The following is a 60,094-nucleotide window of genomic DNA, read 5'->3' as shown; positions in this document are numbered from 1 at the left end:
AAAATATGGACTTCATTATTACAGAAGGCCATGAACAGTTGGATACTTCTAAATATTTCTTTTTAAATGTGTTTAAGACATGACTTGTGTTTTGTGTGCAGTACATTAAAACTCTGACATTTTGTCCTTCCTATCTTCAAATTATCTAACTTAAGTTTGAGTCCAACACAGTTATTTTTATCCATTTATTTTGTTGTCAAGATTTTCTTACTCTTGGTTTTGTCTGTCATCTTGACCTTCCTGTAAAAAAATTAACTGTAACCTCATCACTTATGAAAACTTCAGTGACCCTGGAGGAAATAATTGCAACATTTCAATCCAGCATAATCCGTATTGGTGACGAAACTGGTGTTTGACTCATAATGTGAATTATTTTAATTGCATGGCAGAAGGCAAGTTGAAAAACTTACTTGGGAATATTCTCTGTTTATTTTTACAGGTTCATAACTTGTATAGCTGCATCAAAGTAGCAGAAGACTTTGTATCTCCTGAACATGTTAAACACTGCTTCCGTCTAACCCAGGAATTCAGGCACCTATCTAACACTCACACAAACCATGAGGATAAGCTGCAGGTAAACCTCTTGTGGGACAGTCTCTGAGGCAAATCTAGTTTAGAGAAAGAAACAGTAATACTTCAGATGTTTATAACTACAACTAGCTAAAGGATAATCTAATAGTAAAGGCAAATTGCTTCTGGTTCTGTGAATTAATAGGCATTTACAACTAGTGCACACTAGAAATGGACAAAGTGTGGTTTTGGGGCTCATGTGGTATCCAGGCTGTTTTTGTACCCTGAGAATCCTCCAGACTATGAAGTCTGTGTCCCCTCCTCACCCCCAAAATTCTGGAAGCTCCCACCTGACCCCTTTTAGGTTGCAGTGCCATCTTGTACTGTTCAACACGTTAAAAATCTGTTTTTAAAAGCAGAGGGGGACTTCTGGCAAATTGCAGGGTTTTGTTTTTACTTTTTAAAATGTCCCCAAGGGAAGAAACTTGGTCCTTCAACACAGTGCAGTTGTATACACCTGGTATACAGTGGATTGAGATGCATAAGCAGAATTCTTACTCATGCATGGCACCATTCCTGCCACCTTCCTCCTCCTCATTGTGAGAGGACCCTTTGGAATGCCATGGGATTGAATACCCCTAACTTTGGTTCAAACATATCATAAAACAGTATGTACACAGGAATTGAAGTGATCCAATTTGTGTAGGGTCTCTCTTATAGAGAAGGTGCTAGTGTTTGCAGATTTTACTAGAAATGTTCCATTAGACTATAATGTTGTTAGTGGTCTGGGCAGTCAGGTCTGAGCCCTTGCTATTCTGCCCTCAGTGCTAACCTGGGTTAGTGCCTGGGTCAGTATGGGGACAGGTAGGTGTTCACAGAAGCCCCTGCAGGTGCCCCATTTCTTCATCAGATGGGGTGACTGGGGGGGGGGTCTTCTCAGATGGTTTGCACAGGATGACTGGGAGGCTTCTCAGATGATTTGCATGCTGGCAAGATAAGGAGTATGTGTGGGGGGGGGTGCTATCTGAATAGGCCAGTTTTGTTGCTGAGTTTCTTAGAAAATCAGCACAAATCCAGGAGTATTTTATCTCCAGGTAAAGGCTCTTTACTGTGAGATCAGACCGGATCCTCCAGATCTGCTTCTGTTTGGTGGGATTAGGCCCAATCCAGCCATGGCCGTTTTGGCATGCAACCTCTAAACTAGATGATGCCAGGTCAGAAGAAGCTGGGCCATTTCACCCATGCAGGCAACCCAGTGGGGAAAAATGTAATGATCTGTATATAAACTTTGAAGATGTCTTACGGTTTGGGTACCCTCCCACGTAACTTCTCTTCAGACATAGGTAGGGTGAGTTAATATTTAAGGAATTTCTGGCTTATATATTAATGTAACAGAGAACAGATGGAGACTGCTGCTCAAGATTTTAATTTTCAGTGTTTTTCTTTTGCTTACAGGTGAAGAACATTATCTACCATGCAGTCAAAGATGCTGTTGGCACACTAAAAGCTCATGAATCCAAACTGGCTAGGTCTTAGGAATTGGTGGTTCCAAACCCTTCTATGGAGTCATGTTTTTTGCTCACAGTATAGAAAGGGAGTGCACATGCCTGCTTCTGCAGGAGCCAGAGGCCTCTCACTAAGAGATGCCATGGCATTCATTACACTCTCCAGCCACTGTCTTCTGTGCTGCCTCAGTACTGAATGTCTAAAGAAAGGTCACTATAACACAGGATTCCTGACTAATGAGAGGTGCTTTGTCCCTTTCCTGTGGCCTTTTGCAAATCGATATTGTATGGAAAACCATGTGGTTTTCCTGCATATTATGAAATAGAAAGTGTGAACCTTTTTCATGCCTAGTTAGTGTTTCCAAGAAGTTAGAAAGGATGATGTGAAGATGGACATTCTATTGCAGACTTAAATAGCTAGCTCTGAATGTGTGTGACCACCAGGAGCCCAGCTACCAAAACACAGATGCTAGTCCTCCCAAGTCTGACACAGGCCAAGGAAAAAAGAGAAATTGTTCTTCATGCTCCCCTTAACAGTTCTTTGTACACTGTAGAAACACAGAAAGAAAGAAAGAAACCACTGTTTTTCCCAAATGGCTCCAGGATTTTTAAATTGTGTATTTAGTGAGAAACTAGGTTTGTAGTGAAACAGTATTTCATGAAAGTAGATATTTTTAGAATTTGAAATACCACAACTGTTCCTGGATTACAAGGAAAGGCACACTGTGTTTAGTCTTCCTTTCGATAAAATATTTTAGGAAACAATTCTTGGAAATAAATTCAGAATAGCACAATTGGCCAGAAAAGAACTCAAAAGAAATTGATTTTCAACACCAGTTTTCACAAAGATAGAAATAAAGGTGGGGAAAAGAACTTTTATGTTTTGGAGATGTTGTACATCTCTCCCTAAATAGCTAAATAAGGCAATAGTTCACTGTTTGTCAGTTTTAGATTGGGATTACTACTTCTCAGACCTAATTTTCAATATCGGCTTTGTCCAGAAATCTTTTCAATAAAATGTTCCTGCTTGATAGAGTTGTATTGAAAATTGTCACCATTGAACTGATGGTTTCCATTGTTTGACTGTTCATTGGGACTATATCTACCTTCTATCCAGCTGTACTGTAGTGCCACCTGCAGGCCTGTTAATATGTTCACGGTTATTTCATTTTTTAAAAAATAAAATTCATTTACTGTAGAATCTTCTTTAATCTACACTGTATCTGTGGTGGGTCTAAAGGAGGAGGAGAAATGCACACACACATGCATCTGAAATTCTTTACTCTTCCCACTAACCCTGCGAGCAATATTCCCATACATTTTTATTTTCACACAACTACAAGTTTTGTGCACTATTGCACTTCACTGTGTTTTAGTCAAAAGTTCTTGTAAGGAGGAGGCATAACAGAGTGACCAAACCAGCAAGCTATCAGGCAAATATGGTCAAACTTCTTGTATTTACTCCTATGCCTTCTGATATAACCAAATCAATCTTGACCCATGAAGCACTTTGAGATAACTTCACCTCAAAATTCTCAATATGAAGCCTGTAAGAGCTGCTGTAAAACAGGAGAAAGGCCATAGTTGTTGGTCTGGAAGAATTTGGGATGAAACAATAGTTTTTATCCCATCCATTTATTCCACTTCATCATTTATACATGTGTTTTGTTTACGCACTTTACCTGAAGTACAATGCTCCTTCAAAATTACTTTAGCTTTACATTCAAAAGCCAGCAAAATATCCTCCAGTCACTTAGCAGCTATAAGCAGTCAGCAGTCCCTCACTCTCAGGAAACTAGTAACTTTCACACGCCTCCTTGTCTTGTGCAGCAAATGTGGTGCTCTTTTCTGGTTACACACTGTAATGCTTTCACTCTGGGAGACTACTTCAGACTATTTAGATAGTAATATATCTCTTAAAGACTAGGCACCCCTAAGAGTTCAGCACTTTAATATTAACGTAGTCATTAAATATAGGGGAAAGGGTTAGTCAAAATTGACTCAAATGTTCATTGTAGTAGACAGATTAATCTTTTATAAAGTTTTTAAATGCTTGAATTTGAGACTGAGAACAACCCTACTAGTGGCTCATCTACTGTTTCCAGGTTGAGCACCTAGAGCCACTTGCTTGTGCTTCCATAATGGTGAAATTAGGTTGGTATGAGGTCAACATCTCCCGTAATTTCATCAGGTCTCATCTGCCAGATGTTAGTGTAATAAGTTTGGTGGGTCTTGTGGAATTCCTTTTTCTGTTGACCTTAATGATATTTTCAGCTGCTTAATTTTCTCCAGAAGCAGTTGCTTTGTATTTTACAAACATTTTTGTTTCACAGTAGCAATTCCCCAATATGCAACATTTTCAGAATTAAAAAAAAATAAACACTAATAAATATTAGCAGCATTTTTCACTTATACTGAATATTCATGACTCTTTTATTAATGCCATTTCCTTGCAAATAACTGTAAAGTACTTGAGTATTATAGCTTTTATATTTAATATTTCAAAATAATTTTATAGGAAAACCCTTTTTGCAAAAATAGGCTGGTTCCAGAAATTTTAAGTTAATTTTTTAAATAGCCAATCTATAACTGATACAATTATTGTTAAATAAGAGGCCATAATCATCATGGGCTTGCTTGTGCTTAAAAGCAGCATGTTTCTGCAGCTGCTTCAGTCTGGTGCTAGGACAACAATGCACACTTCTAAAGGATACTGCAGCTTTAGCCTGTTATTCTGGTGACACACACACACACTTCTTAAACTACACTTAAATTATATTTTAAAAGTGGGAAAGGAGAAATACTTTCAGTTTTTAAAAGTATGGCAAGCAAACATTTTGATTCAGGCAGACTTTTGGTAATTGGTTGCTGAGCAAGGAGCTTTTTATAAGTGGATACTGTATTGTCATTATTGATATGCATTTTAATTGCTTTTTCTTCAATTGTATATTGGTTTGTTTAATTTGTCTTTTTATTTTATAATCTGTGGATTTTTTCTGTATCTCTAATTTAGTCTTGTGAGTTGCCTTGCAACCTAGATTTGGGAGAAAGGTGAAATATAAATCAAATAAAAAATAAACCACTTAAGATGTAATCCTCTGCACACTTATCTGAGTAAATTCTTGAAAACGGGGACCTGGTTAAACATACATTGGATTTTGTTTATCCAATTAATCCCATTTAATTGTGGTTTTGGAACTATTTTTTAAAGAGGAATATTCTTAAATACATGACTAAAAACAAGTAAAAGATTTATGAAGACTCCTCTTTAAAAATAGATGTAAAACCACAATTAAAAGTTTTAAATGTTTTTACACGTCGCACATTGCTTCAAGGTTCTGGGTTGGTTGAGGCAATACAACCAACCAACCAATCCATACAAGTACACCAGTCTTCATATTCAAACACCATTATTATCCCAATCCAGAGGTCTGTGTGCACAGCAATAAGCTGTGTACAACTAGAGCGTGGAAGTAACTGGTCACAAACAATGGCTTAATTGTAACAACCATCCTCAATAGCAAAGGTATAATCAAATTACATTGTAATTGAAACTCAACAAGGGTTAGGGTTTGGTAATTCTACACCTTTTGTTGTACAGATGTAACGTTGCTTTTGGGATTGGACTGCGTGGCCCCTGATGTCTCTTCCAACTCTATGATTCTGTGATCTTCAGTTTGTTTACTTTCCTTCTGTGTGTAAGGGAGGCTGTCTTAGAACAAGATCATATACTCTGATCTGTGGATTTTGATAATTCATTCAGTTTTGCACCCTATAATCTTGTCCATTTGTTTCATGTTTCTTCTCTCAAAGTGGGATAAACAAAAGTGTGCTTGCAAATGAGTGTTTTTGTGTCACTATGTATTATTTTCTTCTCCACCTTCCTCCTCCCTGGTACAACATGGAAAAGATTGGGTTTGGGATGCTCTCAAAATTTGATTTCCATTTCTTCTGAATGCTGCAGACATGCAAACAGTATGTTCAGGGAATATTTTATTAATGTGTTGTTTCCATAAATTACATGCTTTGGTGTATAATGCATCAGACATTGAGAGATGAGGAACTTTTTTTAAAAAAAAATCCCTCGTAGGGTGTTTGTTTCTTAGCTTTGTTTGACTATTCTGTGTGTTTCTATTACACAATAGGCTCTTTGCACTATAAATTCTGAGCCAGAGCAGGGATGTATTTTAAAGAGACCAATTTAAGGTATCAAATTCAAAAAGCATTTCTGTGTTGTTTCTGAGTATTATAGCTGGCTAGTAGGCTTAATTATAATAACTTTTAAATACTGTGCTGCGCAGTGAATCTTGGCCTGATCCCATCCTCCATCCAGACTTAATCGGATAGGTGCTGCAATCTACAGGGATCTATTCCCTTCACCCTCTGCTGCTCTGGGAGCAGCTGATTGCCATTTCTACCCCCTTCCCTGAGTGATCTCTAGGGCAGCAAGCTCCCTCTTGCGCTAGAGATCACTTGTGGAAAGACGGTCAGCTGCTTCCCAATCAACAGAGGAGCAGACCCCTGTGGATCACAGTGGCTACTGCCTGGTCATAGGGGCATCACTACAGGGCGCGAGGGGTGTGGGCCACACCAGGTGAACCCTTGGGAGGTCGACCACTGCTCCTCAAACATGTCTTTTGGTAGAAATGGGCTGTGGTGTTCATCTGTGTCCCTTTCAAATGCTGGAGATAATGTGAGAAGGGCAAGGCTTAGTGGGAGAAGAAAGGAAAGGCCTCAAGTTTTTTTAAAAAACTATTTTAATATTAATATTTTAATTTTTAAAATTTTCTTTAAAAACATCACCCCTTACTAAATTTTAACTTTAGCCACCTGAAACTATGTACATGTAAATACGTTTAGGCACTTTGTATGATAGTGTAATTTAAAGGTATACTTTTAATTTTGCTAGTTGTTTTATGTCATAACTATTGTCATTATATTCAGTGGATATGGCACTTATGATTTACAAGTCACATTGGTGCTTTCTGCACCGCCATTTGGGACGTCCGGAGGACGTCCCATTTTAAAAAAGGGGCGTCTCTTTTAGACGCCCCATAGCCTAGTACGGACTCCGTCCGTACAAGATGGCGCCGGCCCTTCTACATGGCCGGCGCTATCTTTGCGTATCGGACGCTTAGCGTCCGTATGCGTCGCGCCGCTTCTGACGTAGCGAGCGCGCCCCTGGCGCCTCGCTACGTCGCAAACGCGACGAAAAAAGAAGCTCCATTTCGGTCCGCGCGGGAGTCGGGCCATCTGAAGGCTCTGGCTCCCCTGCGGACCTACTGGCGGCGGCAGCAGACCGCCGCAAAGCGGCGGTCTGTACCCCGCCAGAAATACAAAAACTTTACTAAGGATTCTGTATGGTTATGGGAGGAGGTCAGTGGGGATGACACCATGAACTACCACAAATTTTGCAAGCAACTTTGGGCAGTGCACAGGGAACATCAGGCCACTGGGCATAGAGGCATCAGCAAATCAATTTGGTGTGTATATTTTCTGATGAATCTTTGCCATAGTCAATCAGACATTTTTATTAACCTCCTTCAATAACACCTTGGTAAGTTAATAAATAAATGGCAACTTTGAACTGAAGTATTGACTCCACTTTCACATTGTTGTTAATTGCCTTCGAGTCAACTTTGACCCATGGCGACCCTGAGACCCTACTCATCTTGTTCAGCTCCTGCAGACACATGGCTGTGGCTTCCTTCATTCTACTGCCTTCTGCCTTTCCAAACATTATTATCTTTTCTAGTGAGTCCTTTCTTATGATGATGTGGCTAAAATATGACAACCTCAGTTTAGTTATCTTTGCTTCCATGGAGAGTTTGGATCTGCTCTGGGACTCATTCATTGGTCTTTTTACAAGTCCATGGTTAATCTAAGGACTCTTCTCCAGCACCAACCCCATCTCAAATGTGTTGATTTTTTTTCCCTATCAGCTTTCTTCGCTGTCCTGCTTTCACAACCAGACATAGAAATGGGAAATGCAATGGCATGAACAATCCTAACTTTGGTGTTTAATGATATATGTGTATTCAGGATCTTGTCTAGGTCCTTCATAGCTGCCCTTCCAAGTCCTAGTCATCTTCTGATTTCTTGACTGCAGTCTCCAGTCAGATTGATGACTGAGCCCAAGTGTGGAAAATCTTGAGCTATTTAAATCTCTTCCACATCTGTGGTCATTATTTTTGTTTTCTTGATGTTCAGTTGTAAACCTGCCTTTGCACTTTATGCCTTGACCTTCAATAAATTTTCTTCATCTCTTGATATTTTCTGCTAATATTATGGTACCTTCTGCATAACCTAGATTGTTGATGTTCCTGCCTTGAATTTTCATGCCTCCCACCTCTATTCATATGATGTTTTTGGCATATAACTTGAAAGGGTGATAGAATGCAGCCTTGCCTCCCCTGCCCCAGTCCAATTGGAATGCAGTTTGTTTCTCCATATTCTGCCCTAACAGTAGCCTCTTGTCTTGAGTGCAGGTTACACCTCAGGACTACCAAATTTGTGGCACATCTATTTCTTTAAGAGCAGCCCATAGTTTTTCATGATTTATACGATCAAATTCTTTGGTATAGTCTATAAAACAGACTCTGATCTTCTTTTGAAACTCTTCAGTACTTTCCTTTATCCAGCATATGTCTGCTGTATGGTCCCTAGTGCCTTTTCCTTTCCTGAACCTTGTGTGGTTATCTGACAATTCTTGCTCCGTATATGGTAAGAGTCTTTGTTGTAGAATTTTAAACATCACTTCACTTGTATAAAAAATCAATGCAATGATCCTGTGGTTACTGCCCTTTCTTGGGGATTAGAATATATACTAAGTGTTTCCATTCTGTGGGCCACTTTTACTTCTAGGTTTATATTATTTTACACTTTTGGAGTGACACTGTAAACTACACGTGTTCTATTTTGAGCAGATTATGGATAATTCAGCAATTGGTTTTATAGACAACAATATGAGTGTGTGAATAAAATATTAATTTGGCATCCTTTCAGTTTTTTAAAATTTTCTTCTCTGAAGTCTCATAATTTTAGGTTCTTTCATTTTTCCACATTTCCATTTTGGTTTGTTGTCTTTTTCTATGGTTCTCTTTTTTCTCTCGTTTGGCAATTTTGGGCTTCCTTCCTTTTCCTCCTCCTGATTGTTTCCCCTATCCTGTTTTTGCATCTGTAACTCGTTTTGCTCTCTGCCCTCCAGGATCTCTTGAACTATCTTCTCTCTGAAGTGATTTAAACAAGAACTGTCAAGCATCTAAGCTCGGGGCAAGAAATGCTAGTGGAAATCACAGCAGTTGAAGCAGCTTGAATTGCAAACCATATTTCACTTGTGGTGGTTTCAAGCTGTCCTGGATTCCAGCTTTCCTCATCTGTGAGCCAGCATATAAGTACTAAAAAGCCAGCCATATGTATATGTGCTGTAAATAGTGTTTCTTTGATTTCCAATAACAAAAAAACCCTAAATACTTATATAATGTAATCAACATTGTTCTAAACTACACAATTGTGCTACTAAAATGATAATGTGGAACTCAATGCTGGAGGGGCATGTAACAAATCCCATCCTATAAATCTTAGGCTGTCAAATGAAGTTAAAGGTAAAGGTATTCCCCATTGACAAGGTTGTCAAGCCATGTCCAACCATAGGGGGCTGTGCTTATCTCATTTACTAAGCCAAAAAGCATTGTCAGAGACTACTCTGTGATCATGTGGCCACCGAATGCTGTTTACTTTCACACCGGAGTGGTACCTATTTATCGACTTGCATTTGCTTGCTTTGGAACTGCTGGGATGGTAGAAGCTGGGACTAGTGATGGGAGCTCTCTCTATCATGTGGCACCCGGGCCTCAAACTGCCAACCTACCGATCTTGTAATCAACAGTCAGCATCTTAACCACTTGAGCCACCAAATGAAGTTATTTACACACAAATTAGAGAAGACATGATTAATGGTATATAACTGTACAATTGTTTTTAAATCACATTTTTGTTGAATGACAACTCTCATGCTTGATGCCAACTCTCTTGGATATTCATAGTTAGAAAGGTGTGCATGGGCAGAAGAACCTTATAATGCCCCCAGAAGTACAATGCAATGCAGTGACACTCTTGCTGGAAATCCAAACTGAAGTCTGGTTTGGAAATAGGGTACCGGCTCCTCCCTTGCCTACTTCTCCTTTCTCACAGATCCCATGGGGGTCTGTTTCATTGGTTTCTCTGCTATTCTGCTAACTACCTCTTCCAGTCAGGAGTAAACTTTTTCAGTACTGGTCACAACATCATTAGCAGTGAAGCAGCAGCAGTATTGATAAATAAAAGTTGTCGAACATCAAATTTGCTTTCCTCAAACCCCTTTCACTTTTTCTTTTATAGTTTTTGTTGCAGTTGCTGTAATTCTCTAGCTCATTCTGTTGGCAATTATATTTTTGCTGAATAATCATTTCAGAGGCAGTAAGCAGGCCCGCAACGGGTAATTGCCTAGGGACAGGGACACATCAGAATAACGTGGCCTTCAATACTCCTTTCTCATCCCTATTATGTTCAGCAAACCAGTTGGCTAAGGGACGAGCATCAGGAGGTCTGGCCCCTTGGAAAGCTTTGAAGGTTCCAATTAACTCTTTTCGTGTTGTTGTTGCTCACTCTCAGTAGACTGAGTAGACTCAGTTACTGTTGCTTAGAGTAACTAATTACTAAATATCAAATAGCCAGAATATCCTAATAAAAAACGGCTTGAGAAAATGCATACACATTTCAGTGTTACAGTCATCCCTCCTTATCCATAGATTTTTATCCATGGATTCAAGCATCCACGGCTTGACAATATTCCACAAAAGTATAAATTCCAAGTAGCAAACCTTGATTTTCCATTTTACAGTGGGGCCTCTGCATACGCGGACTTTTTATAAGTGGCTTTGAGCGTACGCGGGGCGAAGGAGCGGCGTGTCCCATTCATTTGAATGGGCGTGCGCGCCTGTTGCGCCCCGCGCACCTCCACGCCGCCGTGCACGAGCCCCATTGTTTACAATGGGGCTCGAGCATAGGCGGAAATCGCCATACATGGCGGGATCCGGAACAGATCCCCCGCGTATGGCGACGTTCCACTGTATATAAGGGACACAATTTTGCTATGCCATTATATTTAATGGGACTTGAGCATGCATGGATTTTGTTATCCATGGGGGGTCCTGAAACCAAGCCCCAGCAGATAACAAGCGCCCGCTGTACTACAGTGAGCTTGCGCCATACGTGGGCTCATTATAGGCAGCTTTCAGCTTATGCGGAAGCCACTGGGAGAACAGGGGAAAGGGACACGTGCCTGTGACACACGCTCATGGCCACACGGCATGCATGGACCCCATTATACCTAATAGGGCTCGAGCATAAGCGCTTTTTGCCTTATGTGGGGAGGTCCAGAACAGATCCCTGTGTAAGGCATGGGTGGACTGTATTAGCTTGAATTGTCAGAAAACAGCTTTCCCTGATTTTATAATGAATAATGGATGGTTGATAGGGTTACCTTGGAATCCCTGCACCATAAAACAAAATTTCTGCTCTCTTTTTAACTGAGAGACATCTTCAAATTGTTTTAACAGTGTGTTATCAGAGTGTCATGGGGTCAACAGTGTGTTCCCAGGCAAAATTAAAAGTGTTGGTAATGAGCTTTAAAGCATTACATGGCCGCTCACGTTTAGCCCACCTCACCTTTCAAGTCGGTTCTAACTTAGGGAAGTGATTTGTTGTTGCCTTAGTCTTAGGCTAACAGTGTTACTTGCCCAGTGTCACCCAGTGAGTTTCCTTGGATGAGTGAGGAGTCTAGTCTTTCTCAGTTAAGCCATTGTCCCAGACTGGCTCTACTTTTTCACAGTTGGGTCAATATTCTGACAGGTATTTGAACTGCTAGATTGAAGAGTGTCTTCCCAGCCTTCTAGAATATACCAGGAGGTCAAACAACCTCCTAAAACATCTGGGGCCAAGAAAGGGAAGGCGTTCCCAGGCTGACGACTACTACGTTGTTTACCAATTACCAGGGGCCATCTTGTCTTTTTGGCACTCGGATACCATTCCTCCGCCGCTCTGTGCCATCCAAATGCAGGGGAGACCTTTCCCTGGCCTATTCCCTAACAAGACAAACAAGACTTATAAGTCCACAATACAAAATGCAGCCAAAGCCCTAAGGCCCAGGCCTAACCTCCATCTCAACCTCCATCCAGGAGGAATGTCCATGTCCTCCATTCTGAGCAGGACGAAGAAGCCTGGATTTCCCTCTTATTTTGGGGTGCGGCCATCTGGCCCTGCTGCAGGGGCCTCGTGGTGGAGCCAGGAGGAGGGCTGTGGCTGCCTCTCAAGGCCAAGGCCCTGCCAGCCTTCCCTCTCCGCTTGGCCTCCTTCCTCCTCCTGTGCTTGGATTCCCCAGCGGCGCCCACTGCCAGCCCCACAGGATCTCTCCCTTCCTCGGGGGTCACCCGAAGCGTCCTAAACGCAAAATGGAGGACATGCCAGGAAAATGCCGGACGTGGCAAACAGGGAAATGTAAATCCACGCTTGAGGGCGCTTTTGGATTCCTCCCGGACAGGAGGCTGAGATGGAGGACGTGCCTGGTCTCCCCGTTGGATAAAAACGTAGGTCGTATTAATACCCATCTGCCCTCCCGCTGCTCTGGTGCCCAAGAGGCAGGGCATCCTGGATCCCTCCCTGGCAGAAGGAAGGAAGGACCGCCGGGGGCAGGCCTTTTCCCTCCGACTCCGTCTCCGCGGCTCCTCCTCCTCCCCTTTAAGGGGGCGGGGCGGGGCGGGGCCGCGCTTGCTGCAGGAAACCTGCCCTTTAAGCGCGCTCCCTTCCCTTTCTTCGCCGCCGACTCCGAGGCCGGTGCTGCTGGTGCTGCTGACGGAGCCGGCCCCGCTCGTCTTCTTCGTTCCCCGGAGGAGCCTCGCCATGGTGTCCTGGATCATCTCCCGGCTGGTGGTGTAAGCGAGGCCGAGGCCGAGGCGGCGGCGGCGGCGCCGGCGGCGTTGGTGTCAGCTAGGCCTGCCCTTCCCCGTTGCTAGGCGACGGGATGGCGATGGGGAGGCGGTTTCCCTGGGCGCCAGTCCTCTGGACCCGCCCCAAGGGTGCCCCAGGGCCCTCGCCGGACTCCCTGAGCGGCGCGCAAGGTGGACCCTCCTCGGCCGCCGTAGCCAGGAAGGAAGGAGAGGGGAAGGGTGGCCTTGCGATCGCAGGGCTGTGGGTCCGAGCCCCGCCTTGGCCTAGTCAGGAGGCCCGGGGACGCAGCGGTTACATGCCTGTACTGCAGCCACTGGCTCCCTCCCTCCCTCCCTCCCTGTTCAGCCCCAGGCAAGGGCTCAAGCTCCGCTCAGGCTTGCCTCCTTCCCAGGTGGCTAAAGGAGCACCCAGACTGAGGGGGCACTTGGCTTACGCTGTTAGGGAGTGCTTAGGTGGTATGAAGAGGGAAGGGAGCCCTCCTTTTCCAGGAGGCTCTCTTGAGGAAAAGGATTTGGAGAGGACCAGAGCTGTCCTCCTTTTCCCGGACATGTCCTGCACCCTCATTTTCTGTCCAGGAGGCATTCAAAGTGTCCTCTGCTCAGAAGCACAGATCTCAGAGAGCAGCGGTTCTCACCCTGTGGGCCATGACCTTTTCACAGGGGCCGCCTAAGACCATTGGAAAACGCATATTCCCAATGGCCTTAGGAACTGAGACTGTCGCTTGGGGTCACCACAACGTGAGGAACTGCATTAAAGGGTCGTGGCATCCACCCTGGCAGAGAGTTCAGAGAGACCCCCAAGGGCCATTCTGCCATGCAGGAACTCACAACCAAGGCCATCCACCCTCTGTATAAACGCCAGTGTTTTGAGCTTTTATTCAGGCACATCCCACACTGTTCCTGGATGCCCTGCATTTTGCGGTGCCTTGTCCTACTCTTTTGCAGTTAGGAGGACATCTGGTGGCCCTGGAAGGGAAGGGCTGCTGGGGGGGGGGGGGCTGGAAGAGGCCAAGACTTGGTGAGCCTTAACCAACTATCCCCATTCACCAATACCCCAAATCTGCATAAATGAACAGCTTGGGGAAACATATCCAGGGGTAGCCATGTGGGCCATATAGCAAAATCCAATAACATCCCAAATCCACCAAACAGTTATACCTTTATTGAGCCAAACAAAATGTACAATACACAGGTTGCAAGCTTTCGAAGTTCCATTGGCTTCATCATCATCAGGCATCCAGGAGGGAAAAAATGAAGATGTTAATCATGAAGCCTACATTTTGTTGTTGTTGTTGCTCTCAGTTCAGATTATAACCCCTCCATACAATCTGAACTGAGAACAACAACAACAACAAAATGCAGGCCTATGACTAACATCTTCAATCCCCCCCCCCAGTATGATTTTTGACACGTTGCCCGATGAAGAAGCCAGTGGAGCTTTGAAAGCTTGCAACATATACATTGTGCATTTGGGTTGCTCCAATAAAGGTGTCCCTGTTTGGTGGGTTCTGGGATCTTACTGGACTGGACAGTTTAGGGGGCATCTACACCAGGGGTTCCCAACCTAGGGTTGTGGTATGGAATTTCTGGGGGTGCAACAAAGAGGGGCTTGTGCCCTTGAGTGACCAGTCACCGCCCATTTTTTTCTGAATAAATCAGAATCGAATTGCTCAATTTAGATTTGCAATTTATGCACTGAGTTACTTTTTAAAGTTCAGTTTGTTTGCCTGCAGTATTGTGTGTGGTTCAATTTGTGGTTCAAAAAATTAGAAATTAGACTTCTTATTCTTCAAATGTGATATTACTTTTGTAGGGTGTTTCCTACAAAATATTTCCTATGGGTGTGGGGCATAGAAGAGGTTGGGAAACACTGATCTACATGGTAGAAATCATGCAGCTGGACAGCACTTTAAGTGCTGTAGCTCCATCTTAGGGAACCCTGGGCTTTGTAGTCATCTTTAGCCTTCTCTGCCAAAGGATGCTGGTGCTTGCAAAACTACAATTCACTGGAGGATGGAGCCATAGCAGTTAAAGTGCAATCAAACTGCATTATTTCTACAATGTAAATGCACCTCTAATGAGATTTCCTTGTTTTGTTTTTGTCCCCTCCCTCATCTTTTTGTTGTTATGCTTTCCTTCCAGGCTGTTTTTTGGCACCTTGTATCCTGCATATTCCTCTTACAAAGCTGTGAAGACGAAAAATGTGAAGGAATACGTAAGTTTTCTTTAGAACTGAAGTTGCAGTGGTTTATCGGTTGGTATTATTTTGTTTAATTTATTGTTGTTCTAACTAGTTATTGTGGTTTTAATTTAGATATGCAGTTTAATAACTTTTTAAGGGGAGAGGGAAATATATTGTTTTTATGCTGTATGTTATTTTAATTTTGTAAACTGCCCAGATTGGTTCGCCACAGGGCAGTATATAAATAACATTTTATTATATTATTATTATAAGTGTGAGGCAGTTAACCACGTTTGTGATTTATAGACCACCCTGTTTCCCATAACTTGTCTCCCCATTCTATGAACAGAGCTGTTCAGTGTGTATAGAGAGAAAATGGGGAATGTATGTTAAAATGGTCCTGTGGATTGCCAAAGTTATTTGAGCAATTTGTGTGGGATTTGTGAAAATAATGTGGTACATAACTGAAATGCACATTTCAGTTAATTTAGGTGCATTATAGCCTTATTTAAGTGCCAGATTATGTAGATTTTATCTGTGAACATCCCTGAGAAGGTACTTAGACTGTTTTCACAACTGACTTTAAAAGCTTTCTTTATCACTCATGCATTTTTGATGGTGTCACCTAGTTACTGCTTCAGCTGCCTTACATTTTTGCTGGAAAGGTTACACCTAATCCAGAACATCAGGAATGTGTCTCTGATCTCATAAATCACAAGATCTTCCTGCACACATTTCAGTTAGCCTAGTAACGCGATTTGAACATTAAGAAATGCATCTGTCACATGTGTTTGCATAAAACATGGAAGGCTTTAGTATTGTTTGTGAAAACACACATGTTTTCTTCTACTGCTGATTTCTAGGGCTTCTGGATACTCTGGTGTTGCTGTCAAGATTACTAGTGCATTTTAATACTTATACTAAGAATAACAATGATTGAATTTGGAATGGACCACCTTGAATATTACTGTGAAATTAAAAAAAACCCAAGAAACCTATTTTGAAATCCAAGTGGCTTGTTTTTTATTTTTAAATGTAGGCGATTCAAATGCATTTTTAGCCACCACTTGTGGAATAATATTTTGGTCTTTTTGAGACAAAGTTTTAGTGTGGTTTTGGTACATTTTAAAGGTGGCTCCATCATTGAAAGTGCTGCCACTGAAGAAGCCCTCTTGTTGTTGTATATTGAAGTGAGGAATATATTCAGTGGGCCCTTGGAATCCACTGGGGTTTGATTCCAGGAGCCCCCTGTGGATACCAAAATTTGTGAATGCTCAAGTCCCATTAAATACAATGATGTAGTTAAAATACACAAAAATAGAACAAAGGCAGAAAGCCCAGATATAACATTGATTATATAAATTTATATGAGATCGGATTGAAAATGAAATAACAATATAATGGATTCAAGTCTACATGGAAACTAATAAATTGATATCATAATTCACAGAACGCTATTTCTCGAATTCAGTTTAGCCAAATTCAGTTTAGACAACTGTCACATTCTGGGCTGAAGACTCTGTGTTGCTCTGCATAGCAGCAGTCATGTTGACAGGGTACCACAGAATGCAATACAATGAAGAATGCAGTCTTTATTATACAGAAAGATGCATAGTTGTCATGCTAGTGATTCTGATGAAGAATGTTCCTGATTACCAGTACTACTTGAAAATCCAGCACAATGCACAGATACAAAAAAACCTGCTAGTAAATTACATTGGGGAATATGTGTGTGTGTGTGTGTGTATTCAGAATTCACACACTCCCTCTTTATCTCCTTGTAAGCAGATCCATCTTGAGCTTCAATTCATTCACCCTCATTCAGTTCATTAGTGGCCTCAAGTGTTCATTCAGAGACATCTGTGCTTCTGGCTCCAATGAGAAGGAGAAATAGAACGGGGTATCATCATGTACTAATGGCAGCTCACTCTAAATTTCTTCCTAGCATATTCTGTTAATTTAAAAACACTGGAGACAGAATAGAATTCTGAGGAATCTTGCAGGAGAACTTCCCATATGGGAGAACAATAGTTCCTCAAACCTACCTTCTAAAAAAATGGTCAGACAGGAATTGAACAATCACAGAACAACGTGGTGTAATGATTACATTGGTGGATTGGGACTTGGGAGATCCAAATGGGTGACTTTAGGCCTGTCATTTCTGTTATGCGACTAAGGCTACATCTGCACTGCAGAAATAATTCAGGTTGATACCATGTTAACTGGCATGGCACAGTGCTGTGGAATTCTGGGAATTGTAGTTTTGTGGGACATATATCCTTCTCTGTCAGAGAGCTCTAGTGTCACAACAAATTACAATTCCCAGAATTCTATGGCATTGAACCATGGCAATTCAAGTGGTGTCAACTGGGATTATTTCTGCAGGACAAATTCAGCCTAAGTAAGGGACGAAAACAAACCACATACACCACCTAAAGCTTATTGAAGGAAAACACAATGTAGGTATAACTAATAAATTAAGAAGTAAATACTGCATGGTACTCTGGAAAGGCCTTAAAGCAACGGTTCTCAATCTGTGGGTTGCGACCTCTTTGGAGGTCGAACAAACTTTTCACAGAGTTTGCTTAAGACCATAGGAAAATACATAGTTATAAAGCAGCAATGAAAATAATTTTATGGTTGGGAGTCATCACAGCATGAGGAACTATATTAAAAGATCACGGCATTTGGAAAGTTGAGAACCACTGCCTTAAAGGATTAACAGGGTCACACCATTTCTGTTTTTATGGCATAGGTTACTGCCTAGAATGAGCTAAGCCATTTCAGTCCTGAATCCCAAACATAAGCTAGTCTGGTGGGTTGAACTAGATCTGGAAAATCTACAATAAAATAAAATTCAGTTTAAATGTAAAGTTATGAAACTAATTCAGACACTCATTAGTTTCAAATGTATTATGATGTATTCTAAAGTATCTGTGTCTGTTTTTGAGGCTATCTTAACAAAGCATCCATTGAGGATGTAATGACAGCTGGAAGGGCAGATTCCATGTTAAAAACAAAATACATAGCAGCATAATGTGTTTAGTTAATAAACATTAAATTTTCTTGCCACAAAAGATTTGTATGGTGATCGACTTTGGCATTGCTAATGGCTGTAAGCTGCTGCTGGTTTTAAAAACTGGAGCTAACCTCCATAAATTCTGTCTGTTTTTGTCAGACATAATAGCAAATAGCAGCTCTCTCAGATAACTAAAATTAAAAATATAAATATTTAAATTTAATATATAAATTATAAATTTAAATAAGTATAAGAGAACAACAACTAAAGTTAATTAGCAAATGGTATAGAACTCCACATCAGATAGCAATGATAAATAAAAAAAACTTTCTCCAAATTGCTGGCATGGATGTCATTAAAAAGGAACATATATCAAATTTTTGGTTAGATGCTATACAGGAAATAAACAGGATGATGGGGAGAAACTTTCAATTTGATAAGGAGAATTGTTTAAGTCTGAAAATTTAGATTGCATAAAACAGAAGATTACATAATGTTGCACGTGCTGTAAATGCATTGGGTTGGAAAAATAAACAATGTTGGGGTGGGGGAATTGGTCACATATTACAGAATGTCTTTTATTTGAATATCTAAGGGAAAGAAAAGGGAAATATAATGGTCAAATAAATGAAATGGCCTAGTGGGAAAAATAGTTGGATTGAGAAATTTAAAGCTGAAAAAGGGTACAGTGAAGTTAGAGAAATTATTAATAAGATATTCCACATTATGGGTACTGGGTACTAATTTACTTGTTCATAGCCATCAGAGGGGGAGGGGGGGCAAAAAGTATGTAATCTAATAATGATAATATTTTGTACAGTTTTATTATATATGTTGTATTATGGACCATAAATCCTATATTAAAAAAACATAATAGCAAAGTGTTCTGAAGCAGTATGCTTCTGAATACTGGTTGGAAACAAACAGTGTGGGAGGACTATTGCCTTCATGTCTTCTTGTTAGTTTCTCAGAAGCATCTAGAAGAACACTTTGGGGGGTTCAAGCATGCCAGATGAAAATGAATCCTTTGATTCAGCAGGTTAACTTTCCTGTATCGGATATAACACATGCCACTTACAGTTAATCATATTGGGTGTGAGTCAAGTGGGGCAAATGGTACCTTGAACAGTTTTAGACTTTCTGTATTCATCCCTAGGTGTGAACAATTTAAATACATCCAACAAAATCTTGTAAGAGAAGGTACTCAGTTTCAGCTGTGATGTGCAGATCAGAAAGAATGTAAGCAGTTTTATCAATAAAGAACTTCAGCAGACCTGCTGCAAATTGCAACTTAATTCTTATTGGAGAGGGCTGAGATTGTAAGAACCCCTTGCCCTCTTAGAGAAGCTAAAATGGATAATTTTTCTATAATGCAAACTTGTTGGAGATACATTTTCTTTACCATTAAATAGGCATTGATTTGAGTCCTGTGGTATGTCTGGTTTAATTTCTTGCAGTCATTTTGTGTGTTAATTCTAAGGTTTTTAGGTTGCCTTTCAATCTCAAACTCTCAAGATGGTACACAATATATTGTTTCTCTAAGATCCATTTTTAAACAACATATTTAAAAAACATGAAAGGAAATTACATGAGTGGAACTAGATATTGGCACTTTTTAAAATGCTGAGTGAAATGGAAAAGTTTTCACTGTCTGACAAAGCAAGCAATTAAGGGGCTACTCTGATTTACTTAAGGAGGGAGTTTTACCATCAGAGTACTATGGTAGAAAAGGCTTTGTTCCGTATAGCTACCAATCCACTCTCGTTTGGTGGTAGGACACACAAAAGGTCTTTGAATGAAGGTCATAGATTATGAGAAGGTTTATATAGAACATTATTTCAGATGTTCTGACACCAAGCATTTTAGGGTTTTATAGGAAAGAACCATCATTTAGTATCAGGCCTGAATACACAGTGGTAGCCAGTGTGACTGATATATGGTCTGTAAAATGTACAGTGGGCTACAATCTAGCTTCATAACATTCATAACTTGAAACGACTTACGAGTTGGATGACAGTGCACAAGTGCTGTGGTAGCAGTGAATAAAAATCTCTGCATCTGCTTCTACTATGTAATAAGCCTGTTTAGAGGTCATGTTAAAAGCTTGGGTCAAATTTCTTCCAGCTATTTCTCCACCACTGATGTATTGCAGGGCTTTTTCACCTGTGGCCCTGAGACCTGTAGTGGTCTCTGAAGGGACAGCAAAAAAGATTTTGGGGGAAAAAATTATTTCCTTTCTGTTTGAAAATGTACGTGCTTTTTTATGGGAGGGGCATAGTTTTTATCAGATTCTGAAAGGGATTTAAGGCCCAAGAAGAACTGCTACTGAACTGACCTCCCTAAGCATTTTATTACCATCACTTCCTTGGAACAGCAAGGAATTTGGGCTTGTCAGAAAGAAAAAGGTGGGTTGATAGATATTGTGCTCTCTCTCTATTCAATAAACCAGCCAGGATTTTGTCAGGATTGCCTGGTTGTTTGGGAGGTGCGGGGTGGAGGCTGATGCCATTTTTGGGACCACTTACATCAGTTAGATACAGCAATGGAATCCCAGTCTAATCCTGATGCCCCTCTACTAGGTGATCATGCTTGCACCCTGCTGAATGTTAGATAATATATTTAATAGAGAAATGGATTCATTAGAAATTACTGCAACTACATCTTCTTCTCCATTGGATTGTGCCTGTTGCTGCACTCCCTAGTAGAGAAAACAGTTGTGTCAAGTTATGCCTTTACCTTGCCCAGCCATGTTTCAGTTACACAAACCAGGTCAGCTTGCTCTTCAAGGATTAACTCCTCAGTCAGAACAGATTTAATCAGATTCATTTCCCAGCCACTAACTGAGCATTCAGTGGCAGCATATTTTTACTCAGTAGGTCACTGCTACTGCAGCTAGGAATCAGTCAACTGGCTGGTAAACTAAAACAACCAGAGGATGTCTTCTCTACCAATGGCCCCATTCCCACTGGCGGTTTTGCCCTGGAAGGAACTGGACAGATTCGGGGGGGCCCCTCCTGAATCTCTCCATAAGCAAGTGCCCACTACAAATTAGGGGCATTTTAACCCGAATGCCCACTTGGGGAAATCGGGTTTAACATGAAGGCACCTGCTGTCAATCAAGCGTTGGTCAAAGGTGACGTTTGCAGCACTCATTGGGGCGTCAGAAGTGTGCTTCCCCCTCCTTTTTTTTAAAGGACCAGGCACCACTTGTCAAATTTAAAAACCTCCTGTGTGTGTGTTGTGGGCATTTGGATTAGTGCAGGTTATGATCTGCCCTTGGCCCCATTTTCAACCCCAGAATGCAAGCTAATGCCATCTCTGCATCCTGTATCCCCCTCCTTGCCACCCCAGAATGCCTCATACACATGCAACAACAACAACAACAACAATAAATTCCTCACCTCGGAATGCCAGTAAAGGATGCAATTCCATGCATTCTTTAAGCTACCCCTGAATTCCTTAGAGACAGTAGCAAAAGCATGTATCAATTTGCCAATTTGCCAAATTGAAACGTTGTAACATTCAAATTGTAGCATTCATTTGCAAAGGAAAAATGTTTTTTTGCAAAGTACTCTTTGCAACATTTCCCCTTTGCTGGAAGCGGGGAAATGAAAGGGAAAGTGAACCAGCAGCTAGCCACCTTCTATCTATCTATATATCTACCTCAAGCAAAAAACATGCACATTTTTTGTCAAAAATAATTTAAAAAAATAAAAAAGAGGGGGAAGGTTCCTGGTGTGAACTCCGTTCATGCCCTGTCTCTGACCTGAACTGACCTGACCCTTTTCCTCCTGCTTACAGTCTCTTCAGACTGAGGCTGAGAGAGAATGCCCTGTCAATTCCAACTAAAGTAGACCCATGGAATCAATTGGGAATAAAAGGAAAATGCAGCACAGGCATTCTGACTGTAGCATCCGCATATAACACTAATAATAATAATAATAATAATAATAATAATAATAATAATAATAATGGCTCTTAAGTCCCAGGAGCAAGAGGGAATGAAAGTAGCACAAGCAAGCACACACACATTCTGTGTCACCCAAAAAATCATGCGCATAGACTGTCAAAAATAAAAAGAGAGAGAGGTTCCTTCTACAGCCTGATTTCCCTACATCCCTCCTCATTGGGCCCCACAGCTCAATTTCCCTTGGCAATCCTCCTCCTCCTCCTCCTTCCTTTCGACCCTCCCTGCCCTGGCTCCTTCATCCTCCTCCTCCTGCTCCATTATAGAATGCCATCCATGGCTCCCTTCTTCCCGCGGCTCCTTCATCCTCCTCCTCCTCCTCCATCACTTTCTCCAGTCCCCCCTGCCCTCCCTCTGACACCCCTTTGCAGCCCCCGTCAGTCATCCTGATTTTCCCTTTTAGCCTCCTGTCACCCTGCCTCCTGTCAGATTCCCCTTTTTGCATCCAGGCTCCTCCCTCCTCCTCTGATGAAGGGGAAGGGATGCTCTGCCCTCTGCCCGCCCTCTGACCTTAATCCCTCCCCTGAACTTGACCCGATCATGATCGGGGGCAAGTTCATATTTCGTGGGTTTTTTCAGAAAAGACAGATTTTGCCCCGAATCTGGATGACCTGGGCTAAAGGGCATTTCCTTGTGCATGCCTCAAAATGGATTGTGACAGATTTGGAGTGAATATGAACTTCACGTGGAAGGATCGATTTCTGATCCGGGGTAAAAGGTAGTCTGAATGGGCCCTTTGTTTTCAGGAGTCTGATTCTCTGCTCCTCCACCTGTGCTTACCAGTGTTACAAATATTTGGAAGCTCCCAGAAATCGCAGGGAAATCTGTGATTGAGCAATAAATAGAGAAAAGGTGGGATCCAGGGAACAGATTTCTTTACAGGACCAGGCTGGTGGTCTAGATGATGCCGGAGGTGGGCCTCTGATCCCAAGACCTGCCTGTGATATCAGTTGCCTCCCTGTGCCTATCTGCACCAAAAAAGTTCTTTCTTAATTTTGTTTATTTATTTATTTTATATGCCACCTTTCTACCAGAGTGGGGCTTTCTTGTGTGCTTTACTGTCCCATAGGACATAGAAAGGGCTCTTCTCTGTTCCCTCCAGTCACTAAATGGAGGTAACAAGGGAATTCTCTTCCTACCCCACTCTTTCTAGTTGGGAAAACAAGGAATATGATGGAATCTTCCTCACTGCAGAGAGAGGGAAATGAGGGAGTGAAAGTTCTCTAGACTCTGTACAGTGGATTGGTTCTGCCCCATCTAAGGGCTAGAAGATTCCCTTCCCTGCAGTAGAGAATGCCTAGAAGCTATCATGTCAACCATCTGATTTTAAGGGTTCAACATACCCACTGCCAAAACCAGTTAAGCCATCTCCCTTGGTAAACTGAAAATCATCTGGATTTATTAGCATTTGAGGGCACACCATCCTAATGATTTTACAACTCCTGGCACAAATGGAGGGGTTTCCTTCCAGTACAGATACGGCTCAGCCATATTTTTCCCTTGCTTGCCACTTTCTAAAGCCACTTTCTAAAGCCAAGGAGAGAGGAATCCCCAAAATAATCCAATAGGGACTGAGCATGGTTGGTAGAAACAAAATTCATTGTTAACTGCTGTAAAGTCAGTTTTGATTTATCATGATCTTATGAATGAGAGACCTCCCCCCCAAGGCATCCTCTTATCAACAGCCCTGTTTAGGCCTGGCAGATTCAGGACCATGGCTTCCTTGTTGAGTCTATCTTTCTATGGCCTTCCTCTTTTCATGAAGTCTTCTGCCTTACCAAGCATTATTGTGTTTTCTATAGTGAGTCATGTCTTCTCATGTCTCAGCTTCTAGGGAGAGATCAGGCTTGATTTGCTGTAGGATCCATTTATTTGTCTTTTTAGCAGTCCTCAGTATACATAGAACTCTTCTCCAGTACCACATTTCAAATGAGTTGATTTTCTTTCCATCTACTTTCTTCACTGTTCAACTTTCACAGCCATACATAGAAATGGGAAATATTATGGCATGAACAAGCCTAACTTTAGGATTCAGTGATACATCTTTAGACTTCAGGATCTTGTCTAGTTCCTTCATAGCTGCCATTCCAAGTTCTAGCTTTCTTCTGATCTCTTGACTGCAGTCTCCACTCTGATCAGTGAATGAGCCAAGGCAAGGACAATCTTGAACTATTTCAAATTCTTAATTGTATGCTTTAAAGATGTGTAAATCATTTGTGGTTACTATTTTTATTTTCTTAATGTTCAGCTGTGAATTTACCTTTGCACATTCTTCCTTGACTTTCTTCAGGAATCATTCCAGGTCTTCAGTCTTTTTTGCTAGTAGTATGGTGTTGTCTTTTCTTGTTGTTTTTGTTGTTGTGTGCCTTCAGAATTGTAGTCCAATGCTTGAATCACTACACCATGCTGTCTATCTTAAATTGTTGATGTTCCTTTCTCCAGGTTTCACACTGCTTCCTCTGAGTTTTAATCCTGCTTTATATATGCTTAGCATATAAGTTAAACAGATAGTGATAAAATGCCTGACACCCTTGGCAGCTGGAAGCCATTCTGTTTCTCTGTGTTTTTTCCTGTTGGCCAGAGTTCAGGTTACACATGAAGACAATCAAATGTTGTGGGGCACCAATTTCTTTAAGAGCAATCCATAGTTTTCATGATCTACACAATGAAATGCTTTGCTATAATCTTTAAATCACAGGCTGATTTTCTTCTGATATTCTTTAGTGCACCCCATTATTCAGCATATGTTTGCATATGATCTTATGATCCTGAGTGTCTCTTCCTTTCCTGAACCCAGCTTAGACAGCTGTCTGAGCGTTAGAAAAATGAAATGGATTGTCTGGAATCCCCAAAGGGGAATCATATCCCACTTCAACATTTGTTCAACAGGCTACACTCCTTATTACTGATATAAGTCAGTAAAGGGTATGTGATATGAAATCTAGGCATATTGTTCCTAACCATGTTCTTAACCAGTGAAGTGGCTTTAAAAATTGATACTGTCACATTTTTATTATAAGAAAGTGAGTCATCCAAATGGGAAGTTGGGTTTAAAGTGGCTATTCTGAAAGAAACTGCTTTTCAGCAGCCTCTTTTAGTATAAGTTGAACACCAACACTCAGCTATGTTCTTGAAGCTAAACTTTCAAGTAATTTCTGACTTAATGGCGACCCTAAGATGACCTCATCTTGGGGTTTGTGGGGGGATGAGAGTGTGCGACTTGACCACTGTCACTCAATGGGCTTCCATGGCTAAGCAGGGAATCCAACCCAGAGTCATAATCCAACACACACCATGCTGGCTATATCACTCAATTATAAAGGCAAAGGATTTTTTGTAGTGCACTTATTCTTAATGGGCAGCAGAGGGAGCTAGCTTCTTACATACAGCAAACTGGTTTAATAGTATAAAAGAGGAATGTAATCTCAGCTACAAAAATTCTGATATTGGTATTAAACTTCACTGCAGCAGATATTCTGTAAATGTTTTGTTGTGATGTTGAATTAGATTGATTCTAGCATACAAGATGATATGCTCTGATATTAACAGCTTACCCTATATCTATTCTGAGATCATAAGTGCTATCCAGTCCAACCCCCTGCTATGCAGGAATACACAATCAAAACACTCTCAACAGATGGCCATCCAGCCTCTGTTTATAAACTTCCAAAGAAGGAGACTTCACCACACTTGGAGGCAGCATATTCCACTGTCGAACAGATCTTACTGGCATCTCTTGAAGATGCTAGCCGCAGATGCTGGCGAAACGTCAGAAAGAAACACTACTAGAACATGGCCACATAGCCCAAAAAACCACAAAAAACTATAGATCTTACTGTCATGAAGTTCTTCCTAAGGTTTAAGTAAAATTTCTTTTCCAATAGTTTGCATCCATTACTCTGTGTCCTAGTCTCTGGAGCAGAAAACCATCTTGTTCCATCCTCAGTATAACATCCTTTAAATATATTAAACATGGCTATCATATCACCTCTTAACCCTCTCTTCTCCAGGCTAAATATACCCAGCTCCCTAAGCCATTCCTCATAGGGCATGGTTTCCAGACATTTAACCATTTTTGTCACCCTCCTCTGGTCACGCTTCAGCTCATCACCAACATTTTTAATTGTGCCCAGAACTGGACACAATATTCCAGGTGAGGTGTAACCAAAGCAGAATAGAGCGGCAATAATACTTCCCTGATTGATGCAGCCTACAATTGCATAGCCTTTTTTTAGCTGCAGATCACACTGTTGACTCACGTTCATCTTATGGTCTACTAAGCCTCCTAGATCCCTTTCACAGGTACTGTGGTTCTTGAATTGTGTTGCCCAGAACTGTGATACAAAGGTTTTTTTTCTTTTTCTCTTTTACTGAGAAGCTGGATAATGTTTAGGGAAGTAAATATGGTTAGGTCTGGTCACCCTAAATATTTTATTGCTGAGAGCTCCAGATTTTGGAATAGCAACAATATTATCTTTACTTTCTGTTTCAGCAGCATCATGACACTTTTGGATATCCTCCCAAATGTCACAATTTTGTACAGCATTACTAAGGCAGAAAATCCTGTAAACAACTTTTTGAAGAAGGGAGAATCTGAAAAAGTTAGAAGGAGCAAGCAGTAGGAACAAGAGAGTCTCTGTGTGCTCAAGTGCTATTTGTAAAATGGGATGGGCAAATAACCCATCACATATGGGTTAGTGTACATGGTAAGAACTGGAAAGTAGTTTAGTATTGTAGTTCCTTGATGTATTGTATTGGAAAGTAGGTAGTTGAGATTAGCTTTATAAATGTTACAGACCAACACAAATTGTTTACTAAGGGACTGTGCAAATTTTCTGTTTCATCTGAATTAACAAAAAGGATAAAGATGTGATTAATAATAAAACTAAGGTGAGGAGAAATGCTATGAGTGTCTTAAAGATTAAAACCAAAATTTCTGCTTTTGAGTTTTGTTCAAGTCTTTGTTATCAAACATTATTATAATGATAAGTAGGAACAAAACCAACTATTGCTTGAAACTCTGAACTACTGACATTTGGGCATGAGTATAACCTTTTACTGAACTGACTCAAAATGACTGGGTTTGAGATCTATCCAGACTTTGTTTTAAGGTAGGTCCTAGTGTTTAACTAACTTCTAACAGGATTGCTATCTTGCAGGTCAAATGGATGATGTACTGGATTGTGTTTGCCTTCTTCACCACAGCAGAGACGCTCACAGACATTATTCTTTCTTGGTAAGTCTTCCCCCATGTTAGGAACTAAGCGGGGGAGCTGCTGAATGTATTAATTAGTTTTTTAGTTTCCCATCTAATATGTGGCACTGTGAAGGGATTCAGTAAGGTGTTTAGCTTCCTTGTCCTTGAGAAGTGTAAACACCATTTCCTCTTAACGTATTCATGCAAATGCTATTCCTCATCTGTTGGATGATTTTGGCCTTCTGCTTCCTTTCCTGCCAACCCAGAGTGTACAAATTAAGTCTGGAATTCAAGTTTCAGGGACTGGGTTTTTTTTAAATAAAGAAGCTGAAACTTAATGGAAACTTGGGAGTTGCTTGCTGAAGTTTTTCTTCCATAAATAATAATATGATTTCAGTTCTAAATAACAATAAATAAAACCATTTGTCATGTGTTTAACAAAATAATATTGAAAAACTGTCACCTTGTAGGAGAATATTGAGCTCTGTCATTGAGACTTATTTGTGTTGACTAGGCATTGATAAAAGAAATAATCTTACAAAGGTATCTGCATTAAATAGCCAGTTGCTGTGTTTAAACTTCCAACTTTCACTTACCTGTAAGACTTAGTTGGTATAGATACTGAGAATATTGTTGAATCTTAGGCAGAGGACCAATCTTGATATGTTTCCCTAAACCAATGGTAGTTTATGACTTTCTGGCAAATTATTAAACAGTGCAACAGATAGAATTTAACTATCTGTTTGCAGAGTTGCGAGATAACCCTGCACATGGATTTATCAAAGCTATAGAGAAGACTTAAAATAAATCTTCAGGAAGGATCATCCCAGAAAATGTATGATTGGTGTCTACTGTAGCTGGCTTTGCTGTGTTGATTCTGTCCCATCTATAGTATTCATTTTCTCCCTTTGCTTATCTCATCTGTGCTACTCTCTGGACTGTCTTTTGTCTGTCTCTAATCTAAGCTTGATTCCAGCTTTTCCATTTCTCTCAGGTTTCCTTTCTATTTCGAGTTGAAAATCGCATTTGTGATCTGGCTGCTCTCTCCTTATACCAAGGGCTCCAGCGTTCTCTACAGGAAGTTTGTTCACCCAACGCTCTCCAATAAGGAGAAGGTACTTCCTTTAGATTGCCCTGTTTTTCAGTCCTGAAAGTTGAGTTATGTCCAATTTAGTTAGGTTGCAAAAAAGATACTTAATGTTAGTCATGCCTGTGCTTGCTCATAATGAATAGATGGCAACTGCTTCTTTTGCATACCAAGGGGGAAATCCCTCATTCTTGGGATGACAGATGGAGCAGTCTACCACCATTTTCAACCTTGTGAGAATATATTAGCTCTGATTTCAGTAATGTTGATCTGGAGCTAGCAATTCATATGTGTGACCCATAGAGCCATACACTGACTTCTGCATATACAACTGGGCTATCCCACTTTTCTTATGGTAATGTCTTCTGAAACCCCACACTTCTGGGTTGAACTCTTTAAGGCACAAGGAAAATCAGGGCTTTCTTTATGCACTGAAAATAGGGGCTCCTACATCCACTCAAGTGTGCTTTCCACTCAGTCTTAATTCAGTTTGGCTCCTAGCCTTATACTCAGATGGTGTTGTTTTATTGATCCTTTCTTTTTCCTGGGCGCTTTTATTCTTTTTAGGCTATACTGCTGCTTTTGAGCTTCCTGAAGAGTCATGTTCATTAGACTACTGAATTTCTTTTGTTTAAACTACAATAAGCCAGTTCACTTAATTTATACGATCCATTCCTCTATAATAACTAAACTAAAACAATTTCCTGGATTTCTGGATTATATGGTGGCAGAAGGTCCAGGATGTATGACATCACAGTGCAATTTTATGCAGAAAGCATCTGGAAATTCGGAGGGGGGGATACTTTGTCTACATTGTCATTACACTGGAAAATGGCATGTATTGTACCATGATATTCAATGTGCAGGTAATTTAAAATTTCATGAACTACACTGATGCAAAAAAGAGCTTGGCAGGCCCCATGAGTTCACAGGTTAAAGGCTTTCCACTTCTGTCTGAGGGCTGCTGATTTTATGCTGCTTTTTAGTATTATTTGAGTACAGATTAGTGTATGGAATATGTGCCTTGCATCTGTTACAAATATCATAAAAACTGATTACTTTTCTGGACAAAATGCACAGATCTGGCAATTGGGAACTGACTAGTTTCATGATAAGGATGGTGCCAGATTCCATTTAAAACAAAGATATTCTGGTATAGTACAGTATTGATTCTTTCATAACCTACACGTGGCTATTGAGCCGCAATCACACCTGGGAAAAAGCAACTTTGGCAATACTTACTGCACTCTGCCACCTCCCACCTGTAGCTGCTGCATCCCCCAACTACAATTAAGGTGTCATTTTTCATTTAAACCCATCAATGACTGTTAGTAGCACAAGTCCACAGGTGCAAAACATAACTGCTGGGGCAATCACTTTATTGTCAGTCATGTTATAGCAGCATGTCTTCCTGTCCCCTGACCCCCTTGCAATTCCCAAGGAGCCATTTATTTATCCCCCATTTCTTTTTCTTTTTTAAAAACTTTTTTTAACTGACAATGCTGGGTAGGGCATGAGGCAGAGATGCAGGGCTGAAGGTGACTCACAAAGAGAGCAGAATGGAGCACCAACCTCAGTCACATGATTCTGAAGATGTGTAATATTGAGACTCTCTACATGGTATGTTTCCAATCTCCCCCCCCCCCCGCCCCCAATGCAGTTGCTGCAAGAACAGACTTGTGCAGTTAAGACCAAAATGTGTTGAAAAAGCTAGACAGACTTATTGTTTCTGAAATTTGAACGCTTATGTTTTTGGAGAGAATCAAAACATGAACTCAGTAGTGGTTCCTTTTGTACTTTTATGGTTTTAACTATGTGATAATTCTGGGCTGGACAGAGGGAAACTCACCAAGACCGGCAGCAGCAGTTACAGAATATATGGTCGATTTCCCATCAAATAGCATCCAGTTGCTTCCCATCTACTAGGATTAAAACTCACATTGACAGTTAATTTGATAGCCACTGAGGGATTCAGTTGCTCATTGTGGAATACCAGAGGTAACTATTGTACCTGAAGCCTCTAACAATAGAAGAGGCTTAGAAAAACAATTGTCAGTACAGTAAGTATTTTCTGTAGGAAGGTTTTGGTGAGTATGTGTTTGTTCTTTCTTTAATATTAATGCAGATAGAAGACTGAATTCAGCAAATTTTCACAGCAGTAATTGTTATTTACCTGGCATTTTCTCTTGGGGATCTGATATCATCATCATCTTAATCTCCACCATTATCATTCATATTTGAATGCTGTTTCCCCTCAGAAATATGCCATACCTCAGAGCTTAATAAATTAATAAATTAACAACAATTGGAGGTCTTTAAACAGAGGCTGGATGGCCATACCTCAGAGCTTAATAAATTAATAAATTAACAACAATTGGAGGTCTTTAAACAGATGCTGGATGGCCATCTGTCAGGGATGCTTTGATTTGGATTTCCTGCATGGCAGGGGGTTGGACTGGATGGCCCTAGTGGTCTCTTCCAACTCTATGATTCTATGATTCTATGAAATATAACCATTTTAAAAATGTAACACAATTAGAAATAACCAGTGCCAACGACACAAAATAGATGAGATCCAGAGTTTACTCTGTTTATAGAGGAAACTGAGTTCTAGCATAGACTGGGTTAGTGATCTTCACTAGTTTCTTCACTGTAGTATCCAGTACCCTTGAGCATATGTTTCTGGAGGATCCCAACTCACCAGAACAAATTTTAGGTGCTTAGGGAGCTACGCAAGAGAGAGGTAATCATGACTATCACCTTCATCCACCCTTCTGCCTCCAGGATCATTCAGGTTTTGATATCTCACTCCATGTAACCAAGGAATACCACCTATTATTTTTATCAATATAAAAGACAAAATAAATTTCCATTCCAGAAAGGCAACATAGATTACCCTGCAAATATTAGATGGCAGTCATCCTCTCTATTTTCTGCTTGATCTCCTTTCTGTTCCTTCCACCTCTCTTATCTGGGGGGATAAAGATTGGCAGTCAATCAGTTACACAGATAATTTTGATATTATTTGGATACTCCACCAAGATTCCTTCCCAGATTTGAGGCAGCAGTTTCTTATCCAGCTCCAGGGTGGATAATACTAAGAATATTAAGCTCCCTGGCATTTAATTGGTTAATTCTTCCTAAAATGTTGCTGTTTCAGAGCCAAAATAAATATGACAAGGGCAGCCATGTTTGTTGACATGTCTAATCTGTTTAATTATAAACTAGAGTAGGAATAGTAAGTGCATCTGCTTGGAAAAAAAATGCAGTGTGCTCACTGGTTTCAGGGATTTGTCCTCCATCCTGGCTCACATCTGGAATCAGAGTCCTGCTGGGAGAAAGTGCCTGGAGCAATGAAGCATAGACAGGGAAGAGAAGGGAGGTTTCAGCACTCTCTCTCTTTGCAGTTTATTTGTAAATGGGATCATTGTGTGAAAATACTGTAAGCCTCAATGCACATACCACATCTAGTCATGCCAAACATCAATAATTTTCACTATTGTGATGCACTAACTGTAACTAACTAAAATCACTAAAAATAAAGGTGAACAGTAAATTCCAAACGTCATACATTAGTAGGGTTTATGAAGACAGGGTGACCAGACAGAAGCCAAAGGGAAGCAATTGAATAATTACTAGTTTATGTATTTGGAGGTTGTGTTGTGCCTTCAAGTTGTTTCTGACTTATGGTGACCCTAAAATGAACCTATCATGGACTTTTCTTGGCAAGATTTGTTCAGAGATTTGCCTTCCTCTGAGCTGAGAGAGTGTAACTTGCTCAGAGTCACCCAGTGGGTTTCCATGACCAAGCAAAGATTTGAATCCTGGTCTCCAAAATTGTAGTCCAACACTGAAACCACTGCACCATTCCCACTCTGTTTGGAGCTTATCAGGGCTTAATCCTTTCAAAATTAGATCAACCCAAAAGGACATCAAGCAGGGACACTATCCTCACCATAATGAACAGAATTATTTATTATTTATTTATTTCAAGGATTTATAAATAACAAATAATACTTTATAGCCCAGACTCTGGAGTATATGGAAGTCATTGAAGCCCTAAATTACTCATATGTCATGCTTCCTTGAAGCTGGCCTTTAGTATTATGATTGCTGTTGACAGAATTAGACACTTTGGAGTATATCACACAGAGCTTTTTGGAGATTTTGAAGCTCAGATCTGACGTGAGTGCAAGTCTAACGATGCGGATTCACATTATAACGTGAATGTGTTATCAGACAAGATTCATTTCTATGGGTGCTCCTTCCGTGGCGTTTCTGCAGTGATTCCAAAGTGACTCCTCATTTTGGTGACTTGGGTACAAAAGTGAATTCACAGAATTCGCATTCAAGCTCACTATGATTTCACTCCGAATTGGTCTGGTGTGGAATGCAACTTTGCTTCCCTCCCGGTACACCTCCCAAAACCTCCAAAGAGGCAAATTTTCCATGATGCTGCACTGCAGTTTTGTCCCAATTGCTTCCGTTGCTCGGAAGGGTAGATGACAGGAATGGAGGGAATGAACAGGCGGCTGGGGGAAAGATGGGAGACTGGAGAGAGCAACAAACTCCAACTCCCAGAATTCCATAGCACTGAGCCAGGACAGTGAAAGTGGAGTTAAACTGGATTATCTCCCCAGTGTGGATGCAACCTAAGAGAAGGCAACTATTACAAAAGGAAGGAGAGTGGATTGGATTCAGGGAGGTGCTATTTTAGGGAGCATGAATAATAATGCTAATAATTATAATTAAAAGAAACAAAAATGTTTTTATAATAATAATAATAATAATAATAATAATAATAATAATAAATTATTAGTTTGCTGAGGCACCAGAGCTCTCTGGCAGAGAAGGCTCAATGTCTCAGGACACTACAGTTCCCGAATTCCATAGCACTGAGCCAGTACAGTTAAAGTGAAGTCAAACCGAATTATCTCCCCAGTGTGGATGCAACCTAGGGAGTATATCACACGGAGCTTTTGGGTGGTTTTGTAGCTCAGTTCCAGCTCACTTCCGAAGTGATTGCACTTCCAAAAATGCGGTTTCACCTCATAAAGGGACTGTTTTATCAGACACCATTGATTTCTATGAGAGCCTCTTGCGAATTGCTTCAGCAGCATTTCTGAAGTCACCCCTCATTTTGGTTAAAACGAAAAAAAAGTGGCTTCAGAGAATTCGCTTCCTGGCTACCTTCGATTGCACTGCGATTTGGTCTGGGGTGGAAAAGCACTCCACTGCCACCCCTCTTGGCCCCTGCATCCTGCTCCATCATTCCCCTCCTCCTCCTTCATGCCATCTCCTCCTCTCTGCCAACCAGCCGATCCCATCATCCCCTGCGTCCCCTTGGACCCCGATCTGCTCCCCTCCTTCAGCCTCCCACCAATCCCATCATCCTTGCCTTCTTCTATACCCTGATCTGCTCCCTTCCTTCACCCTGGCACCTAACCCATCATCCCATGACTGCTCCTGCATCCCCATCTCATCCCCTCTCCACCTAACCCATCATCCCCTGACTGCTCCTGCATCCTGATCCTGGCCCCAGGGACCCCCAGCCACCTATCCCATCGTCCCCTGACTGCTCCTGCATCCTGATCCTGGCCCTAGCAACCCCCAGCAACCTATCCCATCATCCCCTGACTGCTCCTGCATCCTGATCCTGGCCCCAGCAACCCCCAGCCACCTATCCCATCATCCCCTGCCTTCTCCTAGAACCCCTTGAAGGATGACAGCTAAGGAGGGGGCAGGGAAGGAGGGCAGCGTCCAGAGCCCCACTGAGCATGCCCAAGGGTGCCGATTTGAATCGTTGAACCCTCAAAGTATGCTCTGGTGTGGTAATACAATGTGCACTCACTCCCCTTTGCTTGAGTCCGCATCATGTGACTTGCTTGGAATCAAACTGACTTCTCTTCTCCCTCACTTCAGAAGGGCAACAGAAAGGCAGCCAGGTGTGGAAAAACATGACGTTTTAATCTCAATCCGAATTGCTAGAGAGGAGTGACTCTGGATCTGGTGTGGAAAAACATCACACTTTGCATTGCTAGAACAGGAGTGACTGCGGATCTGAGCTGCAACCCCCCCCCCATGTGTGATAAGGTCCTGGGAGAAGGCAACTGTTACAAAAGGAAGGAGAGTGGATTGGATTTAGGGAGGTGGTATTTTAGGGAGCATGGAGAATAATTATAATAATTATCATTTAAAAAACCAAAATGTTTTTATAATAATAATAATAATTTATTTTTAATAATAATAAAAAGTTATTAGTTTGCTGAGGCACCAGAGCGCTCTGGCAGAGAAGGTGCAATGTCTCACAACACTACAGTTCCCAGAATTCCATAGCACTGAGCCAGAACAGTTAAAGTCGAGTCAAACCGGATTATTTCCGAGTGCAGATGCAACCTCCGTCAGATCCAAAGGATTTACTTCTAAGTAGACCTGCAGCTTCTACACTGATTATTTTGCAGTGAAAGAAAATTATTATTATTATTATTATTATTATTATTATTATTATTATTAAATTCTTTCACTGCAAAATAATTATTATTATTATTATTATTATTATTATTATTATTATTATTATTATTATTATTATTATTTTACCAGTGATACATTTGGATGAAGCAGAGGGCATTTAGAGATAGGTGACACATTCAGATGAAGCAGGTATGAAGGGAATAAACAGGAGGCTGGAGGGAGAGATGGGAGCAAAGGAGGGGGCCACCGGAGGCTGGGGCGGAGACTCCAATTCCCAGAAATCCATAGCCTCAAGCCAAGGACCCCACAACAAACTCCAACTCCCATAATAATAATATTAATAATAATGTATTATTTTAAAATAATAATAATAATAATAATAATAATAATAATAATAATAATAATAATAAATTAGTTTGCTGAGGCACCAGAGCTCTCTGGCAGAGAAGGCTCAATGTCTCACAACACTACAGTTCCCAGAATTCCATAGCACTGAGCCAGGACAGTGAAAGTGGAGTTAAACCGGATTATCTCCCCAGTGTGGATGCAACCTAAGAGAAGGCAACTGTTACAAAAGGAAGGAGAGCAGATTGGATTCAGGGAGGTGGTATTTTAGGGAGCATGGAGAATAAGGGAAACCGGATCATTTCTGTACTACTCCAAAATTGGTCTCCTTCAGATCCAAAGGATTTACTTCCAAGTAAACTTGCAACTTCTACACTGATTATTTTACAGTGAATAATAATAATAATAATAATTCCTTAATAATAATAAATGGATGAGGGCTCTGACACGGAGGATAGATATAGATGTGGCTGAAATAGATGAGGAGAATGACAGGAGAATAGATGTAGATGAGGCTGAAATGGATGAGGGCTCTGACACAGAGGACCCCTTTGAATTTGTCTGCCAGGGATGGGAAAATAGAAGGGAGGAAGAAAGGTGAAGCAGGCATTCATGTGAGGCTAGCATTCATGTGAAAATGGAACCTGGCTCCCTTCTTCACCCCGGAAGTGCAAAGGTTCAGGATGCCTTCAGAGCCCCACTGAGCATGAGCAAGGGTCCCAATTCGAATCAAGTTGAATCCGCATGGTATGCATCAGTGTAGTAATACAATGTGCACTCATCCTGCTTTGCATGAATCCGCATCACGTGACTTGCCTTGAATTCAATTCTCCCTCGATTCAGAAGGACAACAGAAGGGTAACCAGGTGTGATAAAACATTTACGTTACGACGTGAATTCGCATTGCTGAACCAGGAGTCACCCTGGATCTGAGCTGCATAAATTTCAGTGTGATAAACTCCATAGTATGTGATTCGTCCCCAACCGTCTCTTTCCAGTACACAAAATATTCAAGAATAGTTTGTAGTCACTGAACAGGAAAGTTTTGCTAAGACATTTGACAAAGATTCAGTGCTTTTATTCTTGACCCAGGATGGCTCACAATGACAAATCTGAGAACTTGTGTTCCATTTTGTTCTTCAGACCTATGGGTGTGGTACATTTTGGAAGGCTTAAAAGCTGTTGTGTGAGTGTGCTTCATGCTAGAGGGATATAACTACGGTATACAATTCTAATCTTTTAATGTGACCTCCCCCTGACCCCATTAAATCCTAGGAAATTGACGAATATATCAGCCAGGCCCGTGACAAGAGTTATGAAACTATGATGCGAGTTGGAAAGCGAGGATTAAATTTGGCAGCAAATGCAGCAGTTACTGCAGCAGCGAAGGTAATTCCTTATACTTGTGTGCAAGGTCTGTTCTGTTCCCTTCTGTTGGACTGACTTTTGGTGTCATACCTCCACTGCATACTCCTTCTTGCTTCGGCTTGTCCATGATACAGACGCATTCTCTTATCTGCCCAGGGTTTATCCTTCTTGTACTGTCTTCTTGCTGTCATATTTCTTCCATTGCAACTTTTTCTAACCTGTTCCTGGCAAAGATTCTGTTCAGTGCTGGTGGGGTATAAAGCTCTGCTGGTGTACTTCTACCCTTGTAGTGCAACACAACTTTACTGCTCAAAGAAATACCACAGTTTTAAAATGCTGGTATGTGTCTCCATGTCCAGAGAGCAAAGGACTTCTGAGCACCACCTAGCTGCTGTTTTGCAGCCAGGAAAACAAAGAGCAGTTGTCCTTCTGGAACCCCAGTGGAGGTCTTGCTGGATGTTGGAAAGATGACAGCTCTTCACCAGGTTGCCCATGAGGGTATGCCCTGGTACTGTAAAGATAGCTTTGTGATATCTCCTCCTGGAGTGAGGGGAAAAGTACACATGCTGCAGTAAAGGAAGGATATATCAGCATATGTCACCAGCAGGATTCCAGCCCCCTAATGATACATTTAGAAAGATACAGTGCAAATGCAGAGTTGTGAGTACCTGCTCTGTTTTAAAGGGCCAGGGAGTTTTGTCTGAAAAACTACGGAGCTTCAGTATGCAGGACTTGACTTTGATACGGGATGATGACACTGTGCATTTGCGGAGCCCTGAGTCACACATGCGTACCTCTACCACAGGCCTTCTTGAAACTGTTGACGATTCAGGTATAAACCATAAATTTATATTTTCCTCTGAGGGCAGATATCAAGGAGAATTTGAGTAAACCAGAGATGGCCAGGTTCTGGGGTGTGGGGACCAATTTTCTCAGGATCTTCTGGGAGGTGCACTACCACTTCCAAATGAAAGCAGATGTAACTAGGAGGTCACTTGTTATGTGCCTTCAAGTTGTTCCTGAGTTATGATGACCCTAAGGCAACCCTATCACAGGGTTTTCTTGCCAAGATTTATTCAGAGGGGGTTTGTAATGGTCTTCCACTGAGGCTGAGAGAGTGTGACTAGCTCAAGGTAACCCAATGGGTTTCCATGCCTGAGTGGGGTTTCAGTCCCTGGTGTCCCGAGTTGTAGTCCAATACTCAAAACCATTACACCATGTTGGCTCTCCAGAAGGTGACTTCTAGTTTTAAAAAAAATGCAATATTTTTTTAAAAAATAGATTTTTGGCTACAAGGCATGTGGAGCATATCTTGTTTTAGAGGGAGTAATGACCCCTGAAAGTGGAGTTCTCCTGCACTTGGGAGGGGAGAGGGAGACTTTGCTGGGGACCCCAGGGGCCACAAAACAGATCTCTACAGATTAGCATTCATCTCAATCTTGGGTGGTAATTGTGACTCTCTAGATATTTTTGGACTACATTCCCCACCATTGGTAGTGCTGTCTAAGCTTTTGAGCATTGCAGTTGAACAACATTTGGAGGATTACATGATTCTTTGTCCTACTAGGTAGTAGATCACATTACATGTAATACTTCCAGTCATGATGGTTTCACATTTTTCCAGCAACAAAATGTAGTAATTTTTGGCCAGACTGCATGTGATATCAACAGCTCATCTTTGCATTCATATGTAAAATGTCTGGTGGAAACACATAAGGCTATTGTCTGTTGGCACACATAAACGTCCTGTTTAACCTCACAATCTGTTCCTTGGGATGCTTTTCAATGAGTGTGATGGGGAGAGAAGCTCCTGGAGAGATGGATTGGAGAGGTTAAGCTTTGAGCAGAGGGAGTGTTTGACTTCCCCTTTACACTTTACATTGCATTAAAAATGGTGGGAGGAAAGGATAAATACCTACGCTAAATGGAGCTGGGGAGCAGCTGCTCTTTCTTTCTTTCTTTCTTTCTTTCCTTCCTTCCTTCCTTCTGTCCTTTCTTCCTTCCTTCCTTTCTTTTTAAGAGAAGGAGAATCCCAAGCATGGCATTCAGGGACATAGTTAACATCACATTTAGTTTGAACTTGAGAGTTTAACTCTCAACTTAGGTAGATATGAGGTTCTCATTTCCACCTTTCACCTCCCAGAGCTTTAGACCAAGGTCTGTGTTTTCATCTTTTGATTTTCATTTATATTTGAAAAATAAAAGGCAGCTGTACTGTTGGCTTTCTGTTCAGGTGCATCCTGCTACTCTTCATCAGAGGAGATGGTAGTGTCTCAGAGACATAATGGAGCCCAGTCTGATGCCAGAACAGATCCATCAGATGATGATACAGGAGACAAAGTTCCCAAAAGAACACAGAGCCTTAAAGCTCCTAAGAAAGTAACGAAGGCTGAGGTAAGTTGAAACATGATAGCTTGCAGGGCAACAGTTGAACCTTGTAGATGTGTCTTGCTCTTCTTGAAAATACAGGTGAGGGAAATGCTGTGTCTCTTGCAGTGTTTCATGTGTAAACTGTTTCCCCTCAGCCTGGCACTCAGTCCCACCTAAAGCTCCTGTCCCACCTGAAATTGTGTGTCTTTCTCTTGAAACCTGCCTAAGGCCTGATCCAGACCAGTGCTTTGCGCTGGCCTGGACATGTAGTAGGGTTGCCCGGGGGCGGAGCGACTGCATACCCCGCAACCCTACTACGTGGCGGTGGCGTAACAGTGGCAGCGCCCCGTGTACACAGGTGCCACCATTGTGCGTAAGCATCGTGCAGCGTCCGTACAGCGCCTCGCGACATCACTGCGGCATCACACAAAGAACCTGGAAATTACAGGTTCTTTTTGCTCCACAGTGGCGGTGCACTGTTTAGGGGCTGCAAAGCAAAAACAGTGCCACGCCTAAGTTTGTCTTTTTTGTACTGAGTATTGGTTCACATTGCTTCTTCCACTCTGTTCACAAACTCAGTGCCTGTGGACATCATCTGGTAAAGACATCTTTCTGTCTTTTGTTTTAGTGAAACTATTACAGTGTCTTAAATGCTTGAGCATTTACTAAGGATAAAAAATAGATGCGATGATGGCATCAGCTGTTTGGTTATTCCTTGGTTGTGTCTCTCTAATTTATGTTATCATGCAAGGAGTGGTGAGTGGGTGTAACTGATTTTAATATCAAAATAGGAATAGATTAGAGGGTGGGGGCTGACCATTTCTTTGTTGTTCATCTTACCTTCCCATGCTTCATTGTCTGAAATCCACTCACCAGCTGCATTTCCAGAAGTTAATCAAGGCCCCATACAGGCAGGCCAAAATAAAGCTGCTTCGAGTCACTTTGGAGGTATGCTGTTTAAATGATGCATGAGTCCTAAGAGTCCAGAAGCTGCATCAAAGCAGCGCTCCAGTCCTTAGGACTGGATCATGGCTTTGGAGCGGCTTCCAGACTTTTAGGATGCATGCATCATTTAAACAGCATACTTCCAAAGTGGCCCAAAGCAGCTTTATTTTGGCCAGTCTGTATGGGGCCGTACTGTGTGAAAATTGTCTGGGACTGTAGATCATAGGAAGATACCATAAGGGACAGGCAGTTCAGCTCCTTTTTCCTCTGCATCCCCTTTGAAATCAAAATTGCATTCCTCTGCTTTATGCATGAACAGAACAGACACACAAACAAACAAATATGGCTGTCCCATCTTGTGTTTGCCTGATCTGCTGCTGACATGTGATCAAGTAGGGAGCACAGCCTGCATGCATTTCATGAGTTCACTGGCTTCCTACAGTGATTGTTCGGGTGTCCCCAGGTGAAAGTACTCACAGTTCTTCCTGGGATATTTTTTGCACATCTGGGCATACTCTCAAAAGTAGATGAAATGAAAGTTTTTATTTGGTTTGATATTTTTTAATATGTTGTCATGTATGCAAGATTTTCCAGTTTATTTCTGGGAAAAGCTAAGCTTCAAGGTACTGTTAAAGAGCAGAAAATGGTTGTGAAGGGGGAAATTGTTTTGAAACCTAAATATCTCTTTTTTTTCTCTAGTGCCCTCAGTTTTATAATCAGCATCTTAAGCTAAGGCTGATGCCACTAATGCAGTAGATACATGAATGAGAATACAGGTTGAGCATTCCTTATCTAGAATTCCAAAACCTGAAATGTTAAAAAATCCAAAATTGTATAAACACAGGTGGCTGAGATAGCAGTACCTTGCTTTCTGGTAATTCATTGTACACAAACTTTGTTTCATGCACAAAATAATTTAAAATATTATGTATAAAACTACCTTCAAGTTATGTGTGTAATGTCTATATGAAACAAATTAATTTCATGCTTAGAGTTGGGTTCCATCTCCAAGATATCTCATCATGTATGTGCAAATATTCCAAAATCTAAAACACTTCTGGTCTCAAACATTTCAGATAAGGGAGATTCAACTTGTAATATAGTTAAGGGGACTTGACAATCAGGTTGCAATCAGTCAACAGTTTCACCAGCCCTCTGTCTGTTCTAGAACCAATAGCTGGCTGAAGATATAAACAAAGACCTTCACTTAAAAAAAATCTCCTCCTTACTTTACAACTAATTCCATATCCTTTCTCCTTGCTTTGCAGCCACCACAAAAGACTGTGAAAGCTCGTCCCAAGAAGAAAATTACAGGATCTAGTACTCCTGGTGAATCAGCCTAAGAACATCCCAGCCTGTCTGTCCCAAGGCTCTTCTGTCACTTTAAGGGGCACTCACCAAGGAAATGGAGCTGAGACCATGTACATAACAGCTACTGCTTTGTAGAGCTCATTCCAAGGCGAGAGAGTGATTGAAATTTGGCACACAGATCAGAGGATGGCCGTCCTCAGGAATTATTTACTCTTCATCTTTGTGATGGAGAAAAAGCTAATCTGTCTGTATATAGCCTATCGCTTTGGGATTCCCTCTCTGTATGTAACCCTAATAGGGAAACTTTTTGCTGGAACAACTCTATAATTAGGGTTAGAGCCATCTTTGGCAGAGAGGCGGGGGGGGGGGGGGGTAAAGATTTGTGCCACTGAAATTCTAATTGGAGGTGGGGAGCTCCCCATAATATTTCAGCATTTCAATGCTGTAGCTGCTGTGGGGAATTGTTAAGAAGTGCCTGACGTGAAATGATTGGTACTGAAAATGTGTCATCCAGACTTGCTTTGGCAGGAGAAAGAGACAGAAACGATGTTTTGCTTGGTGCTTTGCTGCATGGGCAGAGGCTCATTAGTGGTGACAGTGGGATTGAATAAGAGGATGTTGTTTTTTGTGGGAGGCTGCATATGTTTGGGGGAGGGACTAAAGATGAGTTTGCAAGTGGCTGGCAACTTTATCTGTATCTAGTGCCTGTTTTTAAGAGTCTTTTTTTTTTCTTGGATGGGAGTACTATAACTCAGCCTATAATATTGAGAAGGTAAAACTTTTTTGCATGGTTTTTTTTCAAGTAGATTAAAAACAGGAAGACGAAGAAGCTGTTGAATGGCTAAGAGGGCCATTATTGGAACAGGGTGTGTGGGGACACTTGAGTAGATATCAGTATCTCTCCAGAGAGGTGGAATTCTGAATAGTCACTATGTAGCAGCCAAATCTTTGGGGTCCTACTTTGGAGTTGCCTTCATATTTTAAATTTTTCAGGTCAGTCTGTTTTTTGTAAGAATTGTTTGGGAAAGGCATGTGTGGAAGATGTTTGAAGGTAGTCTGCTGGATGGTACTTACATTTTTGCTATGTATGCAATTATGCTTTATTTGCACTGAGAATATATTAAGGTAGGAGCTTGATCACTGTAGCCTGTTGGGTAGGCACCCCTGTGGCAAGGTTTTCTGAGTGACATGTTGTAATAATGAAAGTGATAATGGAATTAATGATTCTGTGGGTAGAAACTAGATAAAGTTACTCAGCTCTCAGGAACTACCTGTTTCTGCCGCTATGACATTCTGTCACTCCCTGCTAACTCTGATTAGTATTTTGAGGCAATATCATTTAGAGCTTAAGTGTTCCGTCAAGTCAGAGCTCAGTCCAGTCAAACAAGTGAATTAATACTGATATTATTATTATTATTATTATTATTATTATTATTATTATTATTATTATTTTGTAGCCAGTTTAACAAACCTACATATGACTTTCTTCATCTATGGTTATGGTACAGAGGCACACAGTATGTTTTTCAACCCTGCTGTTCCCTAGGTTAGTGTGTGTGATAAATTCTATGTTTTCTGAATATGTGCCAAAACCACCAGCCTTTTAAAAAGTTGTGACAAATTGAGATTTTGACAGTACAGAAACCAGATTTCAGTTTATTCATTTTCAATATGCTGATTCACATAACTTTAGAAGTTGGTGACAACATGGTCTGAAAGGGTGTGTGCCGAAAGAAAGAAAGAAGGGCTGTGCAGTTGCTTCACTATGTGGTTTAAATCCCATTGTTTCATTGCAAGCTAACATCTTCTGCTTCTCAAAGGAGTTGGATCAGAAGACAAGCTCCACTGGCTTCAGAGAGATTTCCCTTCTAGTGAGCCTGCTGTTAGGACTGTACCTTTAAGCTAGCTCCCTTGTTTTGTATTACCTTTCATTGATATTTAGTAGGCATTTCTGGATCACATACTATCTTTGATATTTTACAGATCAGTTGCACATCTGCACTTTTGTGTTGCACTTCTGTCTTGGGCACCTGGCAGTTCAGCCTCTGCAACAACAAGGAAAAGACTGTACAACATGGCTTGTCTTTCTTTTTTGTAGCAGCTGTTTCATGCCAAAGACTTGGCAAGTGATAGAAGAAATTCTCTAATTTGTCAAGGATGCTGACCCTAAATCTCAGAGTAGCCTTTTAGGAGCTGGAAGATTGGCTTTAATTTGTTCAGTATGAGAACATAGAAACAGATTGTACTTCTTGCAGAGCTGAACAACCCTTTCTTGGTATTGTGCAACTAGTGCCAGGCTTGAAGTGAGGTGGTATGCATATGAAACAGCTCCACTTATACATAGAATATGATTGGGAAAATGCATTTAGATGTTCACTTGGCTGTAATTGAGATCTTTAAATTTTTGCATTATTAGAGAGGGAAGAGCATTCTGTTCCACAGAGGAAGCATGACTACTATATCAAATTGCTGTTTAACAGCACATTGTGGTTTTTGTTTGTACATATTGCCTTGCATTTTTCACACAACTTATTAGACTCTTCCCAGGATCCTCTGTACAGTATAATCTATGTACAATAATTTTGCAAAGAAGTCAGCATGCAACAGCATCTTACTAAATAACTTTACTTTCTGCCTCATCAAACCTATCTCAAAAAGGCTCATGTCCTGAGACAATGTTTCCTTTATATTTTAAAAGCAACCTACTCTGGATATGCTTATCTTGTAGAAGGAGTGTCTGTCTTCCTGCCACATCATATTTGTCAATATAGGTTTTTGTTTGTTTATCTTAAAGTTAAAGGTAGTATTCCTTGGTATTTTTAGGTTTGTTTCACTTTTCTTTGTAGACTTTTCCTTTTTTTTTTCCCCTTCACCATTTTATGAGTGAGCTGCCTTTGTTCTTCTTGTTACATGCATAGCAGAGACTTGGTAAATATCTGTCTGTCTTAGGTCACCAAAATAGAGGTAGACTTTGTCAAGTGCATGACAGGCTGTAATATGTGGCTTCTGGGTTGTACTTGATTTTGGTAGTTAATGTTTTTTACAACTGTTTTAGGAGTTGTGGCATCCCCTATGTTACATTCTGAGTTGCTTTTATCAGAATAGTCTCTAAGAGCTTGATGCATTTTCTTAATTGTTCATTGACACCCAGGAGGAAATATAATGCTTTGTAAGATATTTCATATTGCTCTATTTCTTTTTTGTGCTTCAAAGATTTGGAGGGAGCAAGATTATGCTGAAATTTGTGTGTTTGACATTACAGTCATCCCTCCATATTTGCGGATTTGATATTTGCGGATTTGATTATTCACGGATTTCATTAATATGTTCTCTCTAGGACTGTCTAGGTCCTCCAGTGCAACTCTGTGATCAACTTTAAATAAAAGTTGCACTGAAAGACCATTTGTAGCTACTCCATTGCCATTCTATGGTCAGTGTATGTTGGACATTGACCACAGAGTTGCACTGGAGGACCTAGAGATTCCTAGAGAGTGTTTTTGTTATTTGCGGTTTTTCCATATTCACAGGGGTCTTGTTCCCCTAACCCTAGCAAATATGGAGGGACAACTGTACTTCATTCTGAGTGGATTCAGGCCAAAGTAGGTGAGACATTAAATAGGTGGTTTAATGTTCTGTGGATTTTTCTAAAAATAAATAACAACCACTGATGGGAGTTGTTCAGGACTGTGTTAGGTATCTTCCCACACTGCCGTCCCAACAAAAGTAACTTGCCAGGTATTTGACATGAGAGGGGAGCTCACACTGGTATCAGTGGGAGCTTCCAGGGGGAATTGTTGTTGGATTAATACTGTGGAAAGAAAGGAGTAACCCTATCCCCCCATGCACTATGGCCATAACCAGTGCCCCTCCTCCCAGCTTCTGTGTACAGGATGATTGGAGATAAGATGCAAAGAATGTTAAATCACATAATTAACATCATGTCTAGTTTGGTCATAAGATAACCTCTCTAACATTCTGTTAGAAAATGACAGACCTCCTATCCTCTTACTGCTATTATCCTTTAGATTTTTTTTTTATCACAATTAGGTGACAATCCTATGAAAACTTAGTTTTGCAGTAAGCTCCACTGAACCTAAAGGACTTATTTCTAAGCAAAAGTATAGACTGTAAAAGATTTTGACAAAGTATCTTGGGGAAATGGAATGGTTAAAAAAATTATAACCATGTTATCTATATAATTACAGTGGAAAAACTCATTATTATTTACTCTTTCTGTTTCTACCTCTGCCTTCCTGGGAAGTTTGCAATGTGAGAACTGAGCATTTACTTTTCGTTGGGTAATCCACAGTAGCAACACTGCTAGATCCTTTCAGAGGATCCAGCGTATAGTAAACTGGAGCATAGAAAACCTTAGATTGTATAGACCTTGCAATAACATAATACTCTTCCTGTTTGCCTACCTCAGCCATATTCCACTATTGTGATTGGGACAGTAAGTTTACAAGGGTTAGAGCAAGAGCACTTGTGCAATTAACCGAATACAATGAAATAGCCATGTTGTTACATGATACTATCAGAAATTCCCTACTTGTTTTGAACAGCACTTTTCTTCAAGGGTAGAGGTGATCTGCAAAAAACATTCATCCTGACATCTATACAGTCTTCCCTGTTCCAGGTAAAGAGTGCCTTGCAGCGTTGCTTAGACCAGAGGTATGCCAGCCAATATCCTCCAGCCAGTGCCTTTTGGACTATCACTCCCATCAGTCATTCTCAATGACAGTTTTGGCTAGGGCTGATGGGAGTTGTATTCCAAAATATATAGAGGGCTCCAAGCAGCCTAGCCCAGGTGTAGATTGAAGTATTTCTTATTTCTATAGGGATAGCCCCTGTATTGTTGTCTTTATGTTCTCCTTCTGGAATATTTGTGATACATCAGAGTAACAGGCAATATTTTCTTTGTATCTAGTGTGGAACAGAAAAATTAAGATCTCACTTCCATTGATAAAAGCATATACAAGCACTGGAGTTTCACAGAACTTTCCACTGGAGAGTCATTTCTAGGCATCATTGATTGATAGATAAGCTGTTGATCTGCTTCTCTGAAAGCAACATTCAGATTTCACTTGCATAAAAGGGACAGTGCAATCCTTTTGCAAACATTTAGAAATGACTGGGTTGGATTTGAATGGTTGAACAGGAATAGAGCCCAGAAGAGAGGCTCATTGTTTGGATGGCCAGCTACTTAACCTTATTTTTTGAAATAGACAGAACCAGTGGTGTCCTGGGGGTGGGGGGTGGGGCTGCGGACCACGTTGGGTGACACTCAGTTGGGCCTCCTCCCCCCTTCGGGGCAAGAGGGACGCACATGTGCTCTTGCAGGCTGCTCTCTTCAGGACTTCCTCTCCAGCGAGAAAGCCCAGGACAGAGGTGGAGGGTTAGCGTGCCACCGCTGCTCCCTCCAGCTGCCTTCTGAGTCCAATGTGGACTGAGAAGGTATGGAGGGGGGGAGGGAGTGTGCCTTCCAAGTCCACCTTGGACTCAGAGGGCATGGGGGGGAGTCTGCCTTTTGAGTCCAGTGTGGACTTGGGAGGGGAGGCTGGCCTTTTGGTCCCACCCTCATAAGCGCTGCCCCATGGAAGCACCACCCACCTGGACAGAAGCAACAACAATAGCATTCTTTAGCCATATGTTTTCTTGTTAGCAAAACAGCAGGATGCAAACAAAGAAGTGAATGAAACTGGATGAAACAAATTTATTTAAAAGTCTTAAACCTGTTGGGTGGTCTCTTAAGCTCCAGTCCACTTGTTCTGTTAGAGCTGCTTCAGTGGTTTTTTTGTTTGTTTGTTTGTTTGTTGTTTTTTTGGACAATGCGCCAGTTCTCAGTAAAGATACTGATGATTATAAAGAACAGTTTATCAGAGAGCTGGAGGCAGTATTATAGAGTGCTCATTGTCTGTATTACATACATTATCTCCCTGCCACTGCCCTTTTACTGCCATGGGCTCTGGTCAAACTGATTTTACAGATATTATAGCATGCCAAACAGTATAAGGTTTGGGAGAGTAAGAGCATGCTCTCAGCATTAACAGAATTACAAAAGTAAACACACAGTTTTGGAGATGGTTGTGGGTACATTTGAGGAAGTAGACTAAAGGGCAAAACAGACTGCCCCAAAAGGGATTAGGACAAAGCCAGATTAAGGCTGCGGCAACCACATGCTGCAGCTCCATTCTGCCTTTTTCCCAGCCCAAAAAGAAGCGGCAAATAGCCACTCTTTTTTGCACTGGCAAAAAAAACGGATTTTCTGCCCCACTGCAGACAGAAGCAGCTTTCAGGTGCTCCAGCGGCATACACCATGTAAACACCATGCTACTAGGGTGCCTGGAAGCCGGCCCACATATGGGCAGCCGAGTGGCATAAAGTCGGCTTCCAGGCAGCTACAGAGCACGTGTTGTCAAAGTGCTGTGCTCTGACGCCACCCAGACAGCAGCGCAGAGGGGCGGTCTGTTTCACCCATAAGTCTGTGAAAGCTTATGCTCCAGCTTCTTTCTCTCAGTCTCAAAGGTGCTACGAGATCCCTTTGCATACTGTTGTGGATAATGTTCAAAATAAGTAACTGTCATGTTCAGGCAAGGAGCTGAAATGGAATGGTGTAAAAGATTTTTGTTTTGTTTTTTTCAAAATTGTGAGAGTGCTTATCCTCATATCCACATGGATAAGAACAGCATCCCACAGTTCAAAAACATCTTTTAATCCTTTAAAAATAAAATTCCTTTAGGAATGAAATGGATCAGATAGAAGTTACTTTTGATCTGATCTAGTCAGTGTTACTTATGCCTTGACTTTTATGGGACTATGGGTAGCTATTGTTTTTAGGAGTTAGAGTAAGAATTTCCCCTCCTCAGCAGGGAGCATCCCACATCCTGTTTTATACTGGACTGGATTGGGGCTGCTTCTATTATTCCAGAGAACAGGTACCCAAACAAAGAATGTCTTGACTTCTGAACATGGCAGGACAGGGCAAGGAGCTATAACATGCTAAGCAAATGGCTAGAGAAGGTCTCCCACGGGATTTGTGTGACTAAACTGAGAATGAAAGGGGATTTCCACAGAGATGGGATAACAGCCAGTTATTCTTCGGATTTGTTTAGACTTGGAGCATGAGTCAGCTATGTGAAGTAATAGAAACAGAGAATATATCAGTAGACAGCCTGAGTGAAGCCATTTCCTTCTCGTGTACTGAGCTTTGTTCTCAGCCATTTTCTCAGCTAACTGAGCCCAGCTGCTTTACACTCAGCCGCATCTTGTCTTGCAGCTGAATGGGCAAGGAGGCACTTGTCCTTGCAAGCTTCTCCAGCATATTCCCTCTGTCAAGGTGTTGTATATGTATACTAACCATTCCAAACTTGCCAGCTGGGACCAGATGTTCAGAAAAACAAATTGCCTTTGATGTTGCACAATTGTTTGTACCCACTGTACCAACAGCTGGTGCTTTCAGATTTGGATTGTTGCCTGTGTCTTTCATCTTGCTACTCTGTCCAGCACAAGTAATTTTGATATCCCAGGAAAGAGTGTCCCAAGAGCTTTTCTTTTTGCAGGAGTCTGTGTTCTGTCTCAATGGAAATGTTTAGGAGCATGCAAACTAAGAAAATCTTCACTATCAGGGGCAGCCCCTAAGAAAGCTGTATCCTTGCAGGGGAGAAAAATAATTAATCTCCTATGAAGAGAACACACAGTTCTCTTTTATTGCTGTATAAGAAAATGCTGCATTCCAGGAAAGAACTTGCTTAAGCTCTTTAGGAAACTATTGTTCCCCCAAGTGGCAGTCTGTGTACTTTGCCGTATCTGACTTGTTTAGAAAATATGATGTGGTTGGCAAAGGAAAGTTTGAAAGCAAATGTCCTGGAATCTGTGCTCACACATCAAGAACATGTATGATCACCCTAAGTCTGTGCACATAGCACTCACCAGTATTAATTTTTGAACTTTCACCAATATTTATTGTTTACAGGCTCTTAGTGATTGATAAACGCTTCTGTTAGACTAGTGTGTACAACTAAATGCTCTCAGAACAAGTTATTTAGAATTGTGTTGTTTTTACTTGAGCCTTTTATGTAGCTGGAAACCAATAAGAAAAAAGTATTTGGGTACAGGTAATTTTCATAGTTTCTTTAGTGTGTTTGTACTTTATGTGCTAACTAGAATCATATCACATGGGCAGCTGGGAAGGGAATATCACCAAAAGGCTTGTTTGAAGGCTATATAAAGGTTTACAGCTTCTGCAGTGCACCTGGCTAAGTAGATCATGACTGGGTTCTGTCTCTTTTCCTCTTCTACAACCTGAGCAGGCCTGGAGTTCTCTTTAATTAAATATTTGTCACTTCAAAACCACGGTGGCTGAATTTCTCCCTTCCTCAACAGAGTGTCACAACAGTCGAAAGGCTGCAGTCTGGGACCAAAGTATTGGGATCAAATGTGTAGTGAGATTACAAAGAAGAAGAAAAGTTTACAGCAGCTCTGACTGTGAAATCAATCTTTCCTGGAAACACTCTTGACCACAGAGATGAACTTTGATGTTAGAACTTTTAGTCTCTGAGGATGACATATATTTCAACAAGTGTTTGTAGCAAAGTCCAGTATTAAAGCTGCTACTGTTCTGTTTGCAATGACAAATTGGAATCAGAAATAATATGGAATGTAGAAAAAACATGGCTTCTGTTTCTTCAATACTGAATCATCCCCCAGCCTTAGAAGGACTGATCATATAGCTTGCCTACTTCCTTCCACCAATTGCTATATTGCTTCTGTTGTCTGTTTGTTTGTTTTTTTAAAGAATGTCTGTCTTTCTAGAAACAACTTTCTTAAACTGGAAATATGCCAAAGACAAATCTGTTGAAAACAACTTATATTGATCTAGGAAGAGGCTGCTTTTTTACACTAAAAGTATGGCTAGTTCAAACCATCTCCCCTCTCCATTATTCCCCACAAGAATTAGAAGTGCAGCAAGGGAAGAGCAAGGATGAGAATCTGATGGCTTTGCTCCGTCCCCTCCTCACCTGTCTTTTCCAGCATTCCACACAGCACAGGATAAATGTCTGCAATAGACTGTGCTAATACAGGTATATATGAGTACTAGATGGATTCCTGAGCATGACTTGTTTAACAGAAAATTTGGTACCAAAGGCAGAAATAACATGGAACAAACAAGGATAGTTTCCTACACCACAAAAAAGAAGCAGAGAATTAAAACCTTTCAGCAAACATTTTAATTCAAAACTAAAAATATGTATAACTCGGTCAGGTAAGCCTTGCATAAATTAACAAAACCATTTTGATCCTTTTAGAGATTACCTGAAAGCTTTCAAATTGCATCCAGGAATGACTTTCATTCACCAATTCCAACTTCTCTATAATATCTATTTTTTTGTTCAGATTTATAGATTTTTTTTTAACATGTTGGGGGGTAGCTGGTGGGGCAGGCTAAATCTCTTTCCACTTTTTTCTGTTCACTCATGCTCAAAGGATTCTGAAGGCAGCTTCTATTTACCTTGCCTCATGTAGGTGGGTGTACACAGCTGCAATAGGATTGGCTGGCATAGAATCCTGTTCTTTCCCAGCTGTAGCTTTGTTTACTGCAGACGCACTGTTGCAACCAGCACCCAAAGTCTGCCCTCCTTCACCATCTTCCTGCTGCTGCTGATGCTAAAAACATTCAGCTAGATAGGGAATGAGGAAGAAAATAGGTCTGGACTGGCATACAAAGACTGTTAAAAGGTGCTTGTTTGTCAAGAGGGTTTGTTAACTGGGGTATGCATGTATAATATAGGTTCTTCAATGCAGGGAGGACCAGAGCATACACAAGTAAAGCAGGCTCTGTACTATAGAAATTATCTCTGCAATGCTGCAGGGACGCTGGATTGAGTAGGACCAACGGAGTCATCCCTGCTATTCCCTTGACATGATTCTAATTACTGTGACCTGTGTGGAGATGAAATTTTAAACAGGATTCAACTCATTTCTATAGCTTTCAAGATTTCCGGCAGCAGCTCTCTTCCAACATTGCCTCTGTGGGGAAATGTACCTTTTCAAATTCTATAGATCCCAGGCTGATAAAGGAACACTGAGTTGATAGCATAGATCCCCCCCCTTAACTTGCATTCTCCACTGCCTTTGGCTATTTGTAAATGTCTGTCAATTCAACAGAATGTCAAGAGGTAATATGCCAATGTCCATTTTTCCTATATTCTAAAACATGTTCACATTTTGCATCATTTTATTCTTTTTAGAAATATATCTTGCCTGCTGACAAGAATATTGGGATTATTGCACCTGTGATTTTACACTGTTCATATATCTGTTGCATGCAGAAGACTTGCAACACCCTAGTGCCTGAGTACTGTCTTTTCATACCCTCCAAGTATCCTGATTTGGCAGGGATACTTCTGATTAATCCTCTGTCATCCCACTTTTTCAGCTGCTTTTAGCATGTCTGAGATGTTTTTCCTCTTCGTCCTCTTAGTTCCCCCTTTGTCCTCAACTTACTTCTGTTACTGCAAATTGAGTCCAAAGTACAAGAGTGGTTTGCCATCAACTAATTAGGAAGGGGGAGAGAAGAGAAGTAGTAGTATCAGGCAAAAGCAAACTGCTCCAGCCTCTCCTAGGATGTCTGTTCTTCCTTATTAATAACTTTTGCCATTTTGACTACACTCTGATGATTATTGACCACATGTGTCCCCGCTGACACCTGTAAAATGTTGGAGGATATGTCTGTGCTTACGCACATCCATTGGAGATCATGCTGATATAATGATATTCTATGCCTGGCCAAGTGCATATCATGCAGACACAAAATCTCCTAATGGGATGTTGAGACTGCTCAAATATTCCAAATACTGAACTTGATTTTTATTGTACTATACATCACATTTTCACTGGAAAAGACAATAATGCTTAGTAAAGTTGAAGTTAGTAGGCAAAAAGGAAGACCACATTATAAATGGCTTGATTTAGCCAAGGAGGCCATAGACCTGGGTTTACAAGACCTGAATGATGAGGGCTTTTGAAAGTCTTGCATTTCTAGGCCACTGCAAGTCGAAGCAGACTTGAAGGCAAATAACACAATGAAAAAAACATGAATTTTAAGTCCCTGGGTGCAAAATTCTACACAAATTCTATAAATACAAACTGGTGAATGGTAAATGTTATATTACAGAAGTTTCAGTATAGATGAGTATTGGGTGAAATGACCTGAAGGAGAGGGTGGGATGCCTTACCTAAGTAACCCATAACTTTTCAGGGGAAGTAACTGATCATCACTGGAAACAGTTTCACCACAGGCTTCTGTTCGTCATATTTCCTGAATTTACATGTTTCTAGGTAAAAGCACAGTCGGTCCTCCATATCCACGGATTCTTATCCACAGATTGAAGGATCCACAGCTTGAAAATACTCAAGAAATAGAGAAATTCCCAAAAGCAACCCTTGATTTTGCCATTTTATATAAGGGGCACCATTTTACTACCATTTTATTTAATGGGATGTGAACATCCATGGATCTTGGTATCCACAGGGGGTCCTAGAACCAAGTTCCAGTGGATATCAAGAGCCCATAGTATATAACACGAAATTACATGCTGCAGAGAGTAAAAACAAACCAATTACATTAAAAAGTCTGGGGAAAGGGAAGGGTCTTTGTCTTACACAAAAATAACAAAGTTGATGCCAGGCAAAAATGTCTGGGGAAGGTACATCAGAGCTGGGGCAGTCACAATGGATATGGCCCTGTTTTCTGTAGCTATCAACTAAACTACACTCACCAGGGAGTGAAGAAATCCTTCAGGCAGAATCTAGGTCCTAAGTCATGAAGAGCTTAAATTATGAAAAATGTCACTTTCAGATGGACCTGGAACTGAATACCTTTTAGAGGCAAAGTATTTTAAAAGCCTTTGCAGTAGCATATTAAATCTTCAGACACTGTTCAGAAACTAAGGAGGTGTGGAATTAAAGTTAAAATGTCAATTAAAAAAAAGGTGTGTGTGTGAACTTATAGGACCAAAGAATATTCTTTAATATTAATAGTAGCCTGATGCTGCCCTCTCTAAAAAAGGGGGGTCCTTGTGAAAACGGCTGGATGAAAGGAAATTGAAATAATAAGGCCTCAAAAATCTTGTTTATGGCAAATGTAATGCAGCAGATGGAGGGGTTTGATAGGGTGAATGGTAAAAAAAATCAGAAGTATAAAGTGATATTTGTACATTATTAAGGGTTAGTCTCTAAAATGTAAGATAAAATCTGTCATCTATGAGATAAGCAGTTGTTTCCTGGCAACAGTTCACAGGCTTTTATTAGCATAGAAGAAAATAACAGCGTAGAGAACTGGCTTTAAAACATTTTGACAACTGATATAATGAAATCAGAGGTGGCATTTGGATGAGTCTTTAGTATTACTTACCCATAAGTTTAGTGCTGTCTCCACTCAAGTATCATCATCATCATCATCATCAATAAATAAATATGATGTTGAAATTGTAAAGGCTGTCAACCAGTTGCAGAAATCTTGGTTGATTAATTTTATGTAATCTATTCTACTCATTAAATTTGCATAAGATAATAGTTGTAACTTGTTTTTAGATGATGCACTAAAGTGTTGCAGCAGGCATTATCTTAGAAGAGACATTCCCCATTCTCTTTAGTTTATTCATGTGCTTCTCTACAGTATATAATTGTTATTTCTTTTCCACATATATGGCCAACCAATAAAAAAGCAAAACTAAAAATGCCAACAACATCATAAAAGATATAAAATGAAAGGTACATAATGTCCATGATAAGATAGCAATACTTGAAATTATCAGAACCCATGAACACATGATTGCCGAAGATCATTCATTTATTTTGTGTGTTTTTTTTAAAAAATAATAAAATAATAAATACTATTTTCACTGTCCTTTGCCATGTTGAGAGAAAACAAGAATCAAATAGGTCTCCTGGACAGGACATTTCAAATTATAGGCATCTGGGGATAGCCTAAATACCCTGAGGACAACACTTTTCTGACCTCAGAAAGGCACAGGCCTAGTTAGCACTCAGACAGGAGGCCATGGTGGAATAGCAGGTGTTATAAGCTTTTTTCAGAGGAAGGCAATGGAAAATGACCTCTTGACTATTCCTTGCCAAAGAAAACTCATGAAATTCATGGGGTCACAATGCTGACTTAAAGACATGTACTACTAGACATCAGAGAAGGTTTTGAATCTGGTTGAATCTCAGGTGGGAGTGGAACATCTGCCCTCCCAAAGAGACCTCGAGAAGGTTACATGGGAGCCATTTCTCCAAGTACCTGAAGTCTTGAGACTTCTGACAGATTAAAGAGAGGATGCCTTTTTAGTCTATCAAAAATTGTATTCAAATACATGATCAGAGAATAGCATTAAGGACCTATTTAAAAAGGGAAACTTGGTGCTGTACACAAACTTGTTCAAACCAGAGTGACCTTCCTTCAAACCTTACAGTGTTCTTCCCTTTTTCAATTATTTTTCCTTGGGTTGATCAAGTTTACCTCTGAATGCTGAAGAGGAAAACAATGGACAACAACCCTTACAAAGCCTCAGTGTGGCCAAAGAAAAGGTAAAGGTAAAGGTTTCCCCTTTGATGTAGTTGTCTACTTGTCTCTGACTGTAGGGGCAGTACTCATCGCTCTTACTAAGCCGAGGGAGCCAGCATTGTCAAAGATGACGCTGTAGCCATGTGGCCAGCATGACTAAATGCAGAGGCACACAGAACACTGTTACCTTCCCACCAAAGTGGTACCTAATTATCTATTTGCAATCTTAGGCGGGATACAGACGGGCAGGGGAAGACGTCTTGGAGGTGTATTCTGCTGAATACGGAGCCTCCAGACCGCCCGCCCCGGGGGTGTGGCTAAGGTGTATGGGGCTTCCACATGGGGGGCAGTGAAGACGCCTCAACTGGAGCCGTTTCTGACCCGCAGTTTCCATACCGCCGCCTCGCAGGACGCTGCAAAGAGAGAGGCAGCTTCCACATGGGCGGCCAAAAACGGGCCTTTTTTTTTCTTTTGCCGGCTGGCGGATGCGCCGCTGCGCAGCTGCAGCGCTCAGCACCGGCAGCAGAAAGCATATGTGCACATTTAAAGCGCCCAGGCCCCTTTAAACTCCCCCCCCCGCCCTGCCCAAGAACAATGGTGGTCTCCTGCCAGCTGGTGATCAGCTGGTGTTGGCATCCTTGTCCACTTGCACGTTGCTAGTGTCACCAGCATCATGGATGCCTCCTCTCCTTTGGTCCCCGTGCTCTTGCTGAATCTGCAATGCACAGCCACAGTTGTCGCCGCTGCCACCACTGTCCCCCTGCCATCCCCCATCACCTCCCTTGTACATATGTAAATATTTAAAGTTTTAGCATTTTTTTATTGTTAGGTGAAAATGGCACAGGAATGTGTGTAGGGGTTCACTTTAAATTCCAAACTTTCCATAATTCTAGCAGCGCATGCGTACATGTTGCTCTAGGGTTAGGGTTAGGGTTAGGGTTACGAGCATTAAAATAGAGTGCAGCTGTGCTGCAGCTTCCACATCTGCATGGCATCTGACGCTCTAATTAGAGCCTCGGTGCAAACTGCACATGTTCCAGGACCCCGACTCATTATGCGACGCAGCAGACACAGAGCTTTTAAATGGGCAACTTAAATTAGCGGCGTAGCAATTCTGGCGTACCGGTGCAGCAGCTTATAGACGGAGCTGCGCAGTTGCGCAGCATATAGAAAAGAAGCGGGGAAAGCGGCACCTTTTTAATGCCGCTTCTTCCCGCTTGGGGCGTGCGGGCGGCGTGTTCATGGCGGCATTCAGGTAAGGGCCGACTGAAGGCTAAACCTTCATGACATCATGAACACACCCCTTTTTGCCCGTCTGTATCCCGCCTTAAATGCTTTCAAATTGCTAGGTTGGCAGAAGCTGGGACTAGCAACAGGAGCCCACTCCGTCACCCGACACTTGGGCCTCAAACTTCTAGTCTGCTGACCCTGTGATGATCAGAGTCAACGTCTTAACCACTAAATGAATGTGTGAGAAGCTGGAGCAAAAATAGTGGAGATGATGCTACGTTTCTAAAAGCTCACACCTAGAGCAGATCTTCTTTGCTCACATGCAGGGCAGCCCAAGAATAGAATATTTGGCAGTTCTTTCTGTTGATATTGTGAAATTAAGGTACTCTGCACCAGTGCTACTGAAGTAGTGGTCTTTAGGCCCGTGCTGGTTTGAGGGCCAGTGGTTGCTGGTCTCTGCAAGAAAGAAAGAATTGTACCAAGTGGCCATAATATAATGCTGCTCCCTGCCACATTGGGAAAAAACTTATTGTTGGTCCCTCACATCAGACATCTAAGAAGCACTGGTGTAAACTATTTACAACACCTTTTGATACATGGTTCACTATCACTTCAGGCAGGGGTTTGCAATCTTTTTGAGCCGGGGGCCGGGTTGCTGACCCTCAGACAACTGGGGGGGCCGAAGCCAATAAATAATAAATAATAAAATTTTTAAAATTAAATAAATAAATAAACCAGGACAATGTAGGATAACATTTTCAAATGGTGGACACTTTTTTTTAAAAAAGTGGAGGACATGCAAAAAAATTGCTGATTTTTTAAAAAATGTTAATAAATGCATGTTTCGTGAGGCATCTAGAGACACTTGCCCCTGCACGCGAGAGGCCAAAGGCCCCGGCGGCAATCGGCGGCAGGACCGGGCTGGGGCCAGTCCCAAGGCCTCGCCGGGCCGCATCCGCAGGTTGCCTACCCCTGGCTTCAGGCCTCAACATTCACCTAAAAAGTGACACATTGGACTCGGTTTTCTTTGTCCACCAGAGGGAGCATGCATCATACCTGCTGAAACTTTGCTCAAGTCACAACTGGTAGGAAGTCCATGTGAGTGGTTTGGCTAATCACACAGGCTGAGAATCTGAAATAGTTTTTATATAAAGACTGTACCTTTATGTGTAAAATTAGTGGCTTGGAAATCATGGAGGGGCCCTAGAATGAAGTTACTTTTAGCCTTGGGCTACAAAAGCCTTTCCAGCTTATTGGTGGTGGTAATGAAAGGCCCACTGAAGAGTTTTTCATTGCTGTTATTCCACATATGCCACTCCTGCAGTATCCAATCAGCCTTTTGAATGGCATCTCTGCAGGGAGGGCCTACAGGGAGTGGCTTTGTTTGTTTTGTAAGCCCACTGTCAGCCATTGTTTGGGCTTGTGCCGCTGCTGTCTCTGTTCCCTCTCTCCACCTCCCTGTCCCCAGTACCCCCGAATTGCCCAGTGGGATTGATCCTGGGGGAGACAGTGGGAGAGCAAGGCTTTGCACTGGATCACTTGCCCATGAAAAAGGAATCAATTGTGAAATCTAAAAATATAGAAGTACCTAATGGTTTCCAGGGTAATAGGTGACCATGGTAACTAAATGCTAGTTTTGTGATCTGATGGAGGATAGTTAAAGAAAGGGGGAAAAAAGATACAGCCAATTATCTGTTCAAAATGTTTCTGGATAAAATGTTTAGCAGTATCTCTGAAGCTGCTGGAAGAAGCATAATTTCTAGTACATTCATACTTGGAAAGTGTGATAGGGTGGCTTTACAATGGTGTTTTGGTGTGTGATGGTGGGGTGCTAACTGAAATGACTTGTCCTGTTGGAATATATGCTTATTGATTCCTCTACCTGCACACACATACACACTTCCAAACTGATTTTACAACCTGAATCTCTCATTGGAAGAACTAAGCCATAGAGGATGCAGGGTCAAGCCTCAATTCCCTAAATTGCATTGCTGGTGTCAGTCTTTCTGGCCTAGACATTTATTGAGGACAAAAAAAGAAAGAAAATTCCAAATTGTAATCAGGAGGTGCTGCTAGAAAGGGGTTGACAGCATTTCCTGTGCTGCCACAGCAGTGGCACTCTGCTTCTAGGTGAGATTTTAGGACTGGGGTTAGACTCTGGAGACCAGGGGTCAGGTCCCAGCTCTACCATGAAACCTATGAAATCTTGCCAAGAAATGACAGGTTTGCCTTAGGGTTGCCACAGGTTGGAAATGACTTGAAGGCACACAACAACAACAATAAAGCAAGTCCTGAAGAACAAAAATCAGAGTGCTTCTAGGAGATTGTTCTCCTTGCAGTAATCACCAAATGATCTCAGATTTACAAGATAGAAAACAGTGACAATTGTGTATCTTCATACATGAAGAATACTGGAATGTGAGGTCAAAGTCTGTTCTGAATTGAAACTGCAGAGGAGGAATAATCTCTGTCTTCATGAATATATCTTCATTTCATCTTAACTGAGAACAACTATAAAGGCATCTTGACACAATGTAAGCCTAAGACTCCATCATCATAATTTTTTGTTGTTCTGACTGATTTTTAATACCTTTGCCTGATGAAGCAGTTGAAAGCTTGCATCCTGTATTTTGTGCATTTTGATTGGCCAATAAAAGTATCACTGTGAAGTCAAAGGCTTTCATGACTGGCATCCATAGTTTTTTGTGGGTTTTTTGGACTATGTGGGCATGTTCTAGAAGAGTTTATTCCTGACATTTTGTCTGCATCTGTGGCTGGAATGCTCTGAAGATGCCAGCCACGGATGCAGGTGAAACATCAGGAATAAACTCTTCTAGAACATGGCCACATAGCCCAAAAACCCCACAAAAAACTAAAAGTGTCACTGTTTTGTGGATTTTTCAATGTTGTTGTACTTGGTTCTGTTGGTTGTTGCTCTAACCTAGCCACTCTCCAAGCTCGTCTTTTCAGGACACACTCAACCCAAGGGGAGGCAAATAGTTAAAATGTTCCTCTCAAGGCTTCTTGCATGAGATTGCATGCTGGGATGATACACTGTGGTCAGCAGATGGAATTGACTTCAGGCCATATTGGACTCTTTCTCTTGATTGAGCTGGGATCTGGTGGCTTTGAAACTCAGCCCAGACTCTGTTCTTTATGAGCTTGGCTTCCCCTTGAGACTTGTGTGGAAGTGGAAAGCCTTCCTCTCCCTCAACTCTCTCTTCTCTGTTACTGACTTTTGCTCAACATTATGAGTATTGGACACACCAAGCTGCATGTCCCCTACTTCCACTGATGTCCTTCATTGTATGGGGCAAAGGGTGGAACTGCAAAAAGCCAAATTCACATGGTTGGATTTGAAGGAACACTCAAACTAGGGCTGTATTGTATGGTTTTTTGAATTAATTATGTAGAAGTGTGGTAGCAAGGAGCAGGTGTATTTGACAGAAGGCACACATGACGTGTGTGAATTTCGCTCTATGCATGTTCTCATTTTGAATCTATATGTGTTTACAGGCTTATAATTATTATAACTAAATTCTATGAATGTACAGGGAAGATGCAAAAGGGCCTGGGGTAGAACTGGAAATCCTTCCAAATTCTATTTATTTCTCACATCCAATTCTAGGCAACTTTGTATCAACAAAGGATTTCCTATCACTATTGCCTTACATGATGTTTAAAGAGTGCTCAATCTGTTATGAAGACTGGCTTTCTTTCTGATCTTCTATGGCAGAAAAATACATAATTCTCCAGATCATGGAATCATAGAATCATAGAGTTGGAAGAGTCCCCAAGGGCCATCCAGTCCAACCCCCTGCCATGCATCAGTACGCTGATGACACCCAAATAGTCTTCTCTATGTCTCCGACTGATGCAGTGACCGGGATTGGCGTCTCTCCTCTCGTGGCCTGTCTGGAGTCGGTAATGGGCTGGATGAGGGACAACAGACTCAGCCTGAATCCAGAGAAGACGGAAGTACTTGTGATAGGTTCCCCCGGTCCAGGGTTGGCGGTGGTTCCACCCGTTCTGAACGGA

The 60,094-nt window shown here is 41.3% G+C and overlaps 2 protein-coding genes across 11 annotated transcripts in view; both read left to right on the top strand.

Moving 5' to 3' along the window:
- The window catches only part of KDM3B (lysine demethylase 3B), a 71,981-nt gene extending 68,768 nt beyond the window's left edge, over positions 1-3,213 (top strand). For all 6 annotated transcript variants that reach the window (XM_042449855.1, XM_042449859.1, XM_042449860.1 and 3 more), the window contains 2 exons: positions 440-574; positions 1,966-3,213. In XM_042449855.1, coding sequence (XP_042305789.1) covers positions 440-574; positions 1,966-2,046 — 216 coding nt within the window. In that variant the 3' untranslated portion in view covers positions 2,047-3,213. The remainder of the gene's footprint in view (positions 1-439; positions 575-1,965) is intronic.
- Positions 3,214-12,861: 9,648 nt separating this feature from the next.
- REEP2 (receptor accessory protein 2) lies at positions 12,862-51,357 on the top strand. Of its 5 annotated transcripts, XM_042449861.1 has the most exons (9): positions 12,862-12,985; positions 15,143-15,215; positions 27,328-27,404; positions 28,360-28,480; positions 36,544-36,657; positions 37,321-37,468; positions 38,870-39,030; positions 41,220-41,372; positions 49,645-51,357. In XM_042449861.1, the coding sequence occupies exons 1-8, from the start codon at positions 12,954-12,956 to the stop codon at positions 41,292-41,294; spliced, it is 801 nt and encodes a 266-aa protein (XP_042305795.1). In that variant the 5' UTR covers positions 12,862-12,953; the 3' UTR covers positions 41,295-41,372; positions 49,645-51,357. The 5 variants fall into 5 exon arrangements, with proteins under 5 accessions (XP_042305795.1, XP_042305799.1, XP_042305798.1 ...); XM_042449864.1 differs by lacking the exons at positions 12,862-12,985; positions 15,143-15,215 and adding an exon at positions 15,237-15,254; XM_042449862.1 differs by lacking the exons at positions 12,862-12,985; positions 15,143-15,215 and adding an exon at positions 26,743-26,874.
- Positions 51,358-60,094: the final 8,737 nt, after the last annotated feature.

This window comes from Sceloporus undulatus, chromosome 2 (genome assembly GCF_019175285.1).
Source record: "Sceloporus undulatus isolate JIND9_A2432 ecotype Alabama chromosome 2, SceUnd_v1.1, whole genome shotgun sequence".
In the NCBI taxonomy this organism is placed as follows: Eukaryota; Metazoa; Chordata; class Lepidosauria; order Squamata; family Phrynosomatidae; genus Sceloporus; species Sceloporus undulatus.
The sequence above is the reverse complement of the archived record's forward strand: the minus strand, read 5'-3'. Positions and strand labels throughout refer to the sequence as shown.

Excerpts from the sequence above, each read along its gene's own strand:
- REEP2 (XM_042449861.1), top strand. The coding sequence starts at position 12,954 with ATGGTGTCCTGGATCATCTCCCGGCTGGTGGT. Across the intron at positions 12,986-15,142 it reads ATCATCTCCCGGCTGGTGGT|GCTGTTTTTTGGCACCTTGT; the intron begins GTAAGCGAGGCC and ends CTTTCCTTCCAG. Across the intron at positions 36,658-37,320 it reads CAGTTACTGCAGCAGCGAAG|GGCCAGGGAGTTTTGTCTGA; the intron begins GTAATTCCTTAT and ends TCTGTTTTAAAG.